General features: G+C 41.9%; 1 protein-coding gene across 11 annotated transcripts; it reads right to left on the reverse strand.

Annotated features, from left to right (window-relative positions):
- Positions 1-20092: 20092 nt before the first annotated feature.
- Positions 20093-27102, reverse strand: LOC113027148 (uncharacterized). 11 transcript variants are annotated; one of them, XM_026176715.1, is made up of 9 exons: positions 26966-27102; positions 26262-26319; positions 25858-25935; positions 25018-25095; positions 23763-23840; positions 22861-22905; positions 21558-21687; positions 21264-21358; positions 20986-21061 (listed from the first exon to the last, which is right to left on the reverse strand). In XM_026176715.1, exons 1-9 carry the CDS (start codon positions 27088-27090, stop codon positions 21050-21052), a joined length of 699 nt encoding a protein of 232 aa, XP_026032500.1. In that variant the 5' UTR covers positions 27091-27102; the 3' UTR covers positions 20986-21049. The 11 variants fall into 11 exon arrangements, with proteins under 11 accessions (XP_026032499.1, XP_026032500.1, XP_026032506.1 ...); XM_026176721.1 differs by having other exon boundaries at positions 25051-25095; positions 25891-25935; positions 26241-26319; XM_026176719.1 differs by having other exon boundaries at positions 25891-25935; positions 26241-26319.
- Positions 27103-72089: the final 44987 nt, after the last annotated feature.

The raw sequence follows: 72089 nt of genomic DNA on the forward strand, positions 1-72089 counted from the left end.
CGGTTCACGCTGCGAGTCTATCTGAAGGCTTCTAATTGTTTGAAGAGGAGACGAGACGGTGGGGTTAAAACAACAGCTAATAGATATCACAGTAAAGCCCTAAAAGCGTATTACTTGCATCAAGATAATTATTTTTGTTTGACACATTTTCTGACAGCGTATGTTTAATTATTACAACTGTAAGTGTGGACTAATCTGCATGCATGCTTTACCCCAACAGATCCTGGGAGAGAACTGCATCAAAATGAATGAAAACTCTGGTTTCAGATTGTTGATATTAGAGTTTTACACAAAGGATTCTGGGTAGACTTTCTTTTAAGGTTAACGGGTTGTGCTTGCACTGGGATTATGAGGCTTTCACCATACTTTTCAACCACTCAAAGCGCATTTACCCATTCCCACAGACGTCTTTTGGTGTCTTTACGTGCAGGCTGGAGGATCCCAGGATCAAACGAGTGACCTTCTGATAAGCGGAGACTCTTGCTCCTGGGTAAAGCTACAGCCTTACTCCAAAAACCCCAAACTGCAGGTAACAACCAGCCAAAAAAATCAATGTTTTGCAAAAGTGCCAGGTTCTTGGGAATAAAATGTTCTATGAATGAAGCTATGAACAACATAAGCACACTCAGTCTGTAAAAACAGAATAAAACATTTTAAAAATTGGTTGATGTAACTCCACTGAAGTGAAGATTCCTGGCTCAAACAAAGCGTCTGTTTAGACAAAGTGCTGGAACAAAATGTCCAGCAAAGTGTTTATTTTGAAAAATTTCTTTCTGCTCCTGTTCCATGTTGTGGAGGCGACGTTCCAAAATCCCCACAAAAAACATTTTGTCTCTTAGTGTTTGACCTCAAAGTTAAGTAAACTGCAAAAAGGAAGCAAAGATTCGACTTTTCTTGTGCTCGCTTGTTTAGTTCTTGTGCGGCAGTCAAAATAAGTCAAATTAAACGCGATTTACTAAACATGTCATTGCAACAAAGTCAGAGAATGATGATGATGATGGGGTGAAGATCTGGCAGTAAAATTCCAGGTTAGAACTTTTTGAAGCCAAATGTAGCTCCGAGTATTCAGGTCACTGATGCGCTGTGTGCTCAGACCAGTCTTGATATTTGTCTAATCAGATTGCAGTTTTGTCACATTTCCAGCCCCTGCGCATGTTGATAATGGATTCACAGCCCAGTTCAATATTGCGCTGCTCCGTTGTCTGACACATCTTAGAGCCAATACCCCCCCCCCTCCAAAAAAAAACCCAGCAGAGAACCTAATTACGATTGATTACAAAACTGTCTGCTGTGGAAAGTCATGCCTCATCTAAAAATAATTCAGTAATTCAGAAGCTCCTTTTATTTTTTCATCCCTAGATGTGAAGTGTGCGTGTGCGCGCGCACGGCAGTGGGGCATTTCATTTCTTGTTCCTCGTTCGGAGGAAATTGCCTTACAAATGAAGCTAATCCATTTTTTACACATCACAGTGACCAGGAAAGTCCGAGAGTGGCGGCTGTGGTATTTTCACGTTTTAATTCATTCTGATAAGGCCTGAGATTTAAAAGCCTTTTGTCCTTCTCTGTACAGGGAGTTAAAAGGGACAGCAGAGGAAATAAGTGCTGGGGCGTAGCACTTTTAAACTCTGATATGTTGCACTTTATTATAAATACATCAGAAAGCGTAAAACTAAATAGCAGCTTATGATTTTGAAAGGGTGCTAATCAGCATCTCCAGAACATCATCAAAACACTGCGTTGCGTCTCTCTCCTCCTCGAATGCTCTCGTGTCATTTCTTTTCACTGAAGTGCTCGATTAATTAAATGTTATGGACTATAGAGTATAAACATTGGCGCACAGCACGAACGAATCCATTCCAACTTGGTGCGGCCCAATATTTGTTGTGCTTTCTGTGCCACAGTGGAAAACACACAAAGATGCCAAGTAAGATTCAATCCACCAGTGACTCCCTCAAAGGTAATTACAGCAGAGAAAATGCTATGAAAGAGAAGAAAATGCAAAAGTCATTATTTTTTGAAACACAAACACGATGAAATTCGTTTAACCTTCCGCTCGGCAGCCATTACGTTCCCGGGAACCACTGAAATTTTGGTCCAAACGGATGAACTCGAGTGCTGATAAACAGCTGTAACCAGTAAAACCTACTACACCCGAACCTTTGCTGTGACACATTACAGGCTGACTTTATCAAGCATTAAACACTCAAAAACTCATCCAAGCTGCTGCCTCGTGCCTGCGTGATGTGTTTACACCTGCTTTGATTGACAGTCACACAGCAGCAGCTTTCCTAATGTCATCGGATTTCACTCAGTTTTGATCACCTTTTTCAAAATGGGATGTTTAAAACCTGCAATAAGAACACTGTTTAAAGAGCACCGGCTTTGTGCTCATGCAGCACTTCATTGTTCGTAGCATCACCCCGCTGAGACTGTTGGCACAGACAGCTGTTTATTTACCCTAAAAAAGGATTTTTTCCGTGCTTTTGAAGTTTATCTGCTCACTTTGAAAGATGTATCCTCTGGAATTTTGTACCGTTTTATTGCAACACTCACTCGTGACATTTGAGAGAAATCAATGCATCTCGCTTTTTGGGCTCGAGTCGCTTTTTATGATGAAGGCTTTTGCACACATGCTGTAAATGTCATTGTGCGGTCCATTCGCTGCTGCGTTTTCAGGTATGTGATGATGTGAGGGAAAGTGGGATTTTCAGTTGATACTGAACTGGCTTCACCTGCAGGCCACTGACTTTCCCGTGTATGTGTTGAAGTGTGTGTGGATGGGAGGGAGGGTTCATCCAAGTGTGTTAATCCATTCTTCCTGGTTGCTGTCCCTGGCCCTCCTTCATGCTTCTCACCTCACATCATCACCATTCTCTTCCTTCCCCACCCCCTGGTAACCCGACCCTGCACCCACAGCCCATCCAATCCCTTGGTCCGTCTTCAAAGGACTTCACGGTTTTACGAGCAATCGGGACACACGCGTGCACGCACCGCCATCGTGTGCGTGGCCACACACTCCTGCGGCACACACGGTGCCTTTCGAATCTGCCAGTATTTTGCAAGCTGGAGCCTTTAGAGGGCAGCAGAGTTTCACTTGGAGTGAATTTGCTTCTGGTTTGAACCGTGCTGCTCTGATGTGTTGGCCAAACGCCTTCATTCCCTCCTTTTAGAATTTACCGTAGCCTCTCTCTTTCATATCAAGTTCTTCCTTTCCTCTCTTTCTCTCACTTCTTCTCCTTTTGCTTTAAATTCAAACCAACCACTGCTTCTCTGCTCCGGTTGTGGAGTGAATTGGAGATTGACAGATATGCTATATCTGGTTATAAGCTGTAATTAAAACTAATTTGCCTTGCTGATGGCATTTTCCACCACCCTTCATTCAAACTAATTAGTTAGCATTAGTTGACCTGACGTCTTGTATCAGATTGAGTTATTGAATGAAAAGGCGGTAAACACGCAGAGGTAGCGGTGGCATCCCCCGAGGGTGAAGCCACTTTATGCCCTGAACCTGATGCCAGACAGATTGAAATGTGACGCACTCACATGCACGTGCAAACCTCAAAGAGACATCAGCAAGGTGCCTCGTTGACTCAAAGATATAACGAAGCAGACTCGATAAACAATACGTTAATACGCATGCATATAGCACACATGTACACACGAGGCTCTGTTACCGAGTTCGTTGATCGTTCACTGTCTGAAGGCTCGCTCACCTCGAGCTCATCTCCCGCTTTCCTTTTCCCCTCAGTGCTGGGGCCACCTGGAAAAACCTGGAAACACCTTTCTGTCTCTCACGCTGCTAATTTAAATTGCCTCTCACTGTGCATGAGTGAAATTCCCCAAACTTTTGACAGTTGTGACGCAAACCAGATGTTAAGAAATTTAATGAAACCAGATGTCCTGAATATTTTATCTGCCCTCACCAGTCTTTCAGCAATGTTTAAGTACTGACAAAGCAAAATCTGAGCAACTGAGGAAGACGTAACTGTCAGTAGCAACAACTGCACTGTTCATAATTCTTCTATTTTTGGACTCTGACACTGTGTCCAACACTATTTTCAATCTAACTACATGATGGATGTGAATGCTTGACCAAAGTTCAAACTTTCAGCTTTAATCTGAGAGGTTGAACTGAAATTTTTCATTAAAGGAATTAACAGGAAATCTTACTTCCCAGTTTTAAGAGCCTAAAATACAACTGAACAGTCCAGTCGAACGCTGCTGTGTGGACACGTGTGGCCTTTTGCTCTTTGTTTCTACATATTAGAAACGTGTAAAAACCTGGACTATTTTAAATGGACCTCTTTGTTTTTGTGAAAACACAAAAAGTAGTGGAGGAACCTCTCAATGCAAGGCCATTCTTTCACTTAAGAAACTAATCAAATCCATCAGAAAGACAGCGAGAACATCACACTCTCATCAAAATCATTGAAAAATATTTTAGCACATTTTTAGGTGAGCTCAGCAAAGTTAGAAGGAAGGATGGCCACCAACAGTGCTGGACAATCACAGCATCCCCAAGGTTAGAAAAAGAAGAAGCATGGACTGGAATAGCTCGTGATCCAAACCATAAAACAAAAAAGAGACAGAGGCAGAGCAGTGTGATCTACGAGCACGCACGGTTCCCAGTGGCACTGGGTCACTGGTGTTTATTATTGATGGTGTTGCAGAAGAGAGGAGCCAGATGTATTTGTGTACAGACCTACATGTGTCATTTCTGCTCAGATTAAGGATAACGGGTCTTCGGTGTACTGTTAAGGGTTCAGTATTGAGGAGGAGAGTAAAAACAACCATGGTCCAGAAGAGCTTGGTCAAACAATTGATTTTAATGACCACACGCAGCGTGGGGAGATGTACATGCAAAACATCAGCTGTAGATCTCCACCCAAAAACACTCTTCAGATTGCTCTTGATTCATCAGGGTTAACGCCCCCTCATACGTCATCAGATACAATACATGCATGCGTCAAATCAAAACCACAGTGACTTTTAACACAGGTTGAAAAGAACATTGTCTCTGTCTCCACGGCAGGTGCTTCCTGTCCATCTTCTGACTCTCGCCTCTCCAAAACCTCGGGCCATGCTCTGCAACAAACTAGCGATTCTGCACGCACAAAAATGCAGTTGCAAGAAAATATATCTGAACTCTCACCTAACATAAGCCTACCTACAGTGTGTGCAGGTGTGTGTGTGTGTGTGTGTGTGTGTGTGGCTCGACCTCACACAAACTTTGTCTTATGAGAAGAGAGGCCAATTCTCATGTGCATAATAACCTAACTGAAACTATATCTGTAATATGTTGAATAAATGTTTTAATCAGGAACCTCTACTAAAAGCTTAATCAAAGAATATCAATGAATAAAAGACAATAATGAATAAGCTGGTTATTCAAATAGCATCCTCCCAACAGCTCCTCAAAGTAACTTTCACAAACACGCTCAAAAGCCTGCAGTTTCCTGTCTACTTTGCACAGAGTGTACTCAGAGTTAGGCCTTTCTTTTACGACCCAACAGAATCAGCACATGCACGTTTAAGATTATAGATTCAACTCAACAGTTTAAAGTGGTTATCACTGCACCTGTAATAAAGGCTAATTGGGTGCCAATATGTTTAAACATCTGAATACAATATCAATACTGCAGATTGTATTATTAATGCAACGGTAATGAGGATGATTATTAACAATAGCAGCAAAATATTTCCACAGTACATTTACAATTACAAAAATCAGAGTTTTTGAAAATAAAGAAGTGGAATATTTTGAACTTGCTCAGTTCATTTGTCCGGTTACATTTGACTGTAACTGCACTCCTGAAATGGTTAATGCAATAATTTCATTCAGCATTTGGAGTTAAATCCAAGGATCAATGTTTTTTGCCACCAGTATTGAGTAAAAACTTCAAATGGCACCTTTATTATGAAAAGGTTGGAACTGGGGATCGATTTCACTGAGCGCGGTTATGGTTGAAACATCCTCGTCTTAATTCCCAACTGGTCATAAATACTAAAGTGACACGACTCAAAGGCTAACATAGGTGATGTTGCTGTGGAAACTAAACAGGCGTATGAAATAATAGCATGCATGTACAGTGGTTTTTTTTAGCTTTTAATTCAAACGATTATAATCATCATCTTGCAGAGGCTTGAATATTTCGTGAGACAGGCAGTGCATCATAGTGAACGTGTGATTGCCTTCATTGTTTTGTCCAAGTTATGCTGTCATTTGCAAGAATGCAAATCCCTTCAACCTTCTGATGGTGTGCAGCATGAGAGTATGACCTCTGAGGGAGTAACTGAAAGGGTGTTACTATCTGAATGAAAGGGGAAAGTTTCTCCTGGATTCTTAAAGGAGAAGGTTCAGGCTTTCAGCAGGACGAATGTCCCCCCCATCCACCCACTGCCATCATCAAAATCCACCCTTCCAAAGACACAGCAAGGCCAATTAACCTCCCTCGTTCCCACCGCTACAGGCCTCCCTCTCCAAAGGAAATAACGACACGGGAAACCGGATGGAGGAGTGGCTGAGCTGCAGAGAGGGGTGTTGATGCGTGGCAATGCAATATGGGAAGGAATAAATTAGTAGAATGAAAAATAAGAAAACGCAATTTGTCACACCATTGTCGACTTCCTCTCTCCTATTGCAAGTAGATGTGAATTCACAAGGCGAGGCTTGTGTGTCAGCCCAGCTGCTGCATCTGTGTAAATGAGAGTCACAGCTTCATGAAGTGAGACTGCGTATCCTTTCAATATGCAGCTCTGCAACCACTGTGTAGGTCTTGATGAGGGGAGGCAGACGCAGAGGCAAGTCAAGATGGAGAGGGTGCAGTGTGAGCTGATGTGTGGGAGAAAAAAAGAGTAAACCAATTTTTGAAGTGCGGAGGAGGCCTGTAGTCTTAATGGGTCGCAGGGATGCACGCAGCGACTAGAAAGACAAACCGCGTTGACAGGAAAAGCCAGACTCATTATTCAATTTGTCTGTGAGAAAAGGTACGAAGAAAAGTCTCTCGGTCGCTGCATATGTTTTCCATTTTACCAGATAAAGGATGATTTTGAAGATGCACACAGCGGTTCATCAGGAACGCTCGTATCTCACGCTATTATAGATTTTTAAAACTTTGCACTGAGCATGAATGATGCACCTGACGGCTTTTCATAAAATATTAATTACTTTATGCTTTATAAATGAGAACAAAATTGACTCTTATGAATATGGGATAATAAATAAATATTCAAGCAGCTTTTCTCATATCGTTTAATGGGATTCCAGTGGTTTTACATGTAAAGATCTCTGGGAGTAATTATGTAAAAGCAGTTGTATAATATCTTTTGAGGAAATAACTGTGATCAAATCATCCGAGTTATCCGGGCTCGAAGCTTCAGAGCAGGCTCACCAGAAAAATGCAAATATTAATGAAGGAATGTATTAACTGTAGGATTAAATAGTAACGTGTGATTACTGCCCCTGTTGGGGCATCTTTGTCAGAAGAAATATGGCAACAGTTGTTTGGCTGATGTTCACTGTTCACAGTTTCTCTTGAGTTGAACCTCTGTGACCGCATACTTTTCCACTCGTGCTTCAACTGGTCAAAATTTCCAAAACTTTATTCTTGCAGAATTAATAATCTATTATTGCCTTCCACTTTTCATTGTTTTAGTGCCAATTAGCACGTTGTAGTGTTAGTGGACTTTACCACTGTGCTACTAAGTTGGCTTAAAGTTTTGGAGAAAAATGTTGAGACGATGGGTTAAAGGTTTGACTTCACTCAGCCAATGAGGAAGCTCTCTCTCTCTTCTGTTCCCCCATCGCGGAAACAAACTTCCTCAGAATCCAGGATTCATGATGAAAAGTCAGAAAGGTGAGGAAGCAACACAGCCGACACAACAAAGGACAAAAAGAAATATTGCATTGTGTACACACATGGAGAAACAAAGTTTTACACAATTAACAACAGGTGAAACCAATCATGGAGACATGAAGACAGACAGGAACCAAACTAATGAAAGACGGGAAAGTTTTAAGTTTGAAAGTCAAAAAGAGACAAAAGGGAGCAGACGGTGTAAACATGGAGCTAAAACACAGAGAAGCAGAGGCAGAAACACCAGGCAGACCTCTACTTCAATGAACAGTGATCTACACAAGAGCCCAAATGCAACATATCACAAAACTACATTTATCAATAGGATAAATAAAATAATGAATATCAGATCTATAACTTGAAATACACTAAAACTAACAAAGGTAACAAAACAGAAATCAGCAAGATACATCAACCACACAAATCTAAACTTTAAACACCAGATATCAGGACCTCAAACTAAGAATTTAAAACACTAATCAAGGAAAAACATTGGGACCGTAACAAATAAAGGTCCTTTAGTTGCATTTTTGTTTGGGGGATTTTCTGATTGGATTTAGATCAAGTTACTATCTATCTTTGTTTTTGCTGCAAAATAATCAGGTTATTTCAAGCCTGTTTTCCTCTTGTCCTTCTGGTTGAGGTTAGCTTCATCTATCCAAAGAATGCTGTTCCAGGAGGGTCTGGCGTTTTTAGGTGTATTATTTTAACAAACTCTGCCCCGACCCTTCTGTTTTCAAGACTCATCAAAAGTTTGCACCTTCAGGTAAACCTCTGGATTTGCTCTCTCTGTACACTTGGATAATGGCTGGATTTTTGTCAAGGTGTTTGTCTTGTCTTGTAATCGTCCATCAGCCTGGTCTTCTGTCCGGGCTTTTTTATGAATGTACTCGGCTGTTGGTTTGTCCGCTCGTAATGTTCCTCTGCCTCTCTCATGGACCTGGTTTGTTTTGCAGCCTGCTTCACTTGCACTGAGAGCAGCTCCAAACGCAAATGCTAGAACCTGAGTCTGTGAAGGTTCTCAGTCATCCAGGTCATCGTAGTCAAGAAGCTTTTCGGATGAGAGGTGAAACGTCTTCAAGCAACTTAAAGAAGTCCAGACGCTTTTCTTTGCAAGCTCCTTTGACTAGAACCTGAGTCATTTTTTTACTTGCTCGAGACTTATGAAGAAATAATAAGTAATAGTGTTTAATTTTAAAGATCCATCATTTGAGTAACGCTGTGCATAAAAAATGGCTGCAGTGCCTTAATGGTTAATGCAGCCATTAAGTTCAACTTGAATGTTTAAGTCGTGCACTAATATTTATCATAAAACTGTAAAGTGAACATGTTTTGTTAACCAGCTGAAACTGTGTTGTGTCCATGACAATCACTAAGCTAACTTTAGTTTTCATGGATCCATTTTTTGTGAATGTGTCAGTGTGACATCACCATGTTTCTGGGGATCATGATGTCATTTTTGTAGTTGTTATATTCAGCCTCAGTCGGCTTGTGATGTTTTAGCTATGCTGATCAATTTTACCCACTGAGGTTATGCTTTATGGAAGAATATGCAAGATTGCATATGGCTGAACACCAGGTACACTGCAAGGGAAAAGTTGAATAGCAAAAGTCTCCTTGGTGATGCTCACTGCCACTTTGTTAGGTGCCAGTAAAAGGCTGGACTTCTTTTGCCTTCAGAACTGCTGTAATTTGTTATTGCATAAATTCAACAAAGTAATGGAAACATCACACTTTGGATACATTTTGGTCCATATTGACATGAGAGAGTTACAAAGTCCTAAAGATTTGTCGACTGCACATCCATTATGTGAGTTTCTATTTCTTCACCTCTCAAAGGTGCTCTGCTGCACAGAGAGCTGGTGACTCACTGTCATGTTCAAAAACAGCTTAAGAAGATTTGAGCTGTGTGTTTAACTCATTTGGTACTAAGGTGCCCAAAGTGCACCAAGAAACAATTCCTCACGTCATCACAGACTAGAAGCCCGAACTGTTGATAGAAGCTTGATCCAGCTGTCATGTTGTTCATGGCAAATTCTGACTTCAGCAGAGATTTAGACTCATCAGTCAAAGCCATGTTTCTACAATCGTCTGTCGTCCAGTTTGTAGCCTCGATGAGGAATGGCACCTGCTAACACAAACCTTCAGGTTTCAATGTGCCGCATGGTGCTCGTCTGCATGCCTTGGTTGTAACAAGTAATCATTTGAGTTACTGTTGCCCTCCTATCAGCCTGAAGCAGTCACCTTTGACCTCTGGCAAATAAGACATTTTAGCCCAGAGAACTGGTGCTCACTGGATGTTTTTAGACCATTCACTGTAAACCCTGGAGATGGTTGCATGTGAAAGCAGTCGATAATAAAATACAATGCAGCACCAACAGCCGTGCCACGTTCAAAGACACTTAAATAATCGTTATTCCTCGCTCTGATGCTCTGATTGAACGTCAGTATTGTCTCAAACATGTCCGTTTGCCTAAATCCACAACGTGAGATGGATGTGAATGATGGAGATAGACTTTTGTAACATTATGGCTTACAACCATAAGTATCTATGTATGTGAGTATTTCTGATGGAATCCAGCATATTGTATATAAGAAGCAGTCAAATAGGGAACATCCGACCCAAAAGGCATATTAATAGATTTAAAAATCCAACGGCACAATCGGAATTAATATTTGATAACATGCACACAAAGTCCCAGTGAAAGCTTTGTGTACCACATCGCCATGAAGTCAGACTTTGCATTTTATGAAATCCCTCTTTGTCCTTCTCCACACATGTGTACAAATTAGCTGTATCACACAAACATACACAAACACAGGCACGTAACGATGATGAATATTGGTGGGAACTTTGGATTCAGCAGACTGTATTCATGTGCTGTGCTCCACCACGATCATCATCAAGCATCTGTTACTTTTTCTTCTTGACTTTTTGCCCCCCAGCTGTCTCACTGTGCCTCGCTGCCTGTTTTTGTATGTAGCACTTATCAGTGATTTAAAGAAACCTTTGACTGTAGGGTGTTCAAATACTCAGGTACATCTTGAATAACTGATACAGTGACAAGATTCATTCATACAAAAGCCAGTAGTTCTGTACAAGCTATTGATGAGAGGCCGAGGCTCACAATCTCAACTATAATTTTGCTTTTACCTGTGTGGAGAAGAAAAGGACTGGAAACACACTTGACTATATTTTTATAATCTTAAAATAATTTTCTAAAGAGACTATCCTTGCTGAAGATGAATCTGCTGAAGAGCTCATCTTCCTCCATGAATAATCCACCTGTAGCTACCATCCTGCCAGCCTACAATAACTGAAAATCTCAATGTAAAATTTAAGGCAAATGTTGGCACTAATTAAATGGATTTCGAGTCTCTGCTAGTGGAGGATTTCAAAAACAAGAGCTGGAGGCTTGAGCGTCTAGTAGGGGTCCCCTGCTGAGTCCTAATATGCAGCTAAGGCAAAGACTGCAACACGTTTAGGCTTCTCCAGACCTTTATGGGCAAAAGGAAAAATCCAAGTCCTCTTCTTAATAAAACTGTTGGCCAACATAATTACACATTTTCAGTATTTAGAGTATGATTAAAAAATGATGCACTCCATCCTAAAAGTAGCAAAGTGCTCAAATATTAGCTGGAAAATGCACAGTGTTTAGTTAGCAGTTTATATACAAAGAGTGTGGGCAGTGCTTCCTATCCCAATCGTAGCCTTAAGCTCTAAGGTTTTCTAGCTCATCAACAAATTAAAAAATGTGCAATCATGTAATCAGTAAAGTAACGAGTTAATATGTATTAAATAGGAGGCAGAGCCTTCAGTTTCCAGGCCCCTCTTTGTGGAACCAGCTTCCAGCTTGGATTCAGGAGACAGACACTATCTCTACTTTCAAGATTCAAACTTTCCTTTTTGCTGAAGCATATAGTTAGGGCTGGACCAGGTGACCCTGAATCCTCCCTTAGTTATGCTGCAATAGACGTAGGCTGCCGGGGGATTCTCATGATGCACTGGGTGTTTCTTCTTCACTCACTATGTATTAACAGACCTCTCTGCATTGAATCATATCTGTTATTAACCTCTGTCTCTCTTCCACAGCATGTCTTTATCCTGTCTTCCTTCTCTCACCCCAACCAATCACAGCAGATGGCCCCGCCCCTCCCTGAGCCTGGTTCTGCCGGAGGTTTCTTCCTGTTAAAAGGGAGTTTTTCCTTCCCACTGTCACCAAAGTGCTGCTCATAGGGGGTCATATGATTGTTGGGTTTTCTCTGTATGTATTATTGTAGGATCTACTGTACAATATAAAGCGCATTGAGGCGACTGTTGTTGTGATTTGGCGCTGTGTAAATGAATAAAACTGAATTGAAAATAAAGGTAGAAAAGTAGAACATTTTTTAGTTGATTGATATTAAATGTAGAAACATACTTCAAATTTAAACTGATGATCTTTTGGGAAACAGCTTTTAGCCATGAATGTGTTCAAGATGGCGCCGAGTATGGCAGCCTCGTCGCGAGCTCCCCCAAGCAACGGCTTTCTTCTGTGTTTAATTTTACTTTTCCTTTATTTTTTCACGAGCAGCACTTGTCTCCTTGTGTACGACCGACAAACCTTACTGGACATAAAAGACGGTCTTTCTTATAACTTTCCGGAGTTCAAGTTTTGCAACACGGACGCTCCGTTTGCAGACCCCCCATTCATCTCACCTGAGACGCCTTTGTTCTCTGGCCCTGGAGGCCGCAAACGCCGACGCAGAGGGAGAAGATCTGGCGTTCTGGTTCGACTGAGACGGCGCACTTACAGACCACCGTTACCCAGTTTATTACTGGCTAATATGCAGTCTCTGGAGAACAAGCTGTGCGAGCTTCGGGCACGGATCTCATTCCAGCGAGAGATGCGGGACTGCTGCGTGATCTGCCTCACAGAAACCTGGCTATCGGACAAAGTACCGGACTCCGCAATACAACTGCCGGGGTTCTCCGTGCACCGCGCGGACAGGTCACAGGATCTTACTGGGAAAAGCAGAGGCGGTGGTGTGTGTTTCATGATCAACAACAGCTGGTGTGATTATGCGAACGTGCACCCGGTCAAATCCTTCTGCTCACCGGACCTGGAGTACCTGATGATTAAGTGCCGGCCATTCTGGCTACCGAGGGAATTTACAGCAGTGATTATTACGGCTGTTTACATTCCCCCACAAGCCGACACTGACCGTGCACTCAGGGAACTGTACAGCGCGATCAGCAGCGAGGAAACCGCACACCCAGAGGCAGCGTTTATCACAGCCGGAGACTTTAATAAGGGAAACCTGAAGAAAGTCTCACCAAAACTCCATCAACACTGTTGTATTGCTGATAATGTTTGCACTCCGTGCTTACTGTCCCTTGTGGTCCACCGTAGTGGCAACGGGGAGTGTTTGCTGTCACGAAAGTGGGTGTGTTTTATGTTGAAATGGACGAGCGGCAATAAAGATAATGGTGGCTCACGAAGCAGATTATGAACACGTTATTCATAAGTTTGAGACAGAATATTACATGGTGTCAGAGTAAATCGAACTAAACGCCCACCGACAGAGCGAAATGGATTCGTCGGGAGTTCCTGCACCACGGATGGACTGGGATTCAGCCAATCTTCCCGATGCCTGGCGGAGGTTCGTGCAACATGTGAAGCTAATGTTTAGCGGGCCGCTAAGCGGCAAGCCCGAGGAGACCCAGTGCAGCTATCTTCTTCTGTGGGTAGGAGAAAGAGGCAGGGACATTTATAACACATGGCAGCTGTCTGATGAAGAAGCTAAAAAGCTGACCACATATCTCGACAGGTTTGAACAGTACCTCATGCCGAAAACGAACACCATTTTCGCCAGATACAAGTTTAATGAAAGACTCCAAGGTGAAGGGGAGTCATTTGAACACTTTGTGACCGAGTTAAAGTTACTCGTCAAGCAGTGTGGCTACGTTAACAGTGATGAAATGGTCCGAGACAGGATTGTCTTTGCAACCAGTTTACCACAAGTCAGAGAAAAGCTGCTGAGCCAAGGGTCAGATTTGACTCTAGAAAAAGCCATAGACATTGCACGCTCCTATGAGATCGCACGAGAGCAATTGAAAGCCATGGTTGACCCACACACGAGCCTGCAGGGAGCAGCGCCCGCGCATGCAGTATCCGCTAAGCGCCAGAGTACGCAGCAAAAAGATAGGAGGGCACCTCATTATAATAAGATGGGAAAAGTGTGTGGAAGATGTGCACGAGCACACAGCCAGAAGGAGGAGTGTCCTGCAAAAGGGAAGAGGTGCAAAAAGTGCAATAAAATGAACCACTTTGCCAAAGCATGCCGTTCACAAGCACCACACCAACCCAACCCAGTGTACTCTATTAACCCTGACACTCCAAGCGATGAAGCGGAGCTATTCATAGATTCCATAACAAAGTGCAACGAAGGGGAGGCCGATGAACAGGCTTACGCCGACGTAGAAGTAGGCTCACTGCATCACACCGTGAGTTTTAAGCTTGACACAGGAGCCACTGCTAACGTCATCCCTGCCCGATTGTTTAAGAAGTGTTTTAAGCAGGTTAGCTTGGCACCGCCCACACGCACACTATCTGGCTATGGAGGAGAAAAACTCAACATCAAGGGCACATGCCAGTTGAAGTGCAGGTGGAAAGGCATTCACAAGATGCTGACATTTGACATAGTAGACACTGCAGCACCCCCCATCCTAGGGTTGAGAGCATGCCTGGATCTAAACCTAGTCAAGCTGGTCATGTCAGTACAGATCACAAATGTCATGGAGGAGTTTGCCGATGTGTTCGAGGGCATAGGGAAATTCCCAGGAGAATGCGACTTACACATTGACCCAGACGCCATGCCCGTTGTGTGCCCCCCCCGGAGGATCCCTTTCACACTGCGGGAACGACTGAAACGGGAGTTGGATGACATGGAGAAAAACGGCATAATCATCAAAGTAAAAGAACCCACAGAATGGGTAAACGGACTGGTGGTCGCAGAGAAGCGTACTGGGAAGCTCAGAGTATGCCTCGATCCTCGCGAATTAAACAAAGCCATCAAAAGACCTCATTACCCGCTTCCAACATTGGATGACATCACACCAAAGCTGGCAGGAGCACAGTACTTCAGTGTCATGGATGCTCGCTCAGGCTATTGGGCCATCCAACTAACCACCAAGTCATCGCTCCTCACCACCTTCAACACGACCTTTGGCAGGTACCGTTTTCTGCGCCTTCCTTTTGGGATAATATCAGCACAGGACATTTTCCAAAGGAAAATCGATGAGACGTATGAAGGGCTCAATGGAGTGGCAGCCATCGTGGATGACATCCTCGTGTTTGGCAGGACAAAGGAGGAACACGATGAGAACCTCCGTGCCATGCTTGAGCGCACACGGGAGCGAGGAGTACGTCTCAATCCAGAGAAATGTGTCATAGGCGCCACAGAAGTGAGCTACTTTGGACACAAACTCACCCGGGAGGGCATCCAGCCAGACCCAAAGAAACTGCAGGCCATAAAGGACATGCCACCTCCTGAGAATAAGAATGAGCTTGAGACAATCCTTGGAATGGCGAACTACCTGTCCAGATTCGCACCACGACTATCAGAGGTGAACGCACCGCTGCGTCAGCTGCTCAAACAAGACTCAGAGTTCATCTGGGATCAGACCCACGACAGAGTCTTCCAGCAAATGAAAGATCTCATAACCAGAGAACCAGGCCCCATACTGGCATACTACGACACGACCAAGGAGCTACGGCTACAGGTAGATGCATCAAAGTATGGTTTGGGAGCTGTGTTAATGCAGGACGGACATCCAATAGCATATGCTTCAAAGACACTGACCCTAACAGAAGTCAACTATGCACAGATCGAAAAAGAGCTCTTTGCAGTGCTGTTTGGATGCAAGCGTTTCCACACGTACATATACGGCAGGAGAGTCATCGTAGAGTCGGACCACAAGCCGTTGGAGCACATACTGAAGAAACCAATCTCTGTAGCCCCTGCTCGTCTGCAGCGCATGCTGTTACAGCTGCAGAGATACGACATAGAGATCGTGCACCGGCCCGGAAAAGACATACCTGTGGCCGACACACTGTCCAGGAAACCATTGCCCGACCAAGACAGCACGCTGAGTGAAGGCATGGAGGACCAGATCCACTCGGTGATAAACAGCCTCCCAGTAAGTGACAAAAAACTCTCAGAGATACAGGCTGCAACAGGATGCGACCCGCAGCTCACCCTGCTGAAGCAAACTGTGCAGGATGGCTGGCCTGAGGACAGAAAAAAATGCCCCAAAACCCTTTTGGACTTCTGGACTTTCAGAGATGAAATTTCACACTCCCATGGCATCATCTTCAAAGGTGACAAAATTATAGTGCCAACAGCCCTAAGAAACAACATGCTGGAGAGAATCCACACTGGGCACATGGGGATTGAGAGGAGTAAGCAGAGAGCAAGGGACGCCCTCTTCTGGCCAGGCATGGGCAAGGACATAGCTGCCACGGTGGAAAACTGTTCCATATGTCAGGAGAGGCGCGCGGCAAATCCCAAAGAACCTCTCATCCCACACCAGATCCCTGAGAGGCCATGGCAGGCAGTGGCCTCAGATCTCTTCACATGGCGTGGACGGGACTACTTGGTAGTTGTGGACTACTACAGCCGCTACTTTGAGGTCGAAAGGCTATTCTCTACCACTGCAGGGTCCGTCATCAAAAAGCTCAAGGCCATATTCACCAGACATGGTATACCAGAGACGCTTATCTCAGATAACGGCCCACAATACAGCTCTCGAGAGTTCAAGGATTTTGCAGTCACATGGGACTTTGTCCACACGACCTCAAGTCCTTTGTACCCGCAAAGCAACGGCCTTGCCGAAAGAACAGTCAAGACGGCCAAATCAGTTCTGGATAAAGCTCATGCTCAGGGAGTAGATCCCTACCTGTCCCTATTGGAGCAAAGGAACACGCCAGTCGATGGCTTCAGGTCACCCGCGCAGCTCCTCATGAGTCGACGTCTACGCTCAGTGCTTCCTGTTACCGGATGCCACCTGGTACCTCGCATCATAAGCCCGACGGTTGTGCAAAAAACACGGATGGAAAGACAAGAGCATCAGAGGCGTTACTACAATCGCAGCGCCACACCACTACCGAGGCTGCAGCAGGGGGACCACATTCGCTTTCAGCACGAGTCCGGAGCCTGGAAACCGGCTGTCATCATCCGACCTGCAGAGACTGCCCGCTCTTTCGTGATCCGCACTGGCGAGGGACAGACTATACGGCGTAACCGACGGCACCTGAGAGGCGCCAAGGCGTCACCGGCACCTTCAGTACCAACATCCGATCTGGTAACCCAGCCAGATAGTGCGGCTCAACAACAAGCAGAGCCCCTGTCACTATCTAGAGACACTACAACACCAACCATGGACACTAGCCCTGCACTGACCACCAGATCAGGACGAGTGGTCAAACCGAGGGTTATTCTTGACCTGTGATGTAAAGGGTGTAGGCGGATCGCTGCCCTAACAAAAAACAAAAAGGAAACATGTCAAATGTCCATGTACTAATGAGTGCATATCCCACATTGCATTGTTGTTGTTAGTTTAGGCCGCAGTAATTTTACACATGGCAATGTTGAAAAACTGTTCCTTATCCTCAGGTTCGGGATGTTCTATTTTGAAATGTATACCAGCTGTGTCACTGGTGGGCATCTAAAAAAAAAAGGGAGATGTTGTATTGCTGATAATGTTTGCACTCTGTGCTTACTGTCCCTTGTGGTCCACCGTGGTGGCAACGGGGAGTGTTTGCTGTCACGAAAGTGGGTGTGTTTTATGTTGAAATGGACGAGCGGCAATAAAGATAATGGTGGCTCACGAAGCAGATTATGAACACGTTATTCATAAGTTTGAGACAGAATATTACAAACACATCCTTTTCAACACACGTGGAAACCGGCTACTCGACCACTGTTACACCTCTTTCCGGTATGCGTACAAAGCCCTCCCCCGCGCCCCATTCGGCCAATCAGATCACTGCTCCATCCTGCTCCTGCCCGCCTACAGGCAGAAACTGAAACAGGAAGCTCCAACCCGGAGGGCGGTGCACTGTTGGACGGACCAATCGGAGTCTGCGCTGCGGGACTGTTTTGATCACGCGGACTGGGAAATGTTTCACGTGGCTGCCAGAGACATTGATGAATACACAGACTCAGTCTGCGGATTTATCAGGAAATGCGTGGAAGATGTCGTCCCATCCAGAACAGTCAAATCCTTCCCAAATCAAAAACCCTGGATTAACGGAGATGTTCGCGCGGCACTGGCGGCACGGAGCACCGCCTTTGCCTCCGCGAACACATCGGACTACAAACACGCACATTACCAACTCCGGAAGACGATCAAAGCAGCCAAACGTGAGTACAGGGACAGGGTGGAGCAACAGTTTGACAACCCTCGGAGTATGTGGCAGGGACTAAACATGATCGCAGACTTTAGAGGGAAAACCAGCACACCGCAGACCACGGCCTCTCTGTGTGAGGATCTAAACGTATTCTACGCTAGATTCGACGCAGCGAACACCATGAGACCGGACAGTGTGCGCACCGCGGATGACGTCAGTGCGCACACTGTGTCTGAGGAGGATGTGCGGAAGTGCTTCAGGAAGGTGAACGCACGCAAAGCTACTGGTCCGGACGGGGCCGCGTCCTCAGGTCATGCGCGGCTCAGCTGGCTGGAGTGTTCACGCACATCTTCAACCTTTCCCTCTCTCTGTCTGTAGTCCCAGCCTGCTTCAAAATGGCCACCATCGTCCCTGTACCCAAATCCTCCACCATCTCCTCATTGAACGACTGGCGACCTGTAGCCCTGACCCCCATCGTGAGCAAATGCTTCGAGAAGCTGGTCAGGGACTTCATCTGCTCTGCACTACCCGACTCACTGGACCCTCTACAGTTTGCATACCGCCACAACAGGTCCACTGATGATGCCATAGCCCTGACACTACACACTGCCCTGTCACACCTGGAGAAGAGAGACACGTATGTGAGGATGCTGTTTGTAGATTACAGCTCAGCATTCAATACCATCGTTCCCTCGAAGCTGGACAGGAAACTGCAGGATCTAGGACTGAGCAGCTCCCTCTGCAGCTGGATCCTTAGCTTCCTGTCTGACAGACGCCAAGTGGTCAGACTGGGCAGCATCACCTCATCCCCCGTCACACTGAACACTGGTGCTCCACAGGGGTGTGTACTGAGCCCTCTCCTGTACTCACTCTACACCTACGACTGCACAGCCACTAACAGCTCCAACATCATTGTGAAGTTTGCGGACGACACTACAGTGGTGGGTCTTATCACCAACGGTGATGAGACGGCTTACAGGGAGGAGGTCAGCGCCCTGACCCACTGGTGTCAAGACAACCATCTCACCCTCAACGTCGCAAAGACAAAGGAGTTGATAGTGGACTTCCGGAGGTGCAGAGAAGTACACACCCCCATCACCATCAACGGCGCTGCTGTGGAGAGAGTGAGCAGCTTCCGGTTCCTTGGCGTACATCTGGCTGAGGATCTTACGTGGTCAGTACACACAAACAAAACAGTGAAGAAGGCGCAGCAGCGCCTCTTCTTTCTCAGGAGACTGAAAAGATTCGGCATGAGCCCCCGCATCCTCAGGACCTTCTATCACTGTGCCATTGAGAGCATCCTCACTGGATGCATCACCACCTGGTATGGCAACAGCACCGCCTACAACCGCAAAGCTCTCCAGCGAGTAGTGCGGTGCTCTGAACGGATAATTGGAGGTGAGCTTCCCTCCCTCCAAGACATCTACAGGAAGCGGTGCCTGAGGAAAGCGGGGAGGATCATCAAGGACTCCAGTCACCCCAGCCATAAACTGTTCAGACTGCTTCCATCAGGAAGGAGGTTCTGCAGCATCCGGTCCCGTACCAGCAGACTGAGAGACAGCTTCTTCCATCAGGCCATCAGACTGCTGAACACGTCATAGACACCTCAGCTTCACTACTGGAACTTTAACATTATGCACTCCACACTGTACAGTAACGCCACTGTTTTGCACATATTAAACTCTGTATATTTTATATATTTTATTATTATTATTATTTTTTTTTAAATTTTTTTTATTTTTTTTAATTTTTTTATTTATTTATTTATTTATTTTTATTTATTTATTTATTTATTTATTTTTTACTATTTAATTTGTAAAAATGTGTATACACACACACACACACACACACACACACACACACACACACACATACGTGTTTTCGTGATATATCAGTACGTATGACAAAAATGTGACAAATGGGAACGTGCCTTTCCGAAGGTCCTAGAGGCATGGGAATCTCAAAAAATTTGACCCATGCTTCCAGGAACACACCCATCTGTTGAGATTTTGGCTAGGGCTAAATTTTGGTCAAACCTGAATTTAATGCTACTTGTGAGGACACTGTCAGGTTTATGTGACTTATGAGTACCATAAGGTCACACACAGATATTTCATGTTTAGGTGAATTGTGAAGCCCATGGAAACACATAATTTTCAAGTATACATGACTTATAAGGACCAGGTAACGGTAGGTTCTGCATTTTTAGCTTGGCTCCTTTTGAGATTACAATATAATAGACATGGATGCACAATAGTAATGCTCACCAGTTGGGTAACTTCTGACAGAAATATCAGACATTTATGTGTTAATAAAACAGTAAATCTGAGCTGTGTAAAGACTTTTTAAAAAAAAAAAAGACATGGGTCAAATGTGGTCAGTCTACTTTTTAAGTCTTGATATTGTAATGCATTAATTCATTTTGTAGTGAATGTTCATGTGAATAAAAACGTGGAACATTATCTGCCTTTTTTATCATTTAATTGCAAAAAGCACCCAGCATAAACCACAGATTTATGAGTAAGAACAATGCAATACAGAAAACTGCAATACTGACATAACTGTGGAAGTAACAAAGTATCTCTCTTGCTTGTTTCTTTTTTTCTTGCATCTTTCTTTTAATGCTATGATCCTGTTGTGGCTGTAGTACCTTATGACAACCCAGTCTCTGTCTTTCAGAGCTGCCGGCTCTGCTTGGAGGCAGCAGTCACATTCCTTTTTACCTGGTACTTTGCAGCTTTTTATGAAGTGAAACGTGCCGCTCAGCAACCTTCACTTCATCATTTGTCCACTTGCTTCTCACCGTCCCAGCTGTCATAAATGGAAACAAAAGAAAATATCTTAATGTGAATGCAAGAAAAGATAGAAAATATTCTAGTTTATAATGTGAATACAAAATGTTCTTAAACCTTGCTTTCTACTGGAGCACTTTAAAGGAGCAATAAGCACAATTCATCATACTTAGGTTGAAGGAATTAAAAATGACTGTGTGAAGAACTAGAGGTGTAATTACATCTGGAGTACAGCATGAAGTCACAATCCCTCTCTCTGTGTTGATCTCCAGCCATAGACTTTGGTTTGGTTCACAGGCAGTGCAAAACAGCACACCTAGCAGTGAAAAGATATTGCTTATTGCTCCTTTAAGGATGCTTGGAATGAACCATTTGAAGTGCTGTGTTCTGCTGGGAATCAAATAAGATGAAATGATTTATGATAAAAGCTCTGAATAGTGTCATGTCTGAAAACAAACTTGTTCTTTGATCACAAGTATATTAACCTAAAACATTTTGTATTTGGGTGCCTTTACCCCTTCTTGGTGAAGTGTTGCTAATGTTTTTGTTGTTCAGGGTGATTGAGCCAGAGGTGCCCTTCATGTTGTCCAGGGCAGCTGAGTAAAGCGTGTGGCTTGGAACCCCCAGAATACTTGGTCCTTGAGCCTTTGAAAAGTAACAGTGAAATATGAGAATCAATGCATGCAATAGGTCTGTTTGCTTTTTTCTCTGCATTGTAGGCAAAGTCAGCGTTGGGCAGTGTGTAATTCTACATTAAGGGGCTAAGGGGCGATCGTGGCTCAAGAGTTGTAATCAGAAGGTTGCCGGTTCGAGCCCCAGCTCCGACAGTCTCGGTCGTTGTGTCCTTGGGAAAGACACTTCACCTGTTGCCTACTGGTGGTGGTCAGAGGGCCCGGTGGCGCCAGTGTCTGGCAGCCTCGCCTCTGTCAGTGCGCCCCAGGGTGGCTGTGGCTACAATGTAGCTGCCATCACCAGTGTGTGAATGTCTGTGTGAATGGGTGGATGACTGGATGTGTAAAGCGCTTTGGGGTCCTTAGGGACTAGTAAAGCGCTATATAAATATAGGATATTTACCATTTGATATGAATATTTTACATGTGAACATAATCTACTAATAATACTCATCACAGTGTGATTGTTTGAAATCAGATAGAGTGTTATTATCTTCATGACAAACATCCCTGCTGTTCAGTTTCAATGTAACACAAACTAGAGTTGTTGGTTCTACCAATTGAGAAAGGCTAAAAACAAAAAAACAAATTCATGTCCTTCACAGCTTAAAACAATCTGAGGACAATGTAACACACACACTACAATCACTGGTCCTACCATATGAGGACTTCTACTTAAACACACTCCTGTCCTTCACAGCTTAAAACAATATGAGGACATGACGACTGAACACATGTAGAGTTCACATTCCTGACCTCTAACTTCTCCTGCTGTTGTCAATAAAAGCTCTAAACCCAACACTGATGTACAGCCATCTATTTCCCCAGAAATTAAATCATGTAAACTGATCAGCGGGAGCTTATTTTGACAAAAACATGTGTAAAACGACAAAAATATCAAATTTAGTAGGAATAAAGATCAAGCTGATGCTTTAAAGGGAAAGTTAGGACTAACAAATGGTATAGACAATTACTTTATCCTAATGCTAATGTTGGTTTCGGTTAACTTCGACTAAAACTGATTGTTTTAGTACAATTAAAGTGCATTTCATTTATGCACTAGGCCCAACTGACACATATACTTGATGCCAAATACAAAAAAATAATGTGTAACCTGTTGGAAGAATGAAGTGGGTGTGTCACTCACCAATTGGTCTGAAGGAGGTTGAGGTAGGACCTCGGCACCTGGTGTCTGCAACAAAAGACAACAATATAACGTCAGAAACATTCTCTAGTATAAATCCCGACTATTTAATTAACTACAGATCATATTTGTATCAGTGAATATTATTACAGAAGGATCTGACTTCCTTATACCAGATTCTATAGAAACTTAACACTGTACGGTTCTGCTACCCAACGATATGAGGACAGTGTAACACACACTAGAGTTGTTGGTCTTACCACATGAGGAAGGCAACTGAAACACACTCCTGTCCTTCACAGCTTAAAACAATATGAGGACAGTGTAACACACACACTACAATCACTGGTCCTACCATATGAGGACTTCTACTTAAACACACTCCTGTCCTTCACAGCTTAAAACAATATGAGGACAGTGTAACACACACACTACAATCACTGGTCCTACCATATGAGGACTTCTACTTAAACACACTCCTGTCCTTCACAGCTTAAAACAATATGAGGACATGACGACTGAACACATGTAGAGTTCACATTCCTGACTTCTAACTTCTCCTGCTGTTGTCAATAAAAGCTCTAAACCCAACACTGATGTACAGCCATCTATTTCCCCAGAAATTAAATCATGTAAACTGATCAGCGGGAGCTTATTTTGACAAAAACATGTGTAAAACGACAAAAATATCAAATTTTGTCAGAATAAAGATCAAGCTGATGCTTTAAGGGAAAGTTTGGACTAACAAATGGTATAGACAATTACTTTATCCTAATGCTAATGTTGGTTTCGGTTAACTTCGACTAAAACTGATTGTTTTAGTACAATTAAAGTGCATTTCATTTATGCACTAGGCCCAACTGACACATATACTTGATGCCAAATACAAAAAAATAATGTGTAACCTGTTGGAAGAATGAAGTGGGTGTGTCACTCATCAATTGGTCTGAAGGAGGTTGAGACAGGACCTCGGCACTTGGTGTCTGCAACAAAAGACAACAATATAACGTCAGAAACATTCTCTAGTATAAATCCCGACTATTTAACCCTCGTTTTACCCTAGCGAAAAAAGGGACCCGCTTGGGTAACTTTGGATTTTTGATTCTCAATATATCAGTCATTTTAAAGACTAGTTGCATGAAACTTGGCCAGGATGTGTGTTTTAGGATTATTTTTGAAATTCAATGATCCCCTCTATGGTGTGGTGTATAGTAAAGAAGATTCACATATGTACTACCTCCTTTTACCCTTGTATCCGTTTGGGCCCCATTGACTCCCATTATAATCACATATTTTCGATATACTGTAATCCTGACATGCGATAATGCCTTTCTCGTGAATACCTAATGGATCTAAGCCTCAGCCTTCAAAATAAAGGAAAAATAGGTTTTGGATCAAATGAGCACAATATTAGGTACAGCACCACCATAGACATTTTCAGTGCTTTTGAATGGAGGACATGGTTATCTTACTATGCAAAATACATGACAATAAAACAGCTGACCACCATAAAATAGTCTTGATGTAGTGGAACTGATATAAGAGAGTGGTGTGAATGTGATTGAGAATATATATATATATATACTGTGTGTGTCGGTCACAAACAAAACGGCCCGTAGAGCCGCCTCCTTGAAGTGAACAACGGGAGCCTGCTCCGTTTTTTTCTCCTTTCTCTGAACCTCTGTCAATGTTATTTTGCTTCACTTTGCACATGAGCCTTGTTTTTGCCCTCAGCAGAGAGGGGAGGGGTGCAAAAGCAGCCACGTGTTTGTTGAGCAGAGGGGGGAGGGGTGCAAAAGCAGCCACGTGTTTGCAGAGCAGAGGGGGAGGGGTGCAAAAACAGCCACGTGTTTGCTGAGCAGAGGGGGGGGAGGGGCAGTCGTTACTCTCCCAGTGGCATCTCAACAGAGCCGGAGGGAGAGAGAGAGATCGTTTTGGATTCAAGTGCACACTTGAAGTCTGTGAGAATAGTTTGCAGCCTTGTCTTACTAGTAATTTCTGCACAGACGCCACTAAATGCACAGACTCGCGCACACACAACACGAAGCGCACGGTCAATTTAGGGGAGCTTGGAAGCTGTGCTCATCGTGCAAACAGCGCGTTATTATCGTAACGGCTGCAAAAGTTAGGATATGTCCTGTCTGCAACATCCATCTTCACCTGTTGGAAGAATGAAGTGGGTGTGTCACTCACCAATTGGTCTGAAGGAGGTTGAGACAGGACCTCGGCACCTGGTGTCTGCAACAAAAGACAACAATATAACGTCAGAAACATTCTCTAGTATAAATCCCGACTATTTAATTAACTACAGATCATATTTGTACCAGTGAATATTATTACAGAAGGATCTGACTTCCTTATACCAGATTCTATAGAAACTTAACACTGTACGGTTCTGCTACCCAACGATATGAGGACAGTGTAACACACACTAGAGTTGTTGGTCCTACCACATGAGGAAGGCAACTGAAACACACTCCTGTCCTTCACAGCTTAAAACAATATGAGGACAGTGTAACACACACACTACAATCACTGGTCCTACCATATGAGGACTTCTACTTAAACACACTCCTGTCCTTCACAGCTTAAAACAATATGAGGACATGACGACTGAACACATGTAGAGTTCACATTCCTGACTTCTAACTTCTCCTGCTGTTGTCAATAAAAGCTCTAAACCCAACACTGATGTACAGCCATCTATTTCCCCAGAAATTAAATCATGTAAACTGATCAGCGGGAGCTTATTTTGACAAAAACATGTGTAAAACGACAAAAATATCAAATTTTGTCAGAATAAAGATCAAGCTGATGCTTTAAGGGAAAGTTTGGACTAACAAATGGTATAGACAATTACTTTATCCTAATGCTAATGTTGGTTTCGGTTAACTTCGACTAAAACTGATTGTTTTAGTACAATTAAAGTGCATTTCATTTATGCACTAGGCCCAACTGACACATATACTTGATGCCAAATACAAAAAAATAATGTGTAACCTGTTGGAAGAATGAAGTGGGTGTGTCACTCATCAATTGGTCTGAAGGAGGTTGAGACAGGACCTCGGCACCTGGTGTCTGCAACAAAAGACAACAATATAACGTCAGAAACATTCTCTAGTATAAATCCCGACTATTTAATTAACTACAGATCATATTTGTATCAGTGAATATTATTACAGAAGGATCTGACTTCCTTATACCAGATTCTATAGAAACTTAACACTGTACGGTTCTGCTACCCAACGATATGAGGACAGTGTAACACACACTAGAGTTGTTGGTCCTACCACATGAGGAAGGCAACTGAAACACACTCCTGTCCTTCACAGCTTAAAACAATATGAGGACAGTGTAACACACACTACAATCACTGGTCCTACCATATGAGGACTTCTACTTTCCTGTTGGAGGTTGAGACACGACAGAGGGACAGCAGGGTAGTAGCTTGGACAAATGAGTCTATTGACACAACAGGGAAGTGAGATTAATGAACTGAACGCAACAGACTCTTTCAAAATAAAACAGGAAACATGGCATGAAAATACAAACGTGGTAATATACAGCCCTAACATAAACTCCTTAAAACGATATTAATAACGTTAAGCCAAACTCAACTAACCCGCCATTAAACATAAGAAACTCAAAAACCTTAGAATAACATCAGAAACGCTGGGCCAGAGAACCAGACCATGAGCAAATAACTATAATATTATTGATTTGTGCTGAATAAGAAAACATTAATATTATCATTTAAATCCCCCCAAGCATATCTTGTGTTGAAAAAAAAAAAGTGTGTTGCAGTTAGCTACACTGAGCTTAGACTGACTGTCTCTGCAGTTGAAGATGCAGAGCACATGCAAGGCCGCAGGTCCCTTTAACTCCGGTGGGAATTTAAAAACAGTTAAATTTAACTTCTAATATCTATTGTTAAAGATAAATCTTAAGTAATTTTTTAGCATTTATCATCATTCACCACTTTCAATTTGTTCAAATCGGTTGTGTATTGTTTTAATTCCGTTTAACTAACCTTAATTAGCTTGTTAAACATACAACTTTACCTCGCGGAGCTTGCGTCGACGCATGGATATCAAAGGTAAATACATACCTCAAGATAAATCTCTCCTGAGTGCTGAAGGTCCCGGATGTGCCGTTCATGCAGAGCTCCGGCGAGTTTGTATCTTGCCGTGACCAGCAGCTCTTTGGTTGACGCTTTCGAACAATCAGATGCATCTTTACTCACTTGTTGACCAATCAGAGACGTCGTTCTATGCTCCACTGACGAAATGCTGCATCCTCTCACCAGCCACCGGTCTCTCCTCGTCCATTTAACAACAAAAACACAGCAACACGTGCTGGATTTGAGGTAGGAACACTTGAGAACTGTCACAATGTTTTGCAAACTGTTGTTACAGTTAATTTCGTTCCGTTAATTTGTTTGGTTCCTATTCTGAAGTAACACTTAATACACATGGGGTTAGCTTGCTGGTCTAGTTTAAGTTAGCATGGGCATGCTGTTCACTGATAGAGTAAGGCTAAAATTGTCCTGATATTGTCAGTGTGTTATCATAAACATGCAGCACCCCTAGACCCCCAAGTTAAAATACAGATAATAGATAAGCAATTTAAGAAAATAAGTATAATGTGTATAATAAATGATTTTACTGTCACTTTCCTGGGTCTGTTGACCCAGCGTTTTAAGTTTTAGTTTGTTTAGATGTCGATGTTTATTTATAAGTTCTTTAGGTTTGCTAAGTTCATTTGTTTATTAGATTACCCTTGTGATGTCTGTTTTATTGGGAAAGTCTTTGTCCTATATGCAGTGAGTCTAGTTTTGTTTCCCCTTGTCCCAGCTGTTCCTCATCCCCTCATTATCTCTCTGTGTACTTGCAGTGGCTTGCAAAAGTATTCGTCCCTCTTTTCCACATTTTGTCACATTACTGCCACAAACACAAATTGTCATGGTCCTGGGTCGGTGACCCAGCGCTTTTAGTTTATTATTATGATGATGATGATGATTATTATTGTTTGAGTTCTATGTGTTATATTTGGTCTGCGTCTGAGTCTGCGTCTGTGTCTCTGTCTATGCTGTCACCCCGTCTGTTTGTGAATCTGTCTGTTTAGTTCTGTGTCTTGTTTGGTTCCCCGTGTCTGAGTTTCCTGTTTTATTGTGAAGGTCTCTGTCTGATGTGAGTGTGTTCAGTTTACGTTTCCCCTGTCCCGTCAGCTCTGATTCCTCCCAGCCGTGTTGCCCTCCTGTCTCTCATCCCCTGATTACTGGTGTGTGTATTTAAGCCCTGTGTGTTCTCCTGCCTGTTACTCGGTGTCCTGCTCGGTGGCTGCTGTGCATCCCTTTGTCGTATGCATCCAGGTCTGTTATTTTAGTTTTTCCCAGTTTATGTGTCTTCAGTTATTTGTCATGCCCCACTGCTTGTTTGCCACTACACCTTGTAAATAAACTTCACTAGCATTTTCATCCACTGCTTGCATCTTGGGTCCTCCTTCCTCCACACCACACGGCTCGCCTTCCCAGCCGTGACACAAATCAATTTTAATGGAATCCAATTGCAGCAAAAGGTGGTTCTACAAAGTATTGACTCAGGGGGCTGAATAATTGCGCACACCCCACTTTTCAGTTATTTATTTGTAAAAAATGTTTGGAATCATGTATGATTTTTGTTCCACTTCTCACGTGTACACCACTTTGTATTGGTCTTTCACGTGGAATTCCAATAAAATTGATTCATGTTTGTGGCTGTAATGTGCCAAAATGTGGGAAAGTTAAAGGGGGCCGAATACTTTTGCAAGCCACTGTAAGTCCTGTCCTCATTTGTTCAGTGTCAGGTCATCTGTTGTTTTTGGTGCCACGTTTCCATGTTCCAGGTATCTTTGTATCCATGTCAGGTTTCATGGTTTGTTTGTTTTTTTTAATAAAAAATATTTTCCCCAGGTTAGGCTATTGTTTAGCTTCACCTCTGCCTTTTGTTTTGTAATCTTTTAATTTCAATTTAATTTTATTTATATAGCGCCAAATCACAACAACAATCGCCTGAAGGCGCTTTATATTGTACAGTAGATCGCACAATAATAGATACAGAGAAAAACCCAACAATCATAGGACCACCTATGAGCAAGCGCTTTGGCGACAGTGGGAAGGAAAAACTCCCTTTTAACAGGAAGAAACCTCCAGCAGAACCAGGCTCAGGGAGCGGCGGGCATCTGCTGTGACCAGTTGGGGTGAGAAAAGGAAGACAGGACAAAGACATGCTGTGGATTAATAACAAGTATGATTCAGTGCAGAGAGGTCTATTAACACACAGTGAGTGAGAAAGGTGACTGGAAAGGAAAAAACTCAGTGCTTCATGGGAATCCCCCGGCTGCCTACGTCTATTGCAGCACAACTAAGGGAGGATCCAGGGTCACCTGATCCAGCCCTAACTATATGCTTTAGCAAAAAGGAAAGTTTGAAGCCTAATCTTAAAAGTAGAGATTAATAAACGGCTTGCTTTCTGTTAATATTCAAATTTTCTTTCACGTTCCTTTGTGTCAGCATTTTGGGTCCACTCCTCAAATTCATACATATGTCTAACCGTTTTTCCCCACTCGGCGACACACCCGTCGGGGGTCAAACTCCTGTAATTGGCAATTCTGTTCTCAGACATGTGAAGCTAGAGACACCGGAAACCATAGTCAATTGTCTTCCAGGGGCCAGAGCAGGCGACATTGAAGGAAATTTAAAACTGCTGGCTAAGGGTAAACGTAAATTCAGTAAAATCATAATTCACGTCGGCAGTAATGACACCCGGTTACGCCAATTGGAGGTCACTAAAATCAATATTGAATCGGTGTGTAACTTTGCCAAAACAATGTGGGACTCTGTAGTTTTCTCTGGTCCCCTCCCCAATCAGACCAGGAGTGACATGTTTAGCCGCATGTTCTCCTTAAATTGCTGGCTGTCTGAGTGGTGTCCCAGAAACGATGTGGGCTTCATAGATAATTGGCAAACCTTCTGGAGGAAACCTGGTCTTATAAGGAGAGACGGCAGCTCTCATTTCTAGAAATATGGACAAATTAATTAAACCCCCCCATAATATGACTATCCAGAGTTGGGACCAGGAAGCAGAGTTGCAGTCTTACACGCCTCTCTGCAGCTTCTCTCCTCCTGCTACCCCCCCAAAAACCCATCTCCATAGAGACTGTGTCAGCTTCCAAAAAGACAAAAAACAAACTAAAAACCAGCAACAAACAACTTAAACATAAACAATTACAAAGAAAGAACAATACAGTATCCACATCCTAACTAAAGAGTAAAACAGTGAAATGTGGATTATTAAATATTAGGTCTCTCTCCTCCAAGTCTCTGTTAGTACATGACTTAATAATTGATCAACAAATCGATTTACTCTGCCTTACAGAAACCTGGTTTTAGCAGGATGATTATGTTAGTTTAAATGAATCAACACCCCCGAGTCATTCTAACTACCAGAAACCTCGAAGCACAGGCCGAGGGGGCGGTGTGGCAGCAATTTTTCACACCAGCCTATTAATTAATGAAAGACCAAGACAGACTTTTAATTCATTTGAAAGCCTGATGCTTAGCATTGTCCACCCCAGCTGAAAAATTTTAGAAACCAGTCTTATTTGTTATCATCTAATTGTCCACCTGGGCCTTACACAGAGTTTCTCTCTGATTTCTCAGACTTTTTATCTGATTTAGTGCTCAGCTCAGATAAAATAATTATTGTGGGTGATTTTAACATCCATGTAGATGCTAAGAATGACAGCCTCAACATGGCATTTAATCTGTTATTAGACTCAATTGGCTTCTCTCAACATGTAAAAGAACCCACCCACCACTTTAATCACACTCTAGATCTTGTTTTTAACATATGGCATAGAAACTGAACATTTAACAGTGTTTCCTGAAAACCCTCTCCTGTCTGATCATTTCCTGATAACATTTACATTTACAATAATTGATTACACAGCAGTGGAGAGTAGACTTTATCACAGATGTCTTTCTGAAAGCGCTGTAACTATGTTTAAAAATGTAATCCACCCACTGTTATCATCTTCAATGACCTGTACCAACACAGAGCAGAGCAGCTATCTGAACGCTACCCCAACAGAGGTCAATTATCTTGTTAATAATAATTTTACCTCCTCACTACATATGACTCTGGATACTGTAGCTCCTGTGAAAACTAAGGTCTCTAATCAGAAGTACCTGACTCCGTGGTATAATTCTGAAACACGTACCCTAAAGCAGATGACTCGTAAGCTGGAGAGGAAATGGCGTGTCAAAAATTTAGAGGATCATCATAATTGGAGAAATATTTTGCTGATTTATAAGAAAGCCCCCCGCAAAGCCAGAACATCTTACTATTTGTCACTGATTGAAGACAATAAGAACAACCCCAGGTTTCTCTTCAGCACTGTAGCCAGGCTGACAAACAGTCAGAGCTCTTTTGAGCCAACCATCGTTAACTAGTAATGACTTCATGAACTTCTTCACAAATAAAATTCTTATCATTAGAGAAAAAAATTACCAATAATCATCCCACAGATGTAACATTATCTACAGCTACTTTTAGTACCGTTGATGTTAAGTTAGACTCTTTTTCTCCAATTGATCTTTCTGAGTTAACTTCTATAATTACTTCCTCCAATCCTCCGTGTCTTTTAGACCCCATTCCTACAAAACTGCTCAAAGAAGTCCTGCCATTAATTAATGCTTCAATCTTAAATATGATCAACCTATCTCTAATAATCGGCTATGTACCACAGGCCTTCAAGCTGGCTGTAGTTAAACCTTTATTCAAAAAGCCATCTCTAGACCCAGCAGTCTTAGCTAATTATAGGCCAATCTCCAACCTTCCTTTCATATCAAAAATCCTTGAAAGAGTAGTTGTCAAACAGCTAACAGATCATCTGCAGAGGAATGGCTTATTTGAAGAGTTTCAGTCAGGTTTCAGAGTTCATCACAGCACAGAAACCGCTTTAGCGAAGGTTACAAATGATCTTCTTATGGCCTCTGACAGTGGACTCATCTCTGTGCTTGTCCTGCTAGGCCTTAGTGCAGCGTTCGATACTGTCGACCATAATATCCTATTAGAGCGATTAGAGCATGCTGTAGGTATTACAAGTACTGCACTCCAGTGGTTTGTATCATATCTATCTAATAGACTACAATTTGTTCATGTAAATGGAGAGTCCTCTTCACCCACTAAGGTCAATTATGGAGTTCCACAGGGTTCAGTGCTAGGACCAATTCTGTTTACATTATACATGCTTCCCTTAGGCAGTATCATTAGAAGACACAGCATACATTTTCACTGCTATGCAGATGACACCCAGCTCTATCTGTCCATGAAGCCAGATAACACACACCAATTAGTTAAAGTGCAGGAATGTCTTAAAGACATAAAGACCTAGATGGCCGCTAACTTTCTGCTTCTTAATTCAGATCAAACTGAGGTTATTGTACTCGGCCCTGAAAATCTTAGAAATATGGTATCTAACCAGATTCTTACTCTGGATGGCATTACCTTGGCCTCCAGTTATACTGTGAGGAACCTTGGAGTCATTTTTGACCAAGACATGTCCTTCAATGCACATATTAAACAAATATGTAAGACTGCTTTCTTTCATTTGTGCAACATCTCTAAAGTTAGAAATATCCTGTCTCTTAGTGACGCTGAAAAACTAGTTCATGCATTTGTTACTTCCAGGCTGGACTACTGTAATTCATTATTATCAGAATGTCCTAAAAACTCCCTGAAAAGCCTTCAGCTAATCCAAAATGCTGCAGCAAGAGTACTGACAGGGACTAGAAAGAGAGCAGATTTCTCCTGTTTTGGCTTCCCTTCATTGGCTTCCTGTTAAATCCAGAATTAAATTCAAAATTCTACTCCTCACATACAAGGTCTTAAATAATCAGGCCCCATCTTATCTTAATGACCTTGTAGTACCATATCACCCTATTAGAGCACTTCGCTCTCACACTGCAGGCTTACTTGTTGTTCCTAGAGTATTTAAAAGTAGAATGGGAGGCAGAGCCTTCAGTTTTCAGGCCCCTTTTCTGTGGAACCAGCTTCCAGTTTGGATTCGGGAGACAGACACTATCTCTACTTTCAAGATTAGGCTTAAAACGTTCCTTTTAGCTGAAGCATATAGTTAGGGCTGGACCAGGTGACCCTGAATCCTCCCTTAGTTATGCTGCAATAGACGTAGGCAGCCGGGGATTCCCATGATGCATTGAGTTTTTCCTTTCCAGTCACCTTTCTCACTCAGTATGTGTTAATAGACCTCTCTGCATTGAATCATATCTGTTATTAACCTCTGTCTCTCTTCCACAGCATGTCTTTCATCCTGTTTTCCTTCTCTCACCCCAACCAGTCGCAACAGATGGCCGCCCCTCCCTGAGCCTGGTTCTGCCAGAGGTTTCTTCCTGTTAAAAGGGAGTTTTTCCTTCCCACTGTCGCCAAAGCACTTGCTCATAGGTGGTCATATGATTGTTGGGTTTTTCTCTGTATCTATGAAGCGCCTTGAGGCGACTTTTTTTGAGATTTGGTGCTATATAAATAAAATTGAATTGAAATTGAATTGTACTTCTGTGACATTTACAGTTGCTTAGTTAATTAAGTGACTTAATTACTCACTTTTATTTACTAATTGAATTACTAAATGAAGCTGGAATTGTGCATTCTGCAGTTTTTAATAGTGTGTTATTAGTTTTTAAAGAAACAATATGCATTTTATACTATATTGTAAAAAGTATAAGGTAAGTTGAATTTAAAATATAATTAATAAAGTGTTGACTTTTTTCATCAATTCTTGTAGATACACAGAGTCGAGACTGAGCCTGATGATCATACTGAATCAGATGACAGCGGCAGGAATCTCCAAGTTCAACTGCAGATTGCAGATGCAATTATATTAATGTAGATTAATATAAACTCTTCAAGGGTCAAAATCTGCACACACATCATTCTGCATAGTGAAGGTCAGACAATTTGTGCATTGATCTTGAGAAGTAAGACTCATTAATTAATAGTAATATAATTAGACAAATGTTGAAACTTTATATTTCGATACATTTTGTCAACAACAAAAGAAACCAAGCTGTGCAGGTACTGATAACTGAATCTAAAGACCTTCATTTTTGTCAAGATTTGCCTGATTTAACTGTTGTTACCCTTGCTTATAGCTCACCTTAATATGTATAAAAATGTGAAAAGTTTTTGATGTGTGTTAGAATGATTGTTTAATTGGCAAGGTTTGAACGAACAATTTTCAGAAGCCTCAAAATTCATCTGTTACTATTCCACGAATGATTGAAATAAAGTTCACCTCCATTTCAACATTGAATACGACTTTGGACATAAGAACTAAAAGGTGCTGCCAACGCATGTGTCCGCTAAGCCCCAGAAGGGTATAACCTGGGTCAAATGTGTTATTGTGTCTGACACACCTACAATATGAGGACTCGCAGAGTGACGTCACTGAAAGTGTGTTTAAAGTGTGTTAAGTTCCAAAACTGGCCAGTAGGCGGCGAAACTGAAAGTGAGCAAAAACGCTAAACACACTTAAACACACTTTTTCATAAAATTGTGATGTTTCAGGACTTTCGAGATTTTTGGTTTGGGAGCATGTTGGGAGCCTCTAGAACACTTTAGAAGGCTCAGAAAAATGAGGACCTCAAAAATGTCCTCATTTTTCTGAGCGTCCTCATTTTGTGAGTGTGTTATCATAAAATTGTCCTAAGATGTCATGAAAACAAGTACACACACACACACACACACACACACACACACACACACACGTAGGAAAATATTTAGTATACACATCCAGAAATGCATACACTATTATATTTTGTACATATATTTATTAGTTTCAGGTTGGCCATTCTTGTATTTTGCTCGTTTGTGTTGTTGTGTTTGCACATCTCTGTTGCTTGAGGGGCTCGCACACAAGAATTTCACTCGCATGTGCTGTGCCAGTGTGCCTGCACATGTGATGTGACAATAAAAGTGATTTGATTTGATTTGATTTGAATAAAACATGCACTGAGGACAGTTAGTACAAAAAACTTTTATGCTTCATTAAACAATACTTCAACTTGAGAGACTTTGCCAGTGAGAAATCGAGCCAGGACCGGAGCAGCTCCTGACTTAATGCTCTGCAGGAGTCGTCACAGTCAGCCCCAGTGGTGAGTGCCGTAGTCTTGTGGCAGGTGGAGCTGGGTGGTGGTGGGTATTTGTGAAATAAGTGCCAGAGAGAATAAGGTATTTAGGGACGGGAATAGTATATGAGTGAGCCAAGAAATAAGGATGTTGAGCTTCATAAAACATAAAATATAAATAAAATTATAAATAAAATGGACTCAGGTTCAGTGCTGGGGTTCAGTAAACACTTTTCATTCAGTAATTTGGTTCTTTAGTTATTTTTAGAATTGTGAAGAAATCATGAGTAAAATCTTAAAACTCTCACAGTTCTGGGTCAATTTTGACCCAGCTTTTTCTGTTTCTGTTTTGGTTTGCTAAATATATGAATTATTTGGGTTTTTTGAGTTGTGCTTGTTTGGTTTTGTATTAAGGGTTATTTTTGGTTTTGTTCTCCTTATCTCATTTGGCCTTTAGTTTAGGTCACTGTCTTCTGTTTTTTGTGCCATATTCTTTCTGTCTTTCTCTCTGTGTCAAGTTTGCGGTTTTGTGATTTGTTTCTTATTTCCTGTTTTACTTTGAAAGTTCATGTCTCATGTCAGTGTGTTCAGTTTTACCTCTCCCCTGTCTCGTTAGCCTAATTTCTCCCAGCTGTGTCTCCCTCCTGTTGCCCATTCCCTAATTACTCCCCTGTGTATTTAAGCCCTGTGTTTTCCTGTGCTCCCTGTTGTGTTGTACTGTCAACTTGCTGTGTGTTTGTAATGTCCAGTCCTCAAGCACCTTGGTTTAGAGTTTTGTTTTTGTAAGTTTTATTTTGTGAATCATTCTTCCAGCAATAAAGCTGCGTTTTCAGTTTATTCCCGTCTCCAAGAGTCCTGCATTTTTGGGTCCACCGCTTCTGCTCGCCTGCCACACATCCAACCATGACAAAAACATAGTCAGTTTGACTGGTAAGAGTTACAGTGTCACTTGTAACTGCAACCCTTAGCCAAAGACTGAGACGGGCACATGCTAAGGTGAGGACTAGTTCTTTTTCTCAGGCTAGATTAGTAAATAATGTTTACACAGATGGTCAGACAGCAGTGTGACACTGTGGCTAATACAGCTTTGGTTTACCGTTTGGTGTCCTGGATACAAACCATGGTAATGATGAAGGCGACCCTGCAGTCAGTCATGTTAAAAACTTTGTTTTTTAACATCAGTGCAGCCCACTGGAGAGCCAAGCAGCCCAGCTCCAAAAAAATATTTCGTCATGTTGTGAAGAATGTGCACAGCTTTGGCTTTCTGTTGGTCAGTGCAGTTTGAGGGAGTAAGTAACTGCTCAAGCTTTGGAAGTGTATAAAAATTAAAGCTCTGCATTGACATGAGACAGTTAGTGGCTTTTCTCGTTCTACTCCAGGTGCTATGCGGGTTTGAGAACTTGGACAAATATACTTACTACTGATGGTGAACAGTGCTGATTGCAGTTTGTTTTTTGGCACGATTTTAGTCATTTTATTTTGCTTTTGAGCTTTCTGCCTCCTTAAGAATTCAGATGGGTGGATAAGTCAAACTCTAAAGTCCAATTACAAAGTAATGTCTTCTTTGTTGTGTGTTTCTTGAGTTGGCCTTTACGCATACTGTAGTTTAGTCGTGAGCTAACAGTAAGTTAGAGTGCAGATTATCTGCTTTTTAACAAGTAGAACGTTCTGGATTTGGTCGTGGGATGATGCACAAATCCCATCAGCATAAAAAAATCTGCTTCATCAAACATGTGGAACTATTGTGAACAAGGAAGCTACTGAAAGTAATGAACATCACAACCACAGTTGCCGCAATCGTTTTATATTGTAAGGTAAAGAATAAAGAGAAAAACCCCTATGAGCAGCACTTTGGCAACAGTGAGAAGAAAAACTCCCTTTTAACAGGAAGAAACCTCCAATAGAACCAGGCTCAGGGATCTGCGACCAGTTAGGGGTGAGGGGAGGGAGATTAGACAAGAGAGCCAGAGATGAATAATAACTCACGATTAAATGCAAAGTGGTGTAAATGATGAATGGAATAGTTCTGATGTAGCAGTTTTCTACTCTACTCGAGCACACAGAGCCATATACCAGCACTTCTTTCTATATCCAAGTACTTTGTATGTGGCATTTACCTGATCCAGCTCTAATTATAAGCTTTATCAAAGCGGAAAGTTTTAAGCTTTAAATTAAAGTTTTAAGCAAAAGTAGAGAAAGCTGAAGGCTCTACCTCCCATTCTACTTTTAAATAATCCAGGAAGCACAAGTAGGCAGCAGTCTGAGAGTGAAGTGCTCTATTGCGACGATATGAGTAGCTTGTGTGTAATGCAGCTTTGCCCAGCTGTTGAAGTCAGTGTTCATGCCCCTGAATTCAGACAAAAAGTTTGGATGAGCGCTAAGTAAACGTTACTGACCAACCCCCCGCACTCTTCAGCTACCCAAATGCAGTTCTGTAAAGTGCACAAACTGACTGATTAGTGGAAAAAAACTTGTTAAAGTCAGTAAGCTGGTATTTTTTTCACTGACGACAGTCACCGCCACTGTGGGAGGTAGTGGGAGCTACTCTGCTAGATTCAGACGATACTAAAATCTAAAAGTTCATGTACTCTTATTCTTTATTTAGTTTAGTTTAGCTTTGACAACCAAACTCCAGGTTACTGCAAAACAGTCCAGACCTCCCAAAAGTCTGCCGCAGATGTCTCTCTGACTCTAAGTTGAACAGACAGAAACTTCAGGTGGCCCGATAGTCCACTGCTGTCAGAGCTGTCGAATTATTTATAAGACACCTGCCACACACTCGCTCGAGTACTTAAAAAAAGTTTGGAAACATTCCTGCCACGACTCTTGTCTCAGCAACACCATTAGAGATATACTGTACATTTATTCCCTTAACCCTTATGATGTAAACCTAAAGGTTTTTATCACAAAACATGACTCTGTAAACAGATTTACGTCCCCACAATGTGAGTAATACAGATCAACAGTGTCTTTTTACCCGTGATTCTGTTTTCTGAAAAGAAAACACACACACACACACACACACACGGGCATTAGAGCACTTGTGCAGCCTTGAAATGGAAGACCAAAGGAACATTAATGGAGGTATCAAGCCTCTCACTATCATCCTTCCGACCATACAGACATCACAAACATCCCTGTTGCTACTCTGCCATGGAGAGCTGAACCAATCTGAAGCAAAGCAGAGGAGTAAACAAGTCTGTGGAGGAGATGAGAGCAGAGCCGCGCTGAGAGCAAAAGACCCGAGGAAGAAATAAGATACACAAATATGGAGACTGTTGAGGTTTTTGGGCAGCTTTGCTGTGTGTATGCAGTGTAATATTAGTTTTTCTATTTATCCTTAAAAAGACCCAGAACACTTGTTCCCTGCTTATCCCCCGTCTCACAGGACTGCACAGCAAGTCAGCTTGACCAAAACATAATTTGTATTTAATAAAGTTTTCACTAAACCGCTTTCCCCAAACAATCGCGCCCTTTCAAGTTCACTGTGGAGATCATAGACACACGGAGGCTTGGATTGTCCTCACAAAAGTGGCACTCATGGGTCACCGGTAACAGTTTCAAGAAAAGCAGTGTCTGTTTTTAAAAAGTGTAAGCGGTGGTTTCAAGTTTGCCCGAGTGTAGTCGCTCACCTATACGGTCATTTCAATAAAATGTCAAAAACCCAACATAGACAAATGACATCATAAAACATATATTTGTTTGTTTTTATTTCCTTGCAGACAGAAGTAACGAGGGTGTTTTCTAGAGAAGAACAGGAGCAGTCTGTCGTTGACTCCTGTGGATGGGTAATGCAGGGGGAGGCAGGTTCATCTACACAGCACTCTTCTCTTTCTTCATGTTTCTTGCATTTCTCCCCTCTGAGACTCCTAACAGCAGCTGGCGTCTGAGCAAAGGAAGCAAAGCTAAGTCCAAGCACAAACAAGAACCAGCTAATCACCAACGCTTTGGTACCACGTGCAGGGCAAAGATCTAGCATCAACGAGGGAGAACTGCATAGCTGGGGAGTAACCAGCTCAACTCTGCACAGGTGAGTAATCAACAATGAACTTCAGGTGTAGGCAGCCAGGGCGGAGACCCGGGAAACACTTCACCTCTGGAACACACAAGCAACAACACTCAACCGGCCACAATCACACCAGCAGAGGAAGAGCAAAAAGGGAAGAGACTAATAAAAAAGGCAAGTCACTCCAGGGGGGCCAGGGGGGTGGTATCATGCCCCTAATAACAGCTTATGGAAGCATCCTGTCATTTTCATTTCAGAAGTACAATATTTCATTTATATCTATGGAAACTAAATTATACATCATATATTATAATGCTGACATGTTGCCTAGCAGCTACCGAGCCATAGGCTGAAATAACTCGTGTTTTTGCATCTATGCAGCTACAACACTACATAAAAGCTTTGTGTCATTTTCATTTCAGGGTGCTGTGTGTATATGAAGGTGTTGATGCTTTCAAGAGCAAAATGAATTCAAAGCAAATACAATACGAGGAGGACTTTAGGAAGACAAACTAGAAGATGGTGAGAACAGCAGCGAGCCCTTAAACGAGTAGTAACGACTCTATTTCCAAATGTAAGCAGGCAGAGCGTCGTGTCAGTCAGAGCCCTGCCTGTGCTTGCCTCAGTCAGACATCCATGACATGAGGCAATGAGCTCACCTGTGATCCGGAGACGAGGATCCTCAGTGTGTGTGGATGCTCTGAATCTTAACTCACCTTCTTTGACTCTTGTTTCGTTGTCCCTGTCATTTTTCTGCCTGTTTCACCTGCTTTACATCACACAGCCACATACAGTACTGCCTTCTGTCTTTATCTCCGCTTCTCATGCTGAGTGTACCCCAGTGGCTTTGCATCTGATTGAAGCAGAAATCTCAGTTCTATTAGACGTAGATTGCGTCTGGCATTACATGAATATTGTTTGGAAAACAAAAAGGGTCTGAAGAAATCCCCTGTTAGCTGAAATGCTCCCTCCCTGTGTGTTTCTCACTTTCACATCAGCGTGCTGACACTGTGCTGCTAGATGCTAATGAAACAGATAGTTGTGGTTTATTTCCGATTATCGATCACTAGTTTCTTCTTTGAAAGCCTCACAGCAGAGCTGGACTGGGACAAAAAATCAGCCCGGGCACTTTGACCAGTGACCGGCCCTCCGTGGTATTAAAGCCATAAAGCCTTTATAATAAACTTAAACCTCACCATCCTCATGATTCTGCTATTCTAAACAGTACTTAGCAAAAATATAAAACAACCTAATTTATAATTACATATACCTATAACTAATAGGGTTGCCAACTCCCAGCAAAAAAAGAAAAGAAAAAAAAAAAGGGAACCACTCCCCCCCCTGGCAACACTTTGCTAGACCCGCCCCTGCACAGTTACCAGCTGTCAGCTGCTTAGAAAAGGATCCTGGTGTTATTTGTCTCTCAGAAACAGTTCATAACTTCAACTCATCCATGTCACCTAAAGGTAAACCTGTTTCTCCATCACAGCTCTGATGATTCAGTAAGGACATCTCCTGGTTTCATCTTCATGTTTCCTTCTCACCACATATCCAAACCGACATCATGACCAGCAGCTTTACAGCTGTGGCTCCAGCAAACATCAGCTGATACTAGAAATTAATATTAAATAAATTCTAACAACAGCTGATCAAGCTTAAACGTGCTGCTGTTGTTTAGCGCGACATCTGCTGGTTTCCTTTTTCCGGCGCAGAGAGAAAAGCCGATCAGCTGATCATTGATCAGTTTCATGATTGAATTAGCAACTTTCTAGCTGAAGTAGTGCGGGACAAACCGTGTTCCTTTTCACCTCAACTTTAAAGTCCGACCTCCTCGGCTGTAATTGGTCCAGCCCAGAGTCGATCATGACCAACTGGCCAATCCACCAGCTTTCATTTATACCGTTGAAAAAAAGAAAAGAAATAAAACCCCATCGGCCCATATAAACGAAAAATCACGAGCGGCCCTCCAGGCAAATGCCCGGTACGCCCGATGGCCAGTCCAGCCCTGCCTCACAGTCAATCCCAGCAGTCGTTTTGTTATCCAGCTGCCACTTTAAAGCTAATTATGACGATATATTTGCATTGTGGTAAACTGTTTGTGCCATGTCCTTAAATTCTGCAGCCATACTTATAGTAGAGGACAGTAATGAACACCAGGAAAGCAGCAGATCTACCTTTTCTTGCTTCTTCCCTTTAGGCCACCACAGTGGATGATCTGCCTCCACCTCTCCGTGTCTATTACGAGCATCCCCCTCTGTCACACCAGCTCTCTGCATATCCTCCTTCACTACATTCATGAACCGTCCTTGTGCACTAGTTCTATTTTCTGTAGTGTATTGGTGCCAGTTAATATATTTACTCTGCTACTGACAGAGCAGACAGTACAGCCTGTGTACCTTCTGCAAGTATAAGCATTATTTTGAATTTGTATGTAAAAAGGGCAAAAGAAACGCCTCTGTGAAATGCAAATCGTAAATGTGTGTCAGCTGGAAAGAGCTCTACTTCAGCTTTCATCTAGGACACCTGCAGACTCACCTGCAAACTTGCTTTCTTTGCGCCACACGATATTGGTGTCATAGCTGTGAAACAGCAGTAGCTAACTTGTATTCACCTAAAGCTGTTTCATCAACGGAAACTAAGGAGCTTGTTGCTACAGGCAGAGGTGGGACCAAGTCATTGTTTTGCAAGTCTCAAGTAAGTCTCAAGTCTTTATCCTCAAGTCTCAAGTCAAGTCTCAAGTAATGTCAGGCAAGTCAGAGTCGAGTCTCAAGTCACTGGTGTAAAAGTCCGAGTCAAGTCACAAGTCTGAAACTTTGAATTTCAAGTCCTTTCGAGTCTTTAAAAAAAAGAAAAAGAAAAAAGTATGTTGCAGTTATGCTAAATGTAAATATTAGACCATGTAATTTTTAAATCTGTGTTTTTCTCAACACATGACAAAATAGTGAACTTAGAAAATATACACAAATTGTGAAATTGCACCTCTTTAAAATGCAGCTCAATTAAACTTAGCTCCAAGAATAATTTTCACCGACAGTTCTGAGATAAGCTGCATGTTATTCTTGGATGCGGTTGTAGGACCGGCTTTAAAATCGCATGACAAAAATATCATACACATTAAAAAAAAACTGTATCACCAACGTAGCCTGGACAACATTTGCTAGTTAGATGAAGTCAGCTATCTCATCGTAGCATATTTATATGCATATTTATAATTATACGGTTCTTGGAGTGAGTGCATACACTCGTGAAGTTTAGTAACTTCCGGTCACTGCAACAAGCCCAGGTACAGTTTACCGACGGATGGGTGCAGGACCTTGAAATGCACCGTGTAGAAAGTAAAGACCATCGTACGTATCATAAGTTTACCAGTCTCACAAATCGTCGTCATAAATACACAATCGTTAACCGTTTATTAATATAACCTTTGAGCTCAACGGTAATTAATTAGTAGTGGAAATAATTTCTGGTACCCATCACAGAAATGTAGCAGTGACAATAATACTGTATGCTGTAATCGTACTGGGCAATTAGTGATACAAAAAACCTGTTTTATTCTGTGAATAAAAGTATATGTTTTTGTCAATGTACCATAATAACAGAAGCGAAACGCAATATTGTGTCAGGACAATTCACTATTTATGCACAATAAATAAAGGAGCATAGCGCGACCATTTCTGTTCAGCGCCAGACTTGCTTGTAACCTATATCACCAATTATGTTATGAAAATGACGCATTAACTACAACAGCAGACTGACCTTCGTGTAAATGCTTGGAGCAGACTAACCTGTGAGCTGGAGTGTTCTGGGACGTTATATTTGATCTTTGAATGGCTGCAATCCAGTCGCGTCTTTGTTACTTCGGAAACATGGCTCGAACAATTTCTCTTCCACGACGTAATCCGATAACAACCGATCTCTTTACCCGTCGGCTTCCTGTGGCTGTCATGCGACCGGCTATTGCAGTTAATAATACAACAGCTTCTTGACATTTTTGTGTTTCTTTTTATCGCTGTGTGACTGATTTCAATTGAAAGCCTGCGTGCGCTAGTACCGCTTGCCACGAGTTCCCAGAATCCTTTGCGGTTCTACCCGTGAATGACGTCACATTTTCAATCTCTATATAATATGCATGTTAAATTTTATATTTGGGGTAAAATATCAAGTCTTTTCAAGTAAACCGGTTCAAGTCCAATTCAAGTCCCAAGTCATTGGTGTAAAAGTCCAAGTCAAGTCACAAGTCTTAGAACATTTTTTCAAGTCAAGTCTAAAGTCATAAAATTAATGACTCGAGTCTGACTCGAGTCCAAGTCATGTGACTCGAGTCCACACCTCTGGCTACAGGTGATACAGCCAGTGTTAACTCACAGTAGAATAAGATAAAGCCAGTGAATTCAGCAATAGATGTTCAGTAGATTGTAACCATTTCAGAAAATATGACCAAGAGGAACAAGAGGAGTTTGTTTTTGGCAGCATAGAAACACTCGGAGTTTACATTGCCAGTATGTATGGCCTGCAGGAAACTCAAGTATGGACTATAATCATTGTGAGGATCATGCTAACACCCATTAGATGTGTGTGTCTGTTTCTGCACAATGTGCTGAGCAATGCATGAAGCTGGAGAGGCAAGATGCACGTTTTTGTATATGACTGCCCAGATTGCATGACATTTGCTGGGTGCATTCATGCCCCTAAGAAGCGCCCCTGTAAACTCAAATTACACCGCCACAGTTTCTCACAGGCACAAAAACCTCTGCCAAAACCACGATGTGTTGAGCCGAAGCAGAGAGCAATCAGCCACAGTGGTGTCCTAATAGAAGCTAATGATTAATGGAAGTATATCAGGCTGAAAGCTAATCAACTCTGTGATGCATTTGACTGCCTCGGATCTGAATCTGGCTCGAAATTATCGCACTTGGACACGGCACAGAGGTTTTTCTCCTTTTTCTTTTATTCCTTTTTTTAAAAACAGAAAAGACTGTCAGGTTCTACAAAATTGTCCACTCAAAGACGAAGTTAAAGAGCGACAATTTTGGATCTAAAGCCTTCGGGACAAGCTGTCAATTATAAATAATGATTTCATTCAACTCACTGTGGTTAAACTCATCTAGGCACTCACCCAGTCATACTTCATATCTGAATGTATTATTATTGCATTCAGTTGTATTTCTTAAAGCCAGAAGTACTGCCTTCCAGTGATTTCAAGTTTTTCTTATCCTCTTAACTAATTTTAATGGGCCACTTTCATCCAAATATGACTGAAGAAAGTATCACCGTCTTCAATTATTCATTAAAATCTCACACCGCTTCTCTCTTCATGTTTGCCTAATACCTCTGCAGTTTACCAGCCATACTTCATATCTGCATAAAATATAACATAAACAACATCTCATTTATTCAAGGTGACTCACAAATCCTGCTTTCAACTATTCGCTGTCCAAGGTTATAAAAATCTCTCTGCAGTGAGGGCTGTCTGTCACATTAACAGTTTACCTTGTCAGCTCGAAGTATGTGTCACCAAAAATGTCAAGTTCATACAAGGTCTTAAATAATCAGGCCCCATCTTATCTTAATGACCTTGTAGTACCATATCACCCTATTAGAGCACTTCGCTCTCGCTCTGCAGGCCTACTTGTTGTTCCTAGAGTATTTAAAAGTAGAATGGGAGGCAGAGCCTTCAGTTTTCAGGCCCCTCTTCTGTGGAACCAGCTTCCAGTTTGGATTCAGGAGACAGACACTATCTCTACTTTCAAGATTAGGCTTCAAACTTTCCTTTTTGCTAAAGCATATAGTTAGGGCTGGACCAGGTGACCCTGAATCCTCCCTTAGTTATGCTGCAATAGACTGCTGGGGGATTCCCATGATGCACTGGGTGTTTCTTCTTCACTCACTATGTGTTAACAGACCTCTCTGCACTGAATCATATCTGTTATTAACCTCTGTCTCTCTTCCACAGCATGTCTTTATCCTGTCTTCCGTCTCTCTCCCCAACCAATCACAGCAGATGGCCCCGCCCCTCCCTGAGCCTGGTTCTGTCGGAGGTTTCTTCCTGTTAAAAGGGAGTTTTTCCTTCCCACTGTCACCAAAGTGCTGCTCATAGGGGGTCATATGATTGTTGGGTTTTTCTCTGTATCTATTATTGTAGGGTCTACTGTACAATATAAAGCGCCTTGAGGCGACTGTTGTCGTGATTTGGCGCTGTGTAAATAAAATTGAGTTGAATCGTCATCAGAATGTCGTTATGACTTTCATACAAAGACTGTAGAAAGAAGTGCTTGTGTGACATTATCAGCATAAGGTATGTTTTCCTCCTCTGCTGCATCTCCACCCTCATCAGTAGTCAAACAATAAATAAATAAACAAATACTATTGTTGTAAACTGAAAAACTGGGAAAATGAGAAATTTATACATTGTTGTAAAATGTTTCTGGACTGCTAATCATATGGCAATGCCATAGAAACTCAAACTAAAGTTTTCTATTGTGTGACATTTATTTATTTAACAAATATGTTAGAAATGTAATATTCTTAAAGATACAACAGATTAACTGAGACCAGGGCTCTAAGGCTAAGAGAGCAGAACTGCACATTTCTTTCGTTCCGTGTTTTTACTGCGTGTTTCTGCAGACGTCAGGGATGATGCGCCTCGCCTTTAATTGAACTACACTGAACAGGTCCTCCTGACCTCTTACAGGTTTCCACAGTTCTTCTGGCAGTTTCCTCCACTTTGACAGTAGTTGGCCTCGTCTCTTGTGAACTCCCCTTTTCCCACTCTGCCGTGATTACTGTGAAGTCTTTTACGCAGACGGCTCTGATCTCGTCACCGTCCTCTTCCCAGGCAGCTGAGCCCATTGTTTATCTCCTACTGAGCAAAAAGAGCTCCCTAAAGCTTCTTTGTATTTGTCACTTGTCATATCCATGTTTGATGCCAAATGGGTCTTGTTTGGATTCTTTTATCACCATATTTTTGGCATTTGTTTCAGGTATAAACAACTTTTTCGCCATTGTTCTCAGTGGAGTCTCATCTGCATTCACCGGTTTTATTGTTTTATCCTCTCTGATGAGGTGCTCGACAGATAAGTTACCGCTCTCTTCCCTCGGGGTTTTGTACTTTACAAGTTCTCATAACTGAACGAAGGACTTGTCTACAGAGCTTGTAATTATTCGTTATTAAACTAGAACATATTTATGGAGATTTATACAATAATTATGTGGGTGGTTTTACAGAAGAGCCCCACACCTCTCACTGCTTCTCTCTCAGTTGTAAGAAATATTAATGCAGTTAAATAATGACAAATATGCCGAATTGTCCTAAAGTGTGTATGATAGACATATAAACTTCACAATCAGTGAGTCAGTTATTGAGTACATTTTAATGGTGACAACAACAGTAGGTAGAATAGTTTTAAAATGCATATAAACATCAGTGTTATTGTTCACTAATGCTGTTAATGACAAAATCAAACATGCATCCATTTGATTTTGTCATTCCCTTTATTACAAAACAAAACAAAATGATCACCGTGTGCAATCCAGCTGAGCACAGCTGGATAAGATGTGGATGGATATTTGTGTGTGAGCGATGTGATTTCTCCTTGTTGCTCATTGCGGTGGCGTAGGGGACTAGTTTGTGTATGGACGCACTCATCCTTAGAGAGCCAAAACAAAAAATGACGGAGAATCTGAGACAGGCAAAAAGTACACAAATCACGAAAGTAGTTGGTGGAAAATATATCTCGAAAGTGAATCCTCCAAGTTATCTCAGTGTTAGATATCGGCTTCGGTGATGTTCTGCATATGGTGGAAAGTGCAGAAGGGGCCTGTTGAGGGATAAACAGCTCAAACGGTCACTGGCTGCTTTATTTTGAAATACTGAAGATGGACATTATAAAACTATGACATTGCAGCGTTTTCTACCACCCTGCAGTGTGTGCACATCCTGAGTCTTTTGTGAATGCAAAATATTAAAAGGTAAACCGACTGAAAGAGTCCTTCTTATGATCTGTGAAGCTGCAGTTATTTCATGTATTCTATCTGATCACTGCAGAAAAGAGCAGGCCTGCTTTCTCAACATACCCACCATGCATTATGCAAACATTCTGTGCCTTCATGCATATTTCTACACAGGTTACGCACCCACATCTTTATGACAATTTTTAATTTCTTAATTTGAACCAAATAAAACTCCTCCTTAAATCTTGCTTAAATTAACCCTCAGACAGCCATTATTCAAAGTACGCCTAAACAATGCACCCACTGCCAAATGCTCGTTTGTAAAGTCTCTATATTTTTTGCCTTTGCTGACTTGTACCCTCCAGAGAGTGCTGGGCAAAACAAGAAAACAGAAGAAAGAGTCATAATGCACGCTCTGCTATTCAAAGCAAGGACGAGCTCAGATGAGCCTTAAGGTGCTCAGACTGAACACAAAGGAAATTCTAAAAGGGTGATGTGACGGCATGTTAGTCAAAGGAAATATGAGAGTGTACATGAGTTCACTGAGAACAGGGAATTCATGTTTGATCGGGAATTATTCTTCTGCAGGATTTTGTTCATTTATTTCACGGTCGCATTGTGGCTCCGCTCGTGGTTAGAAAGAACTGTTGTAGGTACTTTATGACATCAAAGAACTGGATACTGTTACACGCCAGAACAAAAAGAAACCCTGATTCAGTTATCGCAACAGGCTGCACTGGCAGCAGGTCAAAATCATCGAGGGTGCTTCTGAAAACTGCTCGAAGTCTTGGTGCAGATTGGCCGGCTGTGGTAGCCAAAAATATCGGCGCGTCATTAGATAAGATGTCGAGATGAAACAGTTCAAGATGAACCTTTTGTAATCTGCACTTCTAGGATAGACACACAAAGAGTAGGATAAGAACAGGTTTTAATTTATGATGCTAATCAGTTTCTCTTCATTTTAGTAACAATTTGTGTTTGAAAAGCGCTGCTGATAATGAAGAACTCAGAGAATCCCTCAGCTCTAAACAAACGCTCGATGTACAAAACTGCTTGTTTATCAGTTCAAACGGCATTAATAGATCATTATTGTCCCCACTGCTGCACAGCAGTACAGAGAGTGCTACCAGGTTTAAGGCAAAGTCAATAAAGGCTTAAAGTGAGTAATGGACTGGCAGGAGGACCATATAGTTTTAGAAAGTGCACGCCAGCGTGACTTCCCAAACACGTCTGTAAAAAGCTTTTAATTCATTATGTTTAATTAATTTATTGACAAGCTGACTCTAAACAAATAAACACAACAACAAAGCAGACAAACATAGAAAAGCAGCACTTACTTTCATGTCACAGCGGCATCACGGCCTGGTGCTGATATATGATGCTAGGAAATCTGTGTAAAAGTTGGCAGAGCCCTGGAAACTGTTTCTGTGTCATTGTGTGGCAGCCCTGTAACCTCTTTCTTAACTTCTGTTAACAACAGTTGCTTCATTCGTGTGTTATTTGCACATATCGCCACACCCTTTGGCACAAATGTATATACTTGTTTTCCCTTGTAAACAATATTTCCACTTAGTAGCCCAGAAGGCTTCGACACTAATCTTCCGAATGTCTGATGTGTTCAGTTCTTCATTCAAATTCCGTCCGAGGGCCGTCTGAAAGATTGGAACGAGTCACGACAAATTAGAGAAGTTAAATTGTTTTGTTTTATGCTCTGTCTTTGCAATCAGTGCGGTCATGGCGTTAGAAATAGGTCTGCAAAGAGCTGACCATTAAACAATTACATGCAAATTAGCAAACAAATAAACAACACGATTAATTAATGAATCCAAGAAGTGAAGTGGTCTCGAGAGAATGTCATCGCTCTCCATTGTCTAGCAGTGTACTCGCATGAATTCTTCACAAGAAGCAGACAGTTGATAACAAAATAATTCATTTTCAGCAGTCATTTTAAATTAAAATATGACTCGGTAATTAATTTAACTCAAGCTTCTTCATCACCAAGTAAGCTTTTTTTTATATCTTATATCTTCAAAATGTTAAACACGTGATAGTAAAAAATGAATACTCGACAGCTCGAGCTTCAGGTTGACTGATACCAGCAGGAAAACTCTTCAAACATCAAATTGAACCTAAATGTAGGGAACAGTAATAGATCGTACTGGTGTAACATCAAGAGTGGGGATGCACACAAAGACATAAAAGCTGGGACGATGCAGAACAGCGTTTACAGTGCAGAGCGTCCGCACATGAACCAACATAAAGGTAGTAATGGTTTTATACTGGCAGGTAATTTCAAATGCAACATCTCTAACAGGTCAGCAAATAACAGCAAACAGCCAAACTGATGGTGTGCAGTGTGTCACACAGCCTGCTGCTAGCTAAAGGTCCAGCTGCTGCATTTCCCAGGGAGAGAAGTCAATGTGAGATAACGTCACTCAGAGATGTAAGAAGCACAGAGCAGGACAGGACGAAGTGAGCTTATTGCAAGAGTAACCGTCACAGCGGGGTGCGCCAATAAGTTTAGTTTACAGGACCCAGAAGCAGACACTTGAGTTGCTGGCTGAACAGAAGGCGATCCTTTATTTGGATGTTGGCACATGAAAGAGCATGAAGCTATGAAAACTAAGAAAACTGTGAACACTCAGAAAACTAAAGGACTAAGAAACTATGAACACTGAGTAAACTATGACGAAACACTATGGAGACGCAAACAGACGACCTGACAACGAAACATAGAAAACAGAGGACTTAAATACACACATGAGGGGATCAGGGGAAGTCGAGACACATGAGGAAACAGCTGACAAGGATGAACATAACGATGCACAGGAAATGTAAAGTCAAACAATGACATGAAAACTGGACTTTCAAAATAAACAGAAAAACATGACAAGACAGGCATGACAGCATCAACCAGAGACATGACACAATAAACAACAATGGGAACATTAACACACGTGAACCTAATAACAAGGCAGGGGAAGGGAACCTAAATACAATGAACAAAGAACATACTGGACTCTTACAACATAACACAGGAAACATGATGAGGCAGACCAAACAACATGGGCTTCACACATGAGACGTGAAACACAAAGGGCAGGTGAGACCAAAGCCCAGGGGAAAGGGGAAATGCAGGGATCAATAACAAAACTAAGGCTGAGCCACTCGGGGTTTTACAGGAGCTAGATGAGCTTAACCCAAACGATAAATGACAAAACATGAAGCCTCAAGTTCTAACTAATACTACAAAACAAGAACCTAACATTTCCCCATACTAATAAAAGAAATACACAATATATCATGAACTCAGCCCACGACAAGTAACGACTGCTCTGTCAGATTTGATGAACTGGAAACATCCACGTTATGTCCTCAGTCGCTTTAGATTGTAATAAACTTCTGTTTACATTTATTTTCAAATACCTAAAGAGTAAACTCATCAGACAAATGAAATTGGAAGAATGAAGAATTAAATGCTGGATTTATAAATGATTAAGCATCTTATAAATATATCGTCTTCATTCTGTAAATATAAATTCAATGACAAACCATAAATCAATCAGACACTACAGGACCAAAGTAATGTAAGGATTACACCAAGTAAATCTTTGTCATTATTTTTCCCAAGTTACACCAAACAAATATCAACACAGTGCCTGGACAAAGCCTTGGAAATTAGTCTCACACGAGCGGGTTTTTAGTCAAATTTAACCAAACAAATAAAGAAATGAAGAATAAAATGCTTTGAATTGACCACATTAGGCTGTGTGGCCACGTGCATCAATTTGTCTCCCACTGGTTACCCATCCTCGAACAGAGACTTCACACCATCAAATATTCATTTTGCCATAAATAAGAATGCAAACGACGAGACTCGGGTCAGCCGTCACGCTTTTGTCTTTTCTTTTCTCCTTCCTGTAAAAAGGATTTCCCTGTAATCCAAAGAAATTAAACACACACCACAGCAATATATGTCAGTAACTGTGGTGTGTCTGAAGGCCTGTTTGTTCTGAAAGACGTTTTCACTTCAGAAATCTCACCTGAATTCCAATTTGAGGAAGGAAGGCTGGAATTTTCTTATTTATTTCATTGCCAACTGAATAATTCACTCACACAGAAACTCAAAGAAATTCTGTCACGCTACCCGTTTGAAGAAGATATAGTTTCATCACATGAGTGATGAAAACAAACAGAAAATAAATGATAACTCCTAAACCCGAATGCAAATTAAAATTAAATTCATTCGCTAATGAGAAAGGTATGAAATCACAGGAATACACTCACATTTTAAACTGACACGTTCAACGGGAATAATCTGATATTCCCTGTGTAGATACTCATGCGTCACTATAATTATTCTCACATCCCTGCCACATTTATTACTTTCCTCCCAATTTCTCATATGTACACATACAAAGAAGAAAAACAAAGAATGTGTTCATTTACAGCTGTATGGTTTCTATTCGCCTTCTCTTTATGACACATGTGCACACACATACTAAATATTCTAGTTTTTATGCCCTTTTCTGCTGTCATGTACTCAGCTCTTCTGGGGGAAAGCCCAAGGCCAATCACAAGCCAGATGGGGTCCTATGTAATCCTTCCAGAATGCTCCAGGTCTGCCTTGGGGTGCGCTCTTAGCTGGACAGGCCCAGAGTACGTCCCCGGGGAGGGGACCTGGAGGCTGAAACAACTCAAATGCTCCTCAGCTTTGAAGTTCTTCCAGTTACCAACACTCTGTGGCACAAGTTAAACCCTGATTGTGAAGACAAGCTTGTTCCTCTGCTCGTCTATAGTCTGTGAAACTGTTTGGACATTTGTTGCAAATCTTGTTGTTGGTTTAGTGAGTGACCTTGATCTTGACCAAATCCTAACCAGAGTTTAGGTGAACTTACATGTCAAATCTGAATTTTCCTTTAAGGCATTCAGCATTTGTTCATTTGCACACCCTGGATCCACACTGCCTGTGGCCATAACTGTTGCTTGAGGGAATCTATCAGAAATTCCCTAAAAACAGAACATTATAACCAGAAGTAATCTCTGGACACACCATTAACAACGTGTTAGCACACGCAACTCAACGCTACCACTCAGAGACGTGACAGAATAAACGTAACCATAAAAACTGTGAAATGTCTGCAAACGGCTGTCATCGAGTGAATCATCAGCTCCTCCATCATACAGGTCTCACTGAGCATGTTGCTCCTCATCCGTCAGCATGTAGGATCTCCAAATAGCTCCGTAGGTCGAGTGGTCACCCTGTGATTGGAAGGTCGGGGGTTCAACTCCACTGAACAGCTACCCTGAGGCGCCGTCCCTGCACACTGCTCCCCAGTGCGCCTGCTTAGTGGCTGCACACTGAGTGAATGGGTCAAATGCAGAGAGAGTAATTCCCCACAGGGATCAATAATGTAAACGCTGAAAACGATGATCGTTGCATCTCGTTTGCTAAGACTTGGCTGAGGTGCTTCTAAATGTTCTTTGTTAAGTAAATGTTTGTTTTCTTTTGGTAACTTTTTAATAATAATAAAACCCATATTGAACACGTGAAAGAAGACGTTTCTCCAATTCAGGACGACGTCTTTCACCGCCTTGGGCAAGTTTCTGCTTCGCCTGATCGTGATGAAGCAAACGTTGGTGATGCTTGTGTCAGAGGACTAAATGTTTCTAAAGCAGACATCAGTTAGAGCCACATTAAATCTTGGTTGCAGTATCATACTGCAGTGATCCTGTAACGTACATCTTACTGTTGACAACTAAATTGCCTTTGATTTAGTGATTTTATGTTGGCCTTTAGCAACCTTTTTGATAAATCTGTGGACAGTAAGACTACACAGTCGTATCTTCCTGGCTACGGTTCACCTACGTTTCATCAGTGTGCGTCAGCCGAGGAGAGGAAGTAACACACTCTGCCTGTCTGGCTCTTTTGTGTTTTTTTCAGTAATTATTTTAATAGTAAAGAAAGTTGAAACTCTTAGATATGCTTTTGTGGTGCACATTATTTACAAACTAAACAGGAGAGAACACTAACAAAACAAAATACAGGAGCCTTTTTATCACTATTAGTAGCTTAGAGAACAAGAAAACGAGCACCTACCCCGCAGCCACTGGTACAGTACATAAAATGTCTGTTTCTCTTCTGTCTTTGTTCCTTTTGGCAGCAGGGATTTCTCTCTTTTTCATCCAGTTGTGCTTTGACTCACACCTAATCTGTGATTTCACGCTGTTTCCATCATTTTTAACTGCATGTCTCAGTGCCCATCAAAATAAAACTAATGAAAAGTGTGATGCAGCATAACAATTTTTGTCCATGAAGTCACACGGCGACGACGAGTCTGCGGGAGCATAATAACCTCAGCAGAGTGGTCACCGCGATCGCCATTCATCTCTCTGCGTGCTCCTCGCTAAAGGAACAGTCTGTGTTTTCAGCTGAACTTGAGGGGATTCAAAAAGCGGGAGGCTAAGCTGCTCGTGAACTCTCGGGCATTTATTCCATCTGTGTATACGTGGGTTGTGTGTGCTGATGGGCCACCTGGTAGGCCATCAGGCTGTTGTGGCTAATGTGCTCGAGGGGCATCCAGTGCCAAACGGACACGCCGTTTTACTGCTTCATTAGACACATTTACAGTAAACACATACACAACTGCTGATGTTACCTCCAAGTCCGCCTATACAAGCATTATGGCACCGATTAGCATTAAAACTCACTTGTTAAAGAGTCACTGCAGTGAACAGCAGCTATTTTAACTAAGAGCGTTACACAGAATGCTTTCTAATATGTGCTGCTTGGTAGAATGGTTCATTTCAACCTGTCAGCGGTTATCAGCGGACAGCTCTTCGATCCCCTGCGGTGCTCATTTTGTGTCTTTTGTTTTAGCCAGTCGACTGCGTTAGCCTTACCACGCTTCCTCTTCCCCCCACGCTCTCTTTCTTGCTTTGTCTCTCGTTCATTTTCTCTCAATGAAAGTACAAACACAAAGTCAAGCTGTTAAGAACAGTGGTGTCTCTTGATGAAAACCCAGGGGAAATGTCCTGGGAATTGCTTTCATTTTGTTAAAGACTAGGCCGCTCTTTTCTTTTGTTTTCAGCACGACCAGGCGCAGCTGTTTGCTCAATTCAGTGCCGACTCCCTTACAAATGGATTTTCCTCCCGTGTTCTTTCCCGGCCTCTTCCTTCCTTACAGCTTTGCTGGGACTATGTGCTCAGCTGTAATTAGTTTGCACCCACTTATCAGATGAAATGGATTAAAAGTGTTCAAACTATAAATCGTCAGCACTGATGTGGCTCCTGTAAAAACAGAAGGAAACAAATTAGAGCTGTTTGAGTCCCTGGTATAACTCACACACATTCGCATATAAAGTGGAGAGGAGATGGTGTCGCACTTATTTAGAAGATCTTGGTTTGGTCTGGAAAAAGAGTTGTGACTGATGTTGTGTCTTTGCTCTCCGTCTGTCTCCCAGCAGGCCAGACGAGCTGCTGTCCTCAGAATCTCCTCATCTGTTTTGTCAAGCTGGCTCAATCTTGGAAATACTCCTGTGCAACAGCTTCAGCTCCACCACCAGCCTGCCCTCACTTCTACGACCTCCCACGAGCAAACCAGCGTATCCCCCCTGGACCAAACTGCCCACTATGCACAAGAAGGCCTGAACATTCATTTCACCCACCAGCCTCTTCTGGATCCAACCCCCATGTCCTCTCACCCAGTGAGCTACCATCTGATGCTCAGGTTCTGCTTCTTGTGCTCACTAATAATTGTAAATTTGCACCATTCAGCCTCTGCTTGGTTGTGTATCAGCCTCTTAGGCACCTCAACTCTGTTGAGCCAAGTGTTCCTTTAACTTTAACCTGAATTTCTTCACAAATAATATTTTAATCATTATAGGGGAAAAAATACACAATCGCACAAATGTCATTAAATAAGCAACTTTAATAACTGCTGATATTTACGATGACATTTACTCTCTCTCGGATCGATCTGAGTCAACTTCAATAATGTCTTCCTCTAAACCATCAATTTGCCATTTAGAGCCCATTCCTACAAGACGGCTCAAAGACATTTCACCAGTAATTAATTAATGCTTCAATTTTAAATTTGATTCATTTAACATGCTACAAACTGCAGACCTTTAAGGTGGGAGTAATTCAAATCAAGAAACCCTAACTTGACCCAGCTGTCCTAGCAAATGAGAGATTTCTCAACGTTAAACTTTTCTCTGCTTCCTTCTTGAAAGAGCGTTTGTCAAACAGCTGATCATTTACAAAGGAATGGTTTGAGAGCTTCAGTCTGCTAAAGGATTCGATCATGGCACCACTGGAGGTTACGAATGACCTTATGGCCTCTGACAGTATAAATGTCACAGGCCAGTACGTGGGAGTGGATCCAGAAGCAGACTCAATGGAGGAGGCAAGCTGTTGCTTAACAAGGTTTTATTGTACACAGGGAAAATGCATACAAAGCGATGAGGGGAGTGAAGCAGGGGTCTCTGACATAGAGGAGAAGGTGATTAGATCCAGAGTGGTGCAGGTGAGTAAGGTTAACAGGTGTTGGCTTACTTGCAGGTGGGAAGCAGGAAGTTTCGGTAACGGTAGCCGAGTGAGTGTCTGGCAGTATGGAGGAGTGTATGACAGCGTTAAGGTTTCAACCTTGAGATTCAGGAATCCAGGAGTGAAGGCAGACAGGTGAGTCAGAGGAGTAGTAACGTTTTTCTCAGAGAAAGATTTGCAAACAGGACTGAAGGATGTTACCAGGTGTGGCCAGCGCACTTCTCCAGGGGAACAAACTGCAGGCATACAAGGTCCTAAACAGTCACAGCCCATCTTATCGTTAAGACCTCATAGCAGCGTATCCCTCTGTAGAGCACTCTGCTCTCAGACTGCTGGTTTACTTCTGGTTTTTAGGGTATTTAAAAGTAGATTCAGAGGCAGAGCTTTCAGCTTTCAGGCCTCTCCTTTGTGCAACCAGCTCCCAGTTTGTAATCAGGAGACATACACCCGCTCTGCTTTTAAGATAAAGCTTTAAACTTTCCTCTTTCATAGAGCATATAGTTCGGACGGGATCAAATGTCCCCAAAACATCTCTTAGTTGTGTTACGATTGGATTGGGTTGGGGACTTCCTGTGATGCAGTATTTCTTCTTCACTCATCTATTTTCGCTCTCTGTGCGTTTATACACCACTGTGGTATTTAGTCATTAGCAGTTATTAAACTCTTTCTCTCTCTGCATCTCTGCGCACTTCTCTTTCCACTCATCGCCGGCTGATCGTGGCGGATGGTTGCCCCTCCTCGAGCTTCGGTCTGTTTCTTCCTGTTCCTCCTATAAAGGGTCACCAAGTGCTTCCTCATAGGGGCTTTTGATTGCTGGACTAAGTCTTTACCTTACAATATAAAGCACGTTGAGGCGACTACTGTTGTGAACTACATAAATAAAACTGAACTGAACACTCACTGTGCTTTATGCTTTTGTCTTAGAAACAATAGCATTTCCACAAGTTATCAAATAATTAGCATTTGAAAAGCTGAACCCTTTTCAACTCTCCACTGCAAGCAATGCAAATCAGTGCTCCCACAAATGGTATTGCAGTACACCTCATTCAAAGTGACTGATAAGTGAGACCACTGGAGCCCGAGACACACAGTCTCACAGCAAACTTTGCTGCATTCCCCTTTTCAGATCTGGAGCTGGGAGATTGCTCTGGACTTCCCCAGTCTTTTCTTTTTGACCAGTGTGATCATGGGTTTTTATTTTCTTTGTTTTAGCCAGCAAACATCACAAGTCCTAATTATTCACACAGTATTATGCAATGGCTGATAATCATATATGCTGCATACTTTTAGGCATTTTTCAAATTTCAGAAGCAGTATTTGGTGTGTCTATATTTCTATGTGCATGACCTTCTCAGTGACGACCTGCATACAAACCTGAACAAAGGTTAAGGACAAAATGTAATCACCTACACGAAAGCTGTTTGTAACTGCACTCTGCTATGTGGATAACTCAAAAACCGGAATGAAATATTCACCAAGGTAGTTCGCTGCCTGAACGTGGCAGCATGGACACTGCTCTGTAATTGAGAGCACAGGGAATCCAAGTTAGTGCAACCTGACAGAAGTGTGTGGGTCCCACCAGCAGTCAGTGACTTGTTTATGTGGAAAAACTTGGGTGTTTCAACAACTGCAGTGTTCCTTCTCAAGCAATTTGTTTAAAGCACAGTGAACATTGAAAAATGTATACCAGCTCCTGAAGAGACATCTGGCTGGAAGCACTGATACATGCTACGTGGAGAAGTTTGACATCTGCAAAGAAACCAGAAGATCGATTTTCACATTTGATGGCGCAGCTGTGTCGTTGGAACGATGAGACCAAAGTGGCCAAAACGCACAATGTTTGTGATGATACCAGCTGTCAAACATGGTTGCGAATGAGTGATTTCTGCTTGTTTTGCTCATTTTTGCAAAGTCACAGCAGCTCAAGCTTGGCCAAAAATAAGTCATCCAACTGGACAATGACAAGGACACCATGTGAAAGACTGATGAGGTCATGCTGTCAATGATTACTTCAGGGTCCCAGAAAGTTGTGGGAATTCTGATGTTAAGGAGAAACTTTTTTGTTGCTGGTTTTGGCTCATGGAGTGCTCTTAGTTTTGGACTCCTGGGAAGACTTTATTTTTCACATGACTGTACTGGTGTTTAAGGCACTGACGGGGCATTTTCTGACACATTGTTCAGTCTGCGTGTTTGTGATTATCTCTACAGGGACTATCAAGTATAAAACTGTATTTCCACCCAGTGATTAGAGGCAGTACACTGTTTTACCCCTTTTCTCATAAGAAATGTATTTTATAATGTAACAGAGTTTCAGCACACATGAGTAAACTATGATCTTTTCTCTCTCAAACATATCTCTCTCCTCCCTGATTGGGTAGAAGTAACATATAAACTGTATGCTTTGCTGTGCTGCTCCACCGGTGCTGCTTTCCTTTCAGAAGAATTCCCACCTTCTCTCTTTCTGAATTGACAAATTGCTGATTTGACTCGGCTTTGAAAATTTCACAGACCATCAACTTGTCAGCCTTTTCAGTAATCACAGTTTTGGTTTGGTCGATGCTCATCAGGTCATCCGTGTTACTCCTTACTCGAGCTTTTTCCTGGCCTGACAGGAGCCACACATCTACCATCTGCCTTGCTCCAATCAGGAGGACTTCAAAGGCTGCTTTAAGCAGCACTGGGGAGATGAAATATCCCACTGCTATTCACACTTACATCTGTTTCCATCCAGTTGTTAAATCTGTGAGTGAAGTACCTTGTGATTACTGCCTTCATGCAGCTGGAACATTGTGAAACAGATGAGCTTGTGCTGAAAAATCCCAGTGAGTATTCTTGGGAGAGTGTCATGTTGTACCTGGTCAAACATGGTTTTGTAGTGATGACAAAAATGACAATATGATACCTTGTGTGAATGTGAGAGTGAATGACTGAATGTAGTGTAAAGCGCTTTGGGGTTCTTACGGACTGAGTAAAGCGCTATACAAATGCAGGCCATTTACCATACAGACACATGTCTGTTAGTAATTTGCAGAGTTAATGAAATTACATACGTCCCATGTCTCACACACACACAGAAATCTTAATCACATCTCTCCTTGCATGGCTGGAATCACAGACGCTGTCATTCTTCCGAGCACCAGCAGGTGATTAGTAAACAGTTTCATTGTTGTGTATGCTGTCCATGCAGACGCTGAACTTTCAGACTGACAAAGACATATGACTTCACTCATCATATAAAAAGCAGCCTCCCAAACAAAGTCTTATTCCACACCACCCACTGAAATACTGGAGTGGATTTTCCATTTTTCATTTTTGTCTTTCAAATGAGTTTAGATTAAATTATTATCTGTGCAGATATAAGACAAACACATAAAAACTTAAAGTTATGTTTATTTACAAACACTTTTTTTCTGAAGAACTAAAACTGATACAAATATAACAGATGTATCAAAGTCCAGTCACAGGAAGCAGCGCTTCAGGGTTCTTGGTGAAGCTGCTGTGACGTGGCGCAGCTGAGAAACTTTAAATAGTGTGAGGAGATCTATGTTTTCATTTTCAAAGATTTAACCTTATACATTAGAATTATATTAACCTTTAAAGCCGGTTGGAGCGGGCACGCTCTGTTTTGCGTAACTATTTTTAAATCAGGGTAGCACTGCAACCACGTGAGCTAGCACAATAATTTTATTTGCAAATAGGCAAGATTATTTGTATAATCTTTCCACCTAGTTAACACTTGGTGTGCGTTGGTACATTTTTATCTGTTATGCTTGTGAACTACTTTTATATCTTATGATTGTCAAGGTTTTTATAATTGATACGTGCCAGGTCCTTTCTCTTTTCCCTCCCTTCTCACTTTTCCTATTTTATTTTTGTCAAGCACCTTGGTATACCCTTGGTTTTTTAGTGTGCTTTATAAATAAAGTTTATTATTATTATTATTATTATTATATGAAACTGGAGGAGTTGTACTTACATCTTATGCCATCAGCTTGTCCTCGGTCACAGTTTCCTTCCACATACAGCTTTGCAAAAACTGCATAAAAAGCACTTGCAGCAGCAAAAACATAATATTCCAGAAACACGCTTTGCCGATCCGATCAGCTGTTTGTAACACTTCCTACGTCCATCAGCGCAAACTATCGCATGTCCTCCATGACCTGCCCGAAAGTGACGTCATTTTGCGGAAATGTAGTTTTTTACCATCAGGGCCTTATGAGCCTATACTGGTGTTTTTAAAAGTTATGTTTGACTTTATGACTTTCTGTGTCGTTTCTGGGATGCTTAGGACTTAGGTCCCAACCCCCTGAGCCACGGTCAGGGGGTTGGGACACGTATCTGTAACCGGAAGGTCGCTGGTTCGATCCCCGGGCTCTCTGTCCTGGTCGTTGTGTCCTTGGGCAAGACACTTCACCTACCGCCTACTGGTGTTGGCCAGAGGGGCAGATGGCGCGATATGGCAGCCTCGCTTCGGTCAGTCTGCCCCAGGGCAGCTGTGGCTACAACCGTAGCTGCCTCCACCAGTGTGTGAATGTGAGAGTGAATGAATAGTGGCATTGTAAAGCGCTTTGGGTGCCTAGAAAAGCGCTATATAAATCTAATCCATTATTATATTGCACTGCTGGAAATAGTTTATTTTGATGCATATGCTGCTTTTTTTGCAAATTTGCATGATAATATTTATTTTCGTTTTTCCTGCAGTACATAAAAATTGGTGTATTTCAAAAATAAAACTATGAAGACACTTAAAATAAATTTCCTGTGGTGGGAAACTATTTTGTGCAACTTTTTTGTATTTACAGTTTTGAGGGATAAGCCTCTTAAATTTCTCTAGAAATATATGTTAAAAAACCCAAAACGATTTAAAAATTTTTTGTAGTGTATTGCACTTTTTTGCAATTTATGTAATTACTATGCACTTAATGCATACATATTACTAAAATTTGATGGTTGTATTGATGTATATAAACTTGAAATGCTCCCAAAAATGGCTCCACAGCATGTATATATATATAATATAATATAAGCTCTGGCGGACTTGGTTCTATGGTAGGTCTTAAAGGGTACATACATACATACACTATAATACAGCTTTTTCCACTGTGTGACTTGGTACTTGATCGACTGGCACAACAACAGCTGTGAAAGAAATGATAGATTTTTTTCAGTCAATATCGAGCTGACTTTAATTGGAAAACAGTAACAGTGAAGTATAAATGTACAAATAATCAATATATTAAAAAATCAACTTCTGATCAATGGCACCAGTTTTAGGTGATCAGGGTGTTTGATAAAATGTCTTGCTGACTATTTTTCAATGTGAAATTTCACTAATTTCTCTTCACATTTAGCAAAAGTATTCAAACATATAATGCACCATAGGAAGTTATGACAGTAGGTATGGATGCAAGAGCGCTGAAGTTTGAAATGCTCCACGCTAATGCTGATCGGTCACATGCGATCATGTAGCCTGATTGCCACTGATCCTATGTGGGAGAAAGCCATGTGCTTCCACAACCTCAGAGAGGACAGTTTTCATATCCACTGACTTTACTATATATGGTTTCGTGCCCTATGAAGGGTTAAAGCAGCAGTTTGTTTGTTTTCAAGCAATTATAAACACGATATGCTAATGAGTGCAATTATTGTGCCCGTACAAACACCGGTACATTTGTTATCTATAACTACAGAGTAAATAAAAGGAAGCATTTTTAGATAATTCTCCTGCAACTTGTTAAATTGTCTTAGTGTATATCAGATGTTTGCCGTATCCAGCAGCCCTCTCTCTTTCAGATAGGTTTACTACAGGAGACCAACTCAGCAGTCTGATCAAGGGCAACAAGAGGTTATTAAGTAAATCTACTCTACACAATTGTTGCCTTCTGCTCAGCTCCCCCTCAGTCTCTGCTAGGGGGCCCCTGTGTGATATGGATTGTTTTCAAGTAACAGGCGGTGAAAATGGCCATCTCATTATTTTTAATGGGTGTTTGAGATGGGTTCCATCGCAGTGGCGGGCTGTCATTTAGATGCCTGGGCAGCGAGCGGGATGAAAAGGAAAAAATGGATGAGGTGTGTGGGGAATAAACTCCTTCATTGTGGTGGAGGTGTGCTCCAACTATTTCTGCAGCTGCAAGAATGTCTTAATATGTGTTTACCTCGATCAGAGCAGTGGTGACACACAGGGATCGGGGAGGGGGCGGACAAAGCGTGCGTAAAAAGGAGGCAGCAGAAATGGTCTTGTTGCTATTGTCCGCCAAACGCACGTTTGCATCTGGCTGTAACCTTGGCCGTCACAGCACATGGTAATTGTGATAATTTTTCAATCAGCATTAGTAAGTTGGCTAGCGAGCACATCTTTAAACCCCCCTCCCGTCACAGCAACACTGTGATTAGGTACACATATGTTGTATAAAGCTGGAGCTGCCAGCAGGCTATACAAAATGGAATTTTTTCACAGTGTTTTCCATCTAGATGAGTTTTAATTAAGTTTCCTTGCTGTGATCCCCAGCGGCTGCTCTAATCAGACCACGGGAGCATTGCCTCTTGCTTGCTTGCATTGTAAGGTATCCCACAGCATCTGTCGGACCCCCTGCCTCACTGTAACACCCCAGTATCTGCTGTATACTGGGAGAGACACAAAAACACATGCACTGGGGCAAGCGCTTCGATACACCAAAAGACAATCAGTGGGTGGTTGTCACATCATTGATTAAGATTGGTGAGGTTATTAGGATATGCACAGATGCTCTCCGATGAAGACTAGGCTAAAGCATGCCGGACTGCTAATTTGTAAAAGTTTTGCATTTTTATATATTTTTATGTAATTATTTTTCAATGTGTTCCAGATTGAGATAGCAGGACAATCGACCTCTGATATGTTTTATTTAAGAGTTTGTAAGGTTGAATTTTTTTTTAATCACCAAAAATCAGATGAAAAGAAGAAAAAGGAAGTAAAGAAAGGATTAAGCTTTCCATTCTTTTCTGTCTGCAGTCATTAGTGTGCCTGAATTTCTAGCTCACAGTGTATACGTAGCAACACAAGCAAACTGATTTCATTATTGGGCTTCCAATTACATTAACAGAAGTCTGCCCTACGATAATTTTAGAGCGCTATCCTGGTCTTAGTGGAAGTTCAAACAATCTCCTGACTGAAGCTTGGTCCGCTTACAGCATCCTGCCATGCGACTGTATTTGTCCCTAACCATCAGGAACCCTCACGTTAACTTTTATCGAGTGGAAAAAAGTTAGCTTCACTGTATTTATGCTATGCTAACATAGCTGTGTCACTAGCGACCACGTAGCACATCGTTTTAAACCAGCTAGCCCAACTTTAGTAACCCTACAAACGTCACTGCTGTTTAGTTTTCTGTCTTCATTTATGTTGGAAGTGATAACAGAGCTGTACGATTGAATTCTTTCAGAAATCTCTCAGCCTGAACATGCAATATCATGTTTTCTAACTTCTAACTCTGTAATAAATTCTGTTTTCATGGATGCATGGATGTTAAACTTAATTGCTACACCTGGTAAAGCAGCAACGCTGATCATTTTATTAAAGATGAAAGAATTCAGACCGTTTTTAACTCTCAGTGATGCCGCAGTGTTCGTTGACTTTGGGACCTGAATCTGACGGAGTTTAGGACCCAGATTACTCATCGAGGCTCCTGACTACGGTAGCCGTAATGCTCCAACAATCCATCAAGCGGTGCAGCTTCGTAGCTTAGCAAAGTCATACTAAAACATTGTTTGATAGATTCTTGAGCGGCGTGTAGCACATAAAATCGGTTTGAGGTCAGTAAGCACAACCAGAATTCATACATAAGGCGCACTGTCGATTTTTGAGAAAATTTGTGGATTTTAAGTGCACCTTATAGTGCAGAAAATACGGTAATTGTAAACTGTAAGTGATACGTCAGATGTTGTTGTTGATGTAAAATGCAGGTCTTCTTTTTTTAGCCTTTAGTGAACTGCAACATAGTCCATAAATGAGTCATTGGGTTGCAGCTAGCTCCAGTGTATCTGAGGAATTTGATGTGTGACAATAAAGTTATAACTAAATGCAGTACTATTCAGTATCCTTAACATGCTGCACAAGACTGTGTATCAAAAGTTGTAGTCAGTGTTAAAACCAATATAAAATTATATATTCACCAACTTTACAGAACTAACAACATCACATTTTTTCTTTTTTCTTTGTATGAACACATCAACTGGGAAATTAATGATTTCCTTACAGCTAGTAACTAATTTCTTGAGCTGGTTGTTTTTGTTTATTTATTAAAATTTTTTTGTACAATAACTTTATGAAAACTGGCCATTATGAGTCCTTTAAGCTTGCCGGTTGGCAATAGTTGACACTAGCTGTGGCCAGGTGAAACCAGCCACAGAGTGTCCTTTGCTTTGGTTGTTCAAAGTTTGCTGCAGTCGCCTGCATTTCACCTGACAGATACAATATAATATACTTTATTGTCCCTTTAGGGAAATGTGATGTGTGCTCAAGCGCGTTCATAGAAGCTGCCTTTGCAAAGAGTCAATAAACATAACAAAAAAAGACATGAATAAAACAGTGGTTTATATAAAAAAATACATATCAACAAACACTCAACAAAAACTGTTGTTGAAATGCTTGGTTGATGTTGTGAAAAATTAATTTTTAAACTGAATCAGTCTGCATTCAAAGTAGTGGCCAAGCACTGGTGAAATTTGAAAACACCCCTTTAAATGGAGCATGTTTGCCTTTTAAAGTGAAAGTTTTGCCTTTCCACTGCAAGCAGAAGATGCAAAAAGATGCAAACAGCTCAATTTCCACAGTTTCATTAACGTTCTGAGGGTAGTTCATAAGTCTGTGTAGACAAATCAGAGCAAAATATGAAGAACCACAGCAATCCGGTGCTTACCAAAGCCATTGCAAGAAGGTTGTTGACCAGTTTCATCTAGCGAGTACCTGCAGCCTCCAGTAACCACTTGCCAGCTGGTTGGAGATTACCTTTTTTCCCCAGCGACTACTTTGCAAGAGAGAAAATAGGTAATTAGGCAATCAAAATATTTGAAACTGGAGGTTGCTGACCAATCTTTAGGGCTGTATGACTCGGGGTTTAGAAGTCATTTATACTGACAAAGAGCAACGGTCACTAATCCACCAAGTTGGGGAATGGGGTCATGGACGTTTGTCTCTAGTGACTGGTGGTCGTCAGTGGATTGCAGACTGACGACTGTCTCTGTGCGACTAAGGCCTAAACTCTATGAAAAACTGCAAACAAATCAACTGTTGGATACAGGGTGTGTAGTTCATCACTACAATCAGAACAACAGTATAACTGATGGACCAGTCATGGAGAATTTCAATCCTTCTGTTTCAAGTTTCTGTGAGGTTGAGATCGTGAAACTGCAGATGCACATGTGCAAGAGTGAGAATGGGACGGGGAACCATCCAGTAGTCAAGTGGACATCTGTCAGATTAAATTTAGCCATTCGTTTAATTTTCATTGGTGGAGAAATAGAATAGAATAGAATAGAAAAGAATAGCCCTTTATTGTTGTTGTTGCTGATCCATGCTCATAAGTTTTATAAGTACTTAATTAATATTGTGAGATCTCGACCCCATCATGTAAAGTGCCCTAAGATGACTTTGGCTGTGATTTGGTGCAATAAAAAACAAATAAATTGAACTGTGCACAAAACCAATTAAGTCGTTGTGTGTTTATGTATTTGTATGTGTTTCTTCATGCTTGTGAAAGGCTCAGTGAGTTTGGGATTTGTGTAGTCGTCAGAAAGAATGATTTGAGCAGGGCCAAACCAACATGCTGCTTTACTTTCAATTACATGGCTGTTTTGTTTGGAATTTTCAAAGTGAGAAAATGAAAGTTGGAATTGGAAGTGTTCAGTTTCTAGAAGAAAGAGCATTGTCTTTTCATAATTATGCTCTTTCTCCACATTCAAAAGGATTAAATGAAAAATCCAATTGGAGACAGTCGGTAGGTTTGACGCCTTATCTTTGCTCACTTCTCCGTGTGCAAATTTGCTGGTTCATATCTTCGGTGTTCTCACTTTATTTATGGGCTGGATCTAAATTAATTAATCCCTCCTCACCACCCTTTGCTTTGGCATTCAATGTGGAACAATAGACAGCAATGGAAATTAAAGCGTGATTAGAATTAGTCGCATTAGGTATCACTGTTTCTAGCACTACTAGTAATATTGACATACTACAGGCATCTGTGTGTCTGTGTGTGTGTGCATGAGAGACAGAGTGGGTGTAGGTTCAATGTTCTCCTGTTGAGTAGGAGGAAATAGATTGTTCCTTTTAAAATGTGAGACTGCTGCTTGTTTCTGTTGTCTGAAAACAACAAACCTTTGTTTATCTGTGCTTCTCCCCATGTGGCATCATTAGCAGCAGAGTAAGGTGATAAGATGAGATGACGAGGTCTGACTTTAAATCACATCAGTTTAAGAACAAATCCACAGAGATCTCAAGAAAGTCTTTTAGATTTCACCTGCTGTGCCGAGCAATACGAGCCTAACCCCGACGCACACGCACAAACACTGACACACGCAGCAACACATGTACTCGCACAAACACTGACGCACACACCAACACATGCACTGACACACACTCCAACACATGCACTCGCACAAACACTGACGCACACGCCAACACATGCACTCGCACAAACACTGACGCACACGCCAACACATGCACTCGCACAAACACTGACGCACACGCAGCAACACATGCACTCGCACAAACACTGACGCACACGCCAACACATGCACTCGCACAAACACTGACGCACACGCCAACACATGCACTCGCACAAACACTGACACACGCACCAACACGTGCACTGACACACGCAGAAATACATGCACTCGCACAAACACTGACGCACACGCCAACACATGCACTCGCACAAACACTGACACACGCAGAAATACATGCACTCGCACAAACACTGACACACGCAGAAATACATGCACTCGCACAAACACTGACACACAAGCCAACACATGCACTCGCACAAACACTGACGCACACGCCAACACACGCATTCGCACAAACACTGACACACACACGCCAACACGTGCACTCGCACAAACACTGACACACGCAGCAACACATGCACTCGCACAAACACTGACACACAAGCCAACACATGCACTCGCACAAACACTGACGCACACGCCAACACACGCATTCGCACAAACACTGACACGCACACGCCAACACGTGCACTCGCACAAACACTGACACACGCAGCAACACATGCACTCGCACAAACACTGACACACAAGCCAACACACGCATTCGCACAAACACTGACACGCACACGCCAACACGTGCACTCGCACAAACACTGACACACGCAGCAACACATGCACTCGCACAAACACTGACACACGCACCAACACGTGCACTGACACACGCAGAAACACATGCACTCGCACAAACACTGACGCACACGCCAACACATGCACTCGCACAAACACTGACACAAGCAGCAACACATGCACTCGCACAAACACTGACACACGCAGCAACACATGCACTCGCACAAACACTGACACACGCAGCAACACATGCACTCGCACAAACACTGACACACGCAGCAACACGTGCACTCGCACAAACACTGACACACGCAGCAACACGTGCACTCGCACAAACACTGACGCACACGCCAACACACGCACTCACACAAACCCTGACACACACACACACCAACACATGCACTCACACAAACACTGACACACACACACACCAACACACGCACTCACACAAACACTGACACACACACACACCAACACATGCACTCGCACAAACCCTGACGCACACTCCAACACGTGCACTCGCACAAACACACCATTCAACACATGCACTCGCACAAACACTGACGCACACCCACAAATGTTTGCAATAAATGCAGGATACAAAGATATGCTTTTCTTATAATAACAACAGTTACCACTAGGTTGTACTTGTCACTATCGTGCAGTAGTGTGGATGAACATTGGGTAGATTGGGTAGTACTGTGCAGAAGTCTTAAGCAGCCTCTCATTTCTTTGCATTTTGCTTCCAAATGGCCAGACATCCTCGTAATTTGTCTAAAGTGGTTCTGAACAACAGGTGTCGAGACTTTCTGAAGATCTTTTAAATTTTCAGAGGACTGTGTTTTTGTTTTTTGAGCCACTTAATCCTGACCTATGGGTTATTCAAGTGTGAAAAAAGGCATCTGACTCAGACAGCTTAGCAAAGGTTACATTTTAAATAGTATCTTCAGGCACTTTGTGCTAGCAGCCTGTTGCAAAAACACACGAGTTCAACACATTTATTTATGTGAATCTATGAAAAATATCAAAGATGTCAAAGACTGACAGACGTAAAATCCTTTTGTTGCATCAACAAGGTGATTCCCAAAGAGCTATTAAACGTGACATATCTCAGCATGTTGTGCAGCGTGTTTTTAAACAAGCTGAGAAAACTGGAGAAGAGGACACCCTGTCCAGGCTGTAGTCTGTCTCTTGTCCCATGACAGCTGGAATGTGCCCAATGCCGGTGTCCTCCAGGTTTTAGATGTGTCCTTGATCCAACACAGCTGATTTAAATGGCTAAATGACCTCCTCAAAATGCGTTGAAGTTCTCCAGAGGCCTGGGAATGAACTAATCGTTTTATTCAGGTGTAATATCTGAGGGTAATATCTAAAACCTGCAGGACACTGGCCTTCAAGGCCTGGAGTTCCCCACCCCTGGATTAATGGATAGAAGACAAAAGAAGAATTTTTAAGTTTGCATGTTTCAAAGACAGTTCTGCAGATATTTCCAATTTTCCTAAAAAGAAAATTAAGGAAAGAGGAATGGCTCAGGACTTTTTCTTGTTTTTCTTCTAGCTGGGTCATATGTGGAGTATGCTCTGCTGAAGGATTTAGAAGTGTCTTTTTGCAAGTCCAGTAATATTTTGGTATTTGGTTGTGAACTTAAAAAATACAGATTTATGGAAGAGACCTGCTGTTTCCCAAAAGCATGTTATGATGCAAAATCTGTGAATCAATCAAGTGAAACTGTATGTTGCGTTTTACCCACTAGGACGGGACCACTTTTATTCACTTTTTAGCACCAATTAATGTTAATGATTATTTTAATTGTATTTCAGGACATTCTTCATAGAAACGTTCTTTCAAACGGCAGTGAAGCAGTTTTTCTTAACATACACACAAAAATAACTCCCTAAAATGACATGTGCATGCATGCAAATTAGAAAATGTGTGGTTCACAATAATTTGACCATCAGTGTTGTGATGCACCGAGCTGAAAAGCATTTTTCTTTATTTGACCCAAAAAGTTATATTTACAAAAAAGGATAAATGTCGAGCTCATAAAGGACACAAAGAAACAAGACCGAACAAACCAACTGACCCAAACAGGAAATGACACATAAAGGTGACGCAACAGGGGTAGCTAAACACAACACAATCATGAACCACGACAGAACAACACAGTCCAGTTTGTTAATAAACTGAACACCAAAAAGAGAAAACCAAAAGAAATACTAAACTTTGAATTTAAATATTTAGTTTAATACAAAAGCTAGTTTGACTAAAGAAAGTACTTCCTGTTCCCCGTTCAGCAGGAACTGGTGGTGCAGTCCAATCACCCCCACTGGAAACTCCCAGGGATGATGGCAGGAAAGGAACCGTAAAACAAACAAGGATTAGTCACAAACACAAATCAAAAGTAAGAAATGAATCGAGGTAAATGCATAGTTAGAGTAAATGTCTTCTCTAAAGGGAAACTCCAAATGTGTGTTTTCTTTTTTGACAACAGGGCTTCCATAACTGATTATCATGGCCATGTGTCATTAAAAGGAGATTTTTAAATTCACATGTAAAATATTGTAGTTATTGATAAAGTAAGAGATCGAACATTATCAACTTCACAGACAGCGAGCTTTTTATACATGATATTCTTTTTATGTGTTTTTGTATATTTTTAATATACTAATACTTCTATACTAATATACTAAAGTAATTATAATAATAATACATTTTATTTATAGGCGCCTTTCAGACCCTCAAGGTCAGCGGTCCCCAACCCCCGGGCCTCAGACCGGTACCGGTCCGTGAGTCGTTTGGTACCGGGCCGCGAGAGTTGAGGCTCAGGTGTGAAATGTGTGGTTTTCAGGGTTTTTATCGGTTTTCAGCGTTATTTTGTTATCGTTTTTATCGTTTACTCGGTTTTCCTGGGTCTTTTCATGTGTGTTATGAATAAATCTTCTTTTTTTCGGTACCGGTACTAGTTTTATTTTGTTGTATTTATCCGCGGTCCGTGAAAATATTGTCGGGCATAAACAAGTATGGCGGTACTGTGTGGTGTGAGTGAGGGACGTATATTTTTAATATACAAATATACAATTCTTAAAATACTTTTGTATATTTTTAATATACTAATATTTCTATACTAATATAATCATGTATATTTTTAATATACAAAATGGGAAGGATGGGATGGGAAGCGTACAAATAAAAGAAGATTGAACTTTTGCTAAGCTTCATGTTTTGCCGCATGCAGTTTGAGTCTTTTCACTCCCAGCCAAAATAATTAGTGGATTACAGGGTCATGCTTGTCAACAGTGAATAGAACCATACTGCTCGCAAATGATGTTGGGGATTCCTAATTCTCTAATCACCTTAGAAACAGGAGCACTATCGATACAGCGGCACTGAAAATAATGCTGCAGTGCTTTTGCTAATGTCTGTGTGCATAAAAAACATAAAATAGCCATCATATTTTTATTGCTGTGCCAAAGAGAGGGAGGAAATTTGGGATAGTGGCCATCATGCGCTTTATAGCCAAATATATAAACATTAAAACAAAAGGACTTGTAATTTGTGCTAAAAAGAAAATGGGGGTAAAATCAGTGTTTTCTACAGTCTAAACTGGGATCAACTCAAACAGAAAGGTATTTTTCTGTTTTGCAATAACAGCACAAGTCATTTTTTTCAGTATTTTAAAAGACTATTTTAAATGTCACGCGTACAAATCTGTAATGACAATTGCAGTTAAACGAGGAAATGAGAGAGGCACAAAGACTCAGAAGAAGCTCAGCAGAAGCAAGGGAGGACTGCAGCTATGGATGAATAAGGATGATAAAGGACTGTCGCCCAGCCAAAGTTTATCCCCAGGGCTTGTAACATGGCTCTGTTGCTCCAGTCTGAAGGCCCCTTTAGGAGGTTAGGGTCAGGCAGCAGCCCAAATCGATGCGCTGAGAAGGGACTGTGGGGCTCCATGCTAATACCTGTTCGGTGATAATACCGCCTGCTGAATCCCTGCTGGGCAATGTCATCCATCACCCTGCTGATGCCACCAGCACAGACAGAGGCGGTGGAAGCAGGAGACGCAGAATTGTAAAGATAGATAGATGGCTTAGAAATTCTCCAGCGTCTTTGCTGTGTATCCCAGAGCTGATTTTAATAAAAGTGGTAATAGGGCAGGAGGAAGTCCCTGCAATGTGTCTCTGGCCATTCAGACAAAGAGATAAATGCCAGGTCTCGCAGGTCTCGTGGGACAGAAAGATGTTAATCCATATATTACTTGCCTCAGCCTCAGCATCACAGCGCTGATACATCATAGTAGTTATTGATTGGCCCCTGTCTCGACAAAGACTGCTAAATGAGATATTTCACCCTCAAGAGAAAAGCTCACTGCATTCATTTTGTAGGCCTACTGTCTGGCCAGTGTTGTTTCACTTCAAGTATAATTTAGTTTCATGCAGCGTCTGCTGGGCCTGAAGTTCTGCTCTATCACCAGCGCAGAATTTCTTAATATTTTTATCTTCATTTATTTTCCCGAGACTCACAGTGGAAACTTCATAGTTTTAGCTCTTTCGAGGATGCCAATGTTCACATCGTGGACAGAGAGGACAGATGGTTTGAAAGAGGAGTAAAAGAAGCCACCTATGTCCACTGTGAGCGACCATCTTTGAACGGAGGCGGGGCTTACAACACCAACTGTCTGCCATCTATAATCCAGTTTTGAGATCCTTCCCAGACGCCTTAACGCCCACTCACATCCTGGGCCATCTGACCTCAGGAAATCACATGATAGGGTGGGGCCAGGTTTCACAGTGAGCTCACCCGAAACCCTGGCTGATTGGGACCCACACCCAGTTTCACACCTTGGCTCGTGTCATTAGGAGGTCCATTGTTGCTTTTGGGGAGGGACACTCCCACAGGGCTTAAATCTGGAACTCTCCACCGTTTGACCCTAGAACTGAAGAAGCTTCTTGGATGAAACGTCTTCAAGAAACTTAAAGAAGTCCAGACGCTTTTCTTTCCAAGCTTCTTAGACTATGATGACCTGGATGACTGAGAACCTTCACAGACATATTTATCAAGCAAAGTCACATCTGACACCATTTAAAAAACTTTTTTAGATACTTTTCTGTACTTTTTGAAATGTTCCTATGATGTTTTCCTGTAGAATCAGATGACAGTTCAAAGTCAAAGTAACTTTATTGTCATCTCTGCTATATACAGTATACAGAGAGAGA

The sequence above is a fragment of the Astatotilapia calliptera genome, chromosome 7 (genome assembly GCF_900246225.1).
Source record: "Astatotilapia calliptera chromosome 7, fAstCal1.2, whole genome shotgun sequence".
Taxonomy (NCBI): domain Eukaryota; kingdom Metazoa; phylum Chordata; class Actinopteri; order Cichliformes; family Cichlidae; genus Astatotilapia; species Astatotilapia calliptera.

Excerpts from the sequence above, each read along its gene's own strand:
- LOC113027148 (XM_026176713.1), bottom strand. The coding sequence starts at position 27,090 with ATGCATCTGATTGTTCGAAAGCGTCAACCAAAGAGCTGCTGGTCACGG. Across the intron at positions 26,320-26,965 it reads CAGGAGAGATTTATCTTGAG|ACTCATTTGTCCAAGCTACT; the intron begins GTATGTATTTAC and ends TTGTGTCAATAG. Across the intron at positions 25,936-26,240 it reads AAAGTAGAAGTCCTCATATG|ACACCAGGTGCCGAGGTCCT; the intron begins GTAGGACCAGTG and ends CTTTTGTTGCAG.